The sequence below is a fragment of the Ambystoma mexicanum genome, chromosome 9 (genome assembly GCF_040938575.1).
Source record: "Ambystoma mexicanum isolate Mex_15411 chromosome 9, UKY_AmexF1_1, whole genome shotgun sequence".
In the NCBI taxonomy this organism is placed as follows: Eukaryota; Metazoa; Chordata; class Amphibia; order Caudata; family Ambystomatidae; genus Ambystoma; species Ambystoma mexicanum.
Genome location: NC_090931.1, coordinates 1,140,241,066 through 1,140,313,154, shown reverse-complemented (window position 1 = coordinate 1,140,313,154; position 72,089 = coordinate 1,140,241,066).

The following is a 72,089-nucleotide window of genomic DNA, read 5'->3' as shown; positions in this document are numbered from 1 at the left end:
GTCCTGCGGTACAAGTAAAAGAGTGTGATACCCTTGTAGCACCATCATCTTGTTCTCCTGAGCTGATTATAGATAAGGATGCTGAAGCCAGACGGAACGAAATTAGAAAGGAGATTGATCACTATATGACCAAACAACGACCCTCGAATGTCCAAGTAGAGACCCTAACATTCGAGAGAGATCCCATATGACAGATCATACAGAAAAGAACCATGTGGCACAACCACTTATTACGCCCTTGATCTCTGGGTCACCTTCTTCAAAAAAAATGTCTGCTCCCCTCAAAATTACTACTAACTCGGCTGATACAGCTTCTTCCAAACAACCCATAATTGATGTATCCGAAATATCCATACAACAAGTAATTAAAACCGCAGTACAAGATTACATGACTAACCTAAACAAAAATGCTACATTACTTACAAAGTCAGAGGTTGTCCAGCATACCTTACATTCACAATCAAAAGATCTGAGTCGTTATCCAGCTGGCCCTGTTGCAAAGATTAATATACATCCTCAACAACAAAATCACTCATTGGGTACAAGCTGGCCGTACTCTGACAAGTTTTCGTCTGTACCATCAAAAAATTTGAAAATACCATCCAAACAACCGCTATATCCATTGATCATTCGGTGCAGAGATTTACCTTATGCGAAGTATGACTTAAATCGCTCTAGTATACTTGCAATTTTAGCTGAAATCCCTGCGTTAGATGATCTGCAATCCTCCGATATTGATTTGGTGGAATTTATCTGCGATAATGATCTTTCTGTTGCACGGTTTTGGGTGTCCTCACGAGTGGTGTTAAACACATTGTGGCTTGCTAAACACGAAATATATGAACTAGGTTTTGAGCTTCTCACCGATGTGTCAAACCAAGTTCCTTTTCCTGCGGTGCAACATCTTGCAATGCAGCCCTATATTTCTAACCAGAGACAGGGCTTATGTGCTCAGTCGAGTAATCAAAATTATTACCCAATGCTACAATCTATATCTAAGCAGTCATAACTAACCTTGCAACACCTCCCACCATTTTTATCTATGATAAGTTGGAATACTCGAGGACATGGGCATTTACTGAGGAATAGTTCTAATGAGATACCGAAGCATGATATTATCTTATTTCAAGAAACTTGGCTCACGGAGCGACCAGTGTGGGATAACTTTGAAATAGTCTTTAATCCAGCAATACGATCTATGAAAGGTCGGCCCATGTCCGGTCTCCTTGTGGCCCTAAACAAGTCCTCCGAAGTTGTTCTAGAACACCAGTCTGCTCCAAATCGATACATTCAACTGGTAATCATCACAATAAGAGAACAAAAATATGCGATTGTAAATATATATTGGAATCCAGTTGCAATATCCACTAAAACATTTTTTAAAGATCTGGAAGAGTTATGGTCAGAGATTATTAAACTCCCTATATACCCGCATATTATTTTGGCAGGCGACTTAAATTTACACTGCCTGGATGTTCTCCATAATCGCAGAGATAGCAGACTGGTCTTATGGAACACCTTTATCGAGTCAAAAAACTTGGTTATGTATGTTATGGGCTTCCCTTATGATAATTACATCAACCACTTGAAATCTGATTGGTGACAAATCATGTCGTTTTTCCATCTAGTGCCTGGATACAGCTGAGTTGATATTTTGGGTTCTTGTGCACAATCGATGCTCATTCCATCTTAACTGGAATAGTTGTTGTGATTGTCCCACGTAGTAAATCCCACATGGGCACTTGATGGTATAAGCACATTTTTTTTATCACACATAGCATACCTTTTAATCTTGATTAGTTCTCCTGATCATGGGTGGTTCACCGTGTTTCCTTTAGTTACGAACCCGCAGTTGGTACAATGCAAGCACGGGAAGGTACCAGTTCTTTTGGTAGTAGGTTGGCTTTTCTGACCTGGTCTGGTATTAACCAGGTGGTCTCTGAAATTAGTTCCCATTCTTTAGACAAAGACAGGTGATTCTTGAAAGAGGTGCTCTATTTTGGAATCAGAAGTTAAGAGTTCTCCAATTTCTCTTAATGGCAGGTTTGATCTGTTCTCTTTGTGTGGAGTACTTTGATGCATACACAAATGTGGGGGTTTTCTTTTCTTTATGACTTTCATTAAGTAAGTAGTAAAGTTTGTTGTTTATTTTAATAATGTTTTGCATTTATACAGCGCACACAAGCCCCCAGGCATTAGGGTGCTACAATCCAGTTACATGAGTCCCATTAGCTGCGGAATTTCTTTAAACAAGATTAGACAGTGGTACAAAGTATTGGTAGGTACAACGAGTGAGTAGGCAGTTGGTGAAGAGAAAGGAAATAAAGAAGGATGGAAGTGAGATGTGGCAACGTGTCGATTATTGCAGGCCTACACCAGGCACAACAACTGACGATGAAGTGCAACGTCTGCATGCTGTCTAACAACGTGCGGAGCTCCGCAGGAGTCTGACAACCAACACCCAGCGGCACAGAGACGTGAGAAAGCTGCCGGACCCGCGAGTGAAGAGGACCGCGTGGGAAGGTGGAGCCAGCGAGGAAGGCCAATGATGAATGTGAGCGGGAGCGGAGGACCTACAAAGTGGTAGCTGGCCAGTGAGGAGGAGAGAATGGGAGGTGGAGTCGGCAAGGGAGACCAGAGATAGAAGTGAGCGGATGTGGAAGACCCAGCGGGAAGACAACAGTAAGCCGTGCCAGCGCTGGGAGACCTGCATATTACTACGGAGGCAGGAGGAGGAGCTCACACATGCTGGGGGAGATAGAGCACTGCACGTGGCTGCTCCACTAGACCACCAGGGCAGGGAACGCTCACGAAGTGAACACCGCCCACGTTAAACCACCAGGGAGGCAGATTACCCTCACAAGGAGAACCCAGAAATGTTTTTTATATATTCAACGTGCCTGATGGACTTTGAAGAGGGGCTGGAAAACAAAGGGTGAGAATGACAGGCACACAAGCAGTACCACGCCGCATGGTGGGTGGTGCAGAAACCGCAACAAACACGCTGCGCAGTGCACAGAAAGCAAAGAGAAGGAAAAAAGTACCGGTATCGCCAAGGCGACTAGGACTCAGGGACAGTGCAGGGGCACACCACCTAGAGCACAGGCACGCACACCTCACAACCTGGCAACATGGCTGATGAGGCACAGGCAGCTGCAGCTGCAGGCGCAGGGGCAGGAGCCCAGGCCAACATCAGTGCAGAACTCACTTCCAGAGCAGCATTTCTACGACAATCCAGCCCATTCACATTGCAACCACACCATGACCAAGGACAGAGATGTGAGGAATGGATGGAGGAATTTGAAGATTTCATGAGAGCGATTGGAGACTAGAACTCACCCAACAAGATTGACATTTTTGCTATCCTGGCTGGAAAAGACATCAAAGGAATTCTAAAAGCAATCGCTGCACAAGAGAAGACAACGTACACACTCCTAGTGTCTGCCATCAACAGGAAGCTAGTCATATTACCTAACAAGGACTACAAGAGATATTCATTCAGTCAATGTGTACAACTAATGCACAGGACCGTAGGGGAGATCGTCCTCAGGCTCCAGAAGAAAATCATTTACTGCAACTTTGCCAACTTCAACGATGACAAAGCGATCAGACTCAGAACAATTGAAGGGTGTACTTCCTCACACTTCAGGAAACACCTGCTAAAGAATCCCCTCTCCCAACAGGAGATCATCGATCTAGCCAGAATATATGAGCGAGTGGATGTGCAACCGGCGGACATGGAGAACCCCAAGAAAAGCGACTCCATTGCGGCAGTGTACACAGGACCCAAAGAGAACGCCCCCAGCCAAGGAATGCCGAGCAGACAGAGTCCCCGAAGCCCACAACGAAGACTTCAAGGTGAGAAGCAGTGTTATAGGTGTGGATTTGAATTTCCCCACAGAGGCCAATGTGCGGCCATAGGACAGATGTGTATGAGGTACAGCGAGGAAAATCATTTTCAGGTTATGTGTAGGTAGAAATCCCTGACGCTTGCCGCATACAGTTCAACTCTCCTTGCCAGCCTGGCCAGGAGACTTGAGCAGCCCAAAAGACCCAACCACAGGCTTTACCCTGATTGTGACATTCAGAGAATAAGCATGGACAGGGGTGCACTGACCTTTCAAGCCCAGACAGGTGTCACAAGAGTAACGGAGGACCTCGCCATTGACCCATCACCTCGCTACCTAAATGAATTCAACTACTCACCCAACCCACCAGCATACTAGGCTCTTAACCAAGGGCATGGCCAAGTGCGCAAATCAAGCGCATACCCGATGCCATACTACTGGCAGGACCCGTACAAAAACCCCTCAACTGTTGGAGCAAGGGAACAGTTGCCCGACCAGTACTGTGGCCATGACAGATACAGCAAAGCATATGTCAGACTTATTAGTGATTCCTCCAATTGCAGGGCAGCCCCAAAGTTCGCTGTCCAGATCCGTGACTTGACCATCCAATTTATTGTGGACACTGGGGCAACAGTTAACGTCATGAACGAGTGCCTCCACCATGCCATACAACACACCCACCCACTATGCCCATCCGAGGCTCACATATTTCAGTGGGGTACAATCCACCCACCCGGGTGCAACCCACCCACCGCAGTCAAAAGGACAATTCCAGTGTGACCTGTTTCACAGAGAGCGCAGAGTACCCACAACCATACATGTCAACCATAGCCCGTCAATGCGGGGATGTCTCCTAAGCTACCAGACTGCTCGGTCACTAGCCCTAATTGACTTACAATATGACCAATCTGTAATTGTCCAGGGTCTCCCGCCAGGGGCACAGGCCATGTGCTAAATTTTGCAACATGTCATGAACATAGAGGATCTTAAATCCCTGTTCCCCAAGCTGTTTGAAGGGTTGGGCATGCTCAAAATACTGCCATATCACTCCACATTGACCCAAGGATCAACCCAGTGCCCCAACACCCACACAGGGTAGGATTCCACCTGCAAGCCCAGGTTACGCAAGAGCTGCAACTTCACCTCAACAATATCTTCGAGAGAATGGATGGCCCCACTCCTTGGGTGTCTCCTGTGTTTATCGTACCAAAGGAAAATGGCTGCCTGTGCCTCTATGTCGACATGCGCATACCCAACACCGCCATTCAATGTCAGAGACAGCCAGACCCCAACATTGCAGACATGCTAGTGAGACTGAATCAAGCCACTCGTTTCTCCAAACTAGACCGTAACTAAGGGTACCACCAGCTGGTGATCGGCCTCACCTCCAGACCCATCACCACTTTTGCAATGCACAAGGGGGTATTCTGCTACAAGTGGCTCAACTTTGGGATTTCGTCCGCTGCAGAGATATTTCAAGAGACAATTCCCAGGCTGATATCTCCAGTTCTCAATGCCCTCAACTACAGCAATGACATTCTGATCACCACCCAGGACCAGAATGACTGTGCACTGAATGCTGTGTGCGACATCCTCCACAAAGCCGGGCTCAATCTCAGTGGGCCAAAGCGCCCCATTAATAAAAGTAGCCTACGATTTTTTGGCCACATCTTTTCGGACCAGGGCATCACAGCCAACCCCGACAAAATCAGCGGCATTGTCGGCCTGGCAACCCCCACGGGAGTTGTCGAACTGCGATCATTCTTAGGTATGGCAGGCTATTGTGCTAGCTAACTACTGAGCTATGCCACCCTCATCGACCCAGTCCGGTGACTTCTCAAGAAGGACTCTCCATACGAGTGGGATACACAATGTCAAGACGCATTCCGCACCATTAAGGAGGAACTTGCCAATAACCGTCAGCTTGCCATTTCAACCCGGAGAGGGAGACTGAACTGACCGTCGATGCCAGCCCCATCGGACTTAGTGCCATACTAGCTCAGACAGGCCCAGGCAGCAAGAATGGCTGGGAAATTGTCATATATGTCAGCAGCGCCCTGTTGCCCACTGAACAGGCATTTTCCCAAGCCGAACGTGAGAGTCTTGCACCTGTATGGGCGTGTGAGAAAGTCCACCACTTCATCGTCGGCAGGAAATTCATGCTCATCATAGATCACCAGGCACTGCTGTCCCTGTTTGGCAACCATAAAATGAAAATGCAGCCCGCATCGAAAGGTGGGGCATTTGATTCCAGGAGTATGACTACCTCACCATTCACAAACTAGGGGGAGACGCCAACCCGGCAGTCTATCTATCCAGACACCGAGAGGGGAAGACTGAAGACTCCATGATGCGTGAGGTGGAGGACTACATTTCATATCTTTCAAATAACGTGCTCCCCCTACCATCACCACAGAAGCATTCGTCGCCACGAGCAGAGAAGACCCCACAATACGAGCGGCAACACATCTCATAACGTGAACAGATGGAAGCACCTCAACAAGGAAAGATTTTTGGATGGGGAGTTGGACAGAAAGGAATTAGAAAGAATGGCCAAGGTAAAAAAAGGAATTAGCCACGACCGAACATGGAATAATGCACATGGCAACTGCCTAGTACTCCCTAAGTGTCTGAGGGAGGCATTCGTAACCGTAGCCCATGAGGAACACTGAGGGATTGCGAACACAAAGAAAATACTGTTCAACCAAGTATGGTTCCCCTAGATGGACGTGATTGTTGAAGACACCCTGACACACTGCCTACACTGCCAGAAGGCAGCAGTAAATACCCCCCATGCCCTTTACAAATAGTACCACTACCAGAAGGGCCCTGGTTGTGAATAGCCATGGATTTCTATGGCCCACTAGAAGGAGCCCTCATTACCAAGGTGGCTCTCTCCATCAGACTGTGCAACCAATCTTGGGAAAATTACGCTGATCTCCTCTTTGCCAAACTATCCATATCCCCCAAATGCACCATAAACATACTGGTCACCTACAGACCACCTGGTACAGCACAAGACTACCATAGGCACCTCCTCCAAGCCCTAGGAAACAACCTAAAAAGCTCCACCAAAACAATCCTACTCAGTGATTTTAACCTAGGCCTCCATGACCCAAAGGACAAAGCAGCATCATCACTAGCCAAGCAACTCACAGACCCAAGGTTCTCCCCCAGAGTCACTGACCCAACTCACTTTAAAGGCTGCACCATTGACTTGGTTGCTTACCACAATTGCTCATCCATCATCACCACCATCTCGAACCTCCCTTGGACGGATCACAATTGCATCCAGTTCACCATTCCCACTAAACCTACCTCCAAACCACTCTCATATGCTCCTCCAACCAAGGTAGGTCAGATGTTCCCAAAAATTAACCAAACACAACCTCCTCCCGCTCCTAGACGTCCCGGAACTCAAACCACCCTTCATAAACAACCCCATCTCTCGCCAACATCTACTCTGAAGCTCTCACCAAAGCCATTGATGCTATAGCCCCTATTGAAAACAAAAAAGAAAAAAAAGTTATGGTTCACAAAAGAGCTATCGGCCCTTCGTATCAGCAAACGCCTGGCCCTAGCCAAATGGCAATCCACGCCCAAGCATTCCACTAAGGAAGAATTTAAAAAGCTCTCCTCGCTATACAAAAAAGCTATTTTCAAAGCTAAATCCGAATCTTTGAACCTACACATCTCCAAAGCCAACTCCAAATCTAAGGAAATGTTCTCAATCTCCCCACCCCCCACAAGTCCAGCCGAAATCATTAAAGATGAAGCCTGGTGCTCCAGCATTCAGACAGACTTCCTTAACAAATTCAAACTCCATTAATACAAAATTCAAGCACAACGAGAAGTAATACCCAAACCCGACCAGCATCCCATGCCCATCTCCTCTTATAATCAGTCCACCACACTCTTTGCCTTCAGGGACGTCACAGAATCGGAAGTCTCAGATCTCCTCCAGCACCTCAAACCCTCCACATGCAAAGGAAATATTTGCCCTCCTGTCATCATTAAAGAATGCGCCAATGCACTGATTCCTATCATCATGGCCTTTATTAATGCCTCCTTCTCAACAGGTACTGCACCGCTCAGCCTAAAGCAAGTGTGGGTCCGCCCCTCATAAAAAAAACTCCCTAGATCCCTCTTGCCCAAATTACTACCGATCCATCACCACTGTCCCTTTCCTCCTTAAGATCTTAGATAAAGCAGCCCACTGCCATATCCAAGATTACCTGGAATCCAATGCCATTTTAGGCTAAAGGTAATCTGGTTTCCGCAAAGGCCATGGCACTGAAACTGCCCTCATAGATCTAAAAAACCAAATCAATAAGATAATGGATAAGGGCAAACCAGCCCTCCTACTCTTGGATCTCCAGTAAGGCCTCATCATGGACAACTTCCTTCCTAGAGGGCGAGCCATGAAGGTTTACTCCGACCAAGCTAACACAAACCCCACAACCATCCACTGTTGAGTTCCCCAGGGATCCTGCACTGCACCCACCCTTTAGAACCTATTTACTAAACCTCTCTTTGATAAACCTGACTCACTGAGCATAGCTTACACAAACTATGCCGACGACAAGCAAGTTCTCCTCCCCCTCACTGGCTCCTATGATCAAGATGCAGCTGCCCTCCTCCAAATTTACGCCACCATTCAAGCCTGGATGGCAGCCAATGGACTCTGCCTAAACGGGGACAAAACAAAGATCATCCTCCTAGGCCCCAAAGAAATACTGGCCAAACTCGACCAAAAATATGGCAACTTTACCATTGACAACACCATCATTCCTGTCTCCTCCTCCATGAAGACTCTTAGAGTCTTCCTAGACTCCATCCTCTCCATGAGGCGGCAGGTCAGGGCTATTGCCTCTTCATCCGCCCACACCACTAAAGTTATAAATGCCATAAAACCTTTTCTAACCAGCTAAAACTGCATTTCCATCGCCTGAGCCACTATTTGAGCTAAACTGGACTATTGTAATGCTCTCCTCGCAGGTACCTCAGCCAAAAATCAAAAAAAGCTCCAAGTAGTACAATACAATGTGCTGCAAGCAGCCCTAAGCATCCCTAAGAGAGACCACGTCACACAGGCTAGGTGGGCTGTCCACTGGCTCCTAGTTAAAGAGAGGATCAATTTTAAGACCCTCACCTTAACGTGCAAATGCCTCAGCCTCACCGCCACTCCATACCTATTTAAAACTATCACTAGAGACACCTCCACACGTCCCAGAAGAAGTCACCACACCAACCAACTATGCATACCACCCATCAAAAGAGCTAATGCAGGAGTTATCGGCTTTCCTCATCTAGCACCTAAACTCTGGAATGCCCTACCCAATGCTCTCAGAGGCGAAACCTCCCTCACAGCTTTCTGCACAACCCTCAAAACCACACAGTTCAACTAGCTCCTTCACTTCTGTCCTCCACCACCCCTGCCTACCCTCTCTCCACGTGTTTTCCTTCATTGTACCACTGTCTTTCTTTTAACTAAGTATGTTTATTCAGTAACCATCAATCATCACTGTTTTTCTTGTAACTAAGTATGCTTATTATGTAACCAGCAATCAATCATGTAACAGTGCCACGATGCCCCAGGGCTGATGCTCGCTCTATACATGCTAATAAATAAATAAATAAATAAATAAGGAGTACACCTACCTGTGATAATGGATGAATGTTCCCGGTTCCCAGTGGTAAAGCATGTACAATCCACAACGTTCTATCATGTAGCACGGGTGATCAATGAACTGTTTAGTGAATGGGGAATACCGAATACCATGAAAATAGACAACGGACCACCATTTCAAGGCCAAGAGTTCCGGAACCTCGCTGCGCATCTAGGATTCCACCACCAGAAAATCACACCACTGTGGCCACAGGCCATTGGGATGGTGGAACGATTCATGTCCACCATCAAGTGAACCAGACAAAAAGCCACCACAGACCAAAATTCACTACCTCAAGCAATATGCCAGATGCTGAGGAGCTACAGAAACACACCACACGAAGCAACATAACAAACACCACTCGACTACACGCCGGAACAAGATGACGAAATCAGTGAATGAGACGCAGAAAGGAAAAGGAAAGTGAATGAATGGGAAGACCAAAGGAGGAGAGCGAAGGAACCCCAACTGCAGTCAGTGAGACCGTCTTGGTGAGACAAAGACAGCAAAGGAAGACTGAACCAAGATACGACCCTGAACCGCTCCTAGTCACCGAGGTGAAAGGACCAATGGTGACCGCAACAGGAGACGGGCGTGAAATAACCCAGAATGCCTCATTCTTCCGCCGAGTATACGTGGAAGAGCCTGAGCCAATGGAGGTGGCAACAGGGGAAGAAGAACAAGAAAAAGAATAATGTAATGAACCGCCAGATGCTGAAAGGCCAGGGAGACCCGGGAATCACCTGGACAGCCACAGCAAACCACGAGGAGACCTTTGCACCTGATTTAACAACTGTAAGCACGTGAAATTTCATGGTAAGCAAGGGGGACGCGTTGTGGTGAGGAAACTGGAAACTGGAGGAGGCTCCTTCAAGGGGGAAGGACTGGAGATCCAGGCAGGAGGCGGGGAGAAAGGAGGAAGGGGAGGGGAGTAGGAGGGAGGAGGCAGTTGTAGAGAAATGAAATAAAGAAGGTTGTAAGTGAGATGTGGCTCTGTGTCGATTAGTGCAGGACTACACCAGGTACAACAGGTAGTGTGAGATTCTTACATTTTTGTAGGTGGCATCCTGGCATTGTGGTCTCAATCCGGTTTTCCTTCCCGCAAAATTGTAACATGACTGACATGTTCCCCGAAAGTACCATCAATTGAAAGGCGCCAGCCTATTTTTTTATTTCCTGATTTGCATGAAGAGAAGACCTTTCGTTCGGCAATAGTAGTGGGCAGAGCCATACTCAAGTTAGGAAAATGATACATGTTACTAACACTGGTCAAGTCCTACGGGCATTGCAGCAGTGCCAACCCCCTGGTGTGAAATATACTTGTGTCAGTTAATGCTCCTGCTGCAGAGATCTAAGTTTCACCTGCAGGTTCCAGTCCTATTGACGTAGCTGGCTGGGTTCATGTTTCTGCTGCAGGCGTGTGTTCAAAATGGTGGTCCTGGGTTTGAATCTCAGCTGAGTTGACCTAGCCTTCACGTTATCAACAGTACTAGTACACCTCTAACATAGGAGAGCCCACACTGCTCACTGAGGCTGCTATACTTTTGCTGGAACAGTATCATACCTTCTGGTAGGACTTTTATACCTTTAAAGGGAATGTTGACACTTCTCATCATGATGCCTATAGTTTTAAACAGAATGTACTGACACTTCTCGGCAGGAATGCTGCGCTTTTAATATGAAACACTTGTGTACAGGTGCATTTTAAATGTCTTATCATATCATATCATGACAGTAGGGTGGTACAGCAGGTGCCAGCAGGCTATGCGTTAGGACTGATTTTCTATACTCTGGACTGGTGTATAGAAGGCCAACCTATATTGTGACTGGGACAACTCTGAGAAGCTGTAGCCAAACCAGTTTAGTTAGCAGTGACAGGCAGGCTAGGCTATTCTCTTCAGAGGTGGTGAGCTTGTAAAGGGTCCACAATGAGGTCACACAATGGGAATCACAAATTGCACTTAGACAGGATGTATAAACATACAGTTATTTAATTATGGCCAAAACACACTATAAAAAAATTAAAACAAACAGGTAGACTTACACACAATACTATCAAACTAAATACATGTATACATTCTCTGGGGTGTAAAGCATAATACAAATCAAATACTTCTGCAAAGGAATGGATAGACAAGTGATATACACAAAAAGGTCCACAGAGATGATCCCTAGCTAAAACTGTCCAGCCCTAAGTAGCAGGGGCCTTGTGCCCTATTGTTAATGATACAGTTCCACAGAACCTAGGATGCAGTACAAAAATGCAGGTAGGGTTTCTGGGGTCCAGTGAAGGGTTCTTAGAGTTAGGGTCCAATGTAGACTAATGCCCAAAATGATCCCCAACAGTCATAAATCTTGCATAGGCAAGCATTGGCAAAGCCAATAGTGTTAGAAATAGGATTATTATAAGCCCATTGGCTCATAATGGGAATATAGGGGTAGGTTAAAAGCTCAATAACATACCCCCCTTGCTCCAAATCTACCCCCGTCTTGGTAGAACAAAGGAAGGGTGTCCTATGTAGCTTCTCCTACCAAAATCCACGGTCTTCGATTTTCAGTGGTTGCAGGTTCGAGCTTCACTCATGTTGGTGTCTTTTGCTGGTGCAAGGACTCTCGGTTGAGGAATGCAAAAACAAAAAATGCAGCACCCCTCTCAGGACTGGACTTGTTTCAGGTAAGCAGGTTTTGGATGGTGCACGCTGTGCACAGCGACGCAACAGGACTCAGTAGCCGCGGTAAGACTTTCTGATCCATCTCGGGTACCCTTTGTGCTACAATGGGAAAATTTTGCAGGGGGGACCCTTGTAGTGGCAGCCTAGAGTGTACCAAGTTTCATGCAGAAACAAGAACAGCAACAAAGTTAGCACGGTACCCCAAAAACAAAGCTGGTCAGCCACAGGATGGTTCCAGGGCACTTCCGAAGGCGGTTTTTGTGCTGGGCGCCAAGCAGACATCGGGAATGGATAGTCCCTCCACTCCAAGGGTCATAGCACCTTTGCAGGCCTACTGAAGATCACGAGCAAGACAGGGTTCCACCAGGGCTGCAGCAGAAGTTGGTTGCCAGGCCTCCTTTAGTCAGGTTTCAGGTTTCGTTGCGGGTCTCACAGTTGGACGATATACTTGGCTCCTTCAGGTTTTTCCAGGATCTCTGAAGAATGGGTGCAGGGGTCCGCTTCTTATCCTAAAAGCCAGGTAGGAGCTGAAACTCCCACTAGCCAATAGCAGGACAAGCCACACACACACCCCACAGTGGTCCAATCAGGATCACTGGCGGGAACACTCATGCATACCACTTAGACACACAGAAACCAGTATGTGGATTAGAGTCCAACTGACCCAGCCCACATCCTGCCTGCAAACACACATAGCCCTCCAGTAGCCCACAAAAAGATGGTGTTTTCCCGGGCACTGGAAGTCCTTATAGGGATCTCCTGGACTCTGAGGCCAGGAAGAAGGCTAAACAACAAGATGGAAAAAGAACAGGTGAAAAATCTCGTGGCAGGGCCCTGTTTGACCAGTAACCACAGTCAGTAGCCAAACGTGGTAAACTAAGCTAAAACAAAATTCCCCAAAAAGTGGGAAATGTCACTGCTGCCACCAGCCCATCTTTTAAGTACATCTAGAGTGCTAGTCTAGGCAAAACAAAAATGTTCCCTATTGCACTGTAAGCTGCTTTGTGCAATGATAAAAAGTTACCACAGGTGATACAAAAGTAACTACAAGTTGCAACATAGTAACACGACTACGGGAAACACTGTTTCCCTGTATTGATAGCCTTAAGGACATTTCAGTTTCCCCGTAACATGTGAACAAAGGCCATTGCAGAGAAGCTGAAGGCTTCACTGTACTTGAAAATGTGCAGGTCAGATTAAAAAATAATAGCAAAATGTTTGGGGGTTCCATAAAGATGGAAGGAAAGGTGCAGTAAAGAGAATCTTTCCTAACACTATGCCATGTCATATTTCTTCCTTCCACCCCTCACCACAACCAAAAGTACAACCATCACTGTCTGATTTTGCTTCCACCAGGCAATGGCTGTTTTATCCAGTCATATTAATCAGTCATTTGTAAAATGTTTCAACCAAAGAAGTTGGCGGGTGCATATGGCTCTCATGTGCATTTTTGGTGAATGAGATTCCACCTGCAGTTGGAATCACCAGAAGGGTAACCATTAAACCTTACTGCACTAAATAGAGGTGTTCCACCCATCTCTATATGATAGTACCCATTTTTCAGCAGGACATTGTGTCGCATTTATTTCTCCAAACGAAACAAAAGCAGGACTTCTCCGCATGGCTGCTATAATTTCCATGGACAGTTCATGAACTCCTCAGCATAACTCTTGTGGATTGAATGTGCCAGACCTCCGTAGGAGAACTGTTTACTTCTAAAACAAACGTTTAAAGGCAAACTACTGGTACTTGTTTTAAGTCTCAGCATAAAGGCCAAATATTTAGTTACCATGCAGTATACATTTGTAGTACCCCCTCTTAACCAGGTATGGTGAACACTGCTAGTGTGCACACATCACACATATCACATTTACCATGCCTTCATTTGCATCACGCTGGCACAGTCATACATGCAGCTAAGAAATATAACTTCAATTACAGCACAGTGCAGTTGTTTCTTTTTTGATATCCTGTAACTCTACTAAGAAAATGAGATAAAAGGTTTTCCCAACAATGTTGGATACGTTTTCTGGGTTGTTTTTTATTTTAGTATCAAGTGCCCAGTCTCTGGATTCACCAGGCTATCCAATCCCATTACACACACCGTTTAGCATTGACCACCACAAGTAGGACAGAGGTCGAACCTCTGTACAATTTCATGGACTGGTTAATGGTCCCATGTCATATCGTATCATATCATATCATTTGTCAGTAAATTGATTGATGGCATTTGCAAACTATTATGGATGTGCAAAGTAGACTCTAAAAAAAGATGCTCGGTTTCATTCGCTTTTACCTCAGAAAGCTAATTTCATCAAGAACTCAAAACATTGATAGCTTTCATTATCAAGAGTAGATGCCCTGGTAACTTCGAGCAGAGCTCTGAGTGAGCCTTTAATGTACGGTGTCTCTGTGGATGTATTTATTATGTCCAGTTTTTCTGTGCAAGCAAATACCATGTGCAATCAACCTGAGTACATGAGGAGGGAGTAGCAGAGGATTACAGATGAATGGGATGTGCACGTATGCAAGATTGAGATCACATTGGATTCACTGCATGCATGCAATAACTCTTAACTCTGTCTCCGCCATTGTTAGGGAGAATTCGCCAGAATGGCTAATTTCCCTTACCTACTGAGTCCCTCAGCAGCTTTGTTGGATTTCTAGGATTTATTTTCTTCACCTGGTAAGAGTGTGAGCCTTTTTACCCACTCGTACATGTGTTTTGCTGTGTACGTTTAACATATTTGTGTTCATAGACTTTAGAGCTACTCCATAGGCATCATCTTTTTACTGTGTGTCACACAGCACCTTTAGTGCAGTGACACAGGGTTGTCTTTTTCAGACTTCTCACTCTGAACTCCATTTTATGTTGCCGACTACTATCCCCCAGAACATGTGAAGTTGCCATTGACTTTATTAGTCTTTTTAAATTCACAGACCCAGTACAACCTATCTTACATAAAGTACTGGAAAGGGTTAATAGTTATCCCTTTTTGTCTGTCTCTCATGGAACATTATTTCGTTCCCCTTTCTTTAAGATTTGGCTGGTGGCAGTGGTATCTACCATTTTTTCCCTACTGCAGTCTATGAGGATAGCCTTGGTACTGTTTTAGGCTAAGTTAGTACCCTCAAACTTTAATCCGCTAGACCCTTTTTATTTTATTTCTGTTCTGGCTGGGTTTATTCGCCATTTCTTTTTGTAAAGGTCTTTCTCGTGTTTTACTCTATGCGCCAAACCAGGTTTGGTTCCTTTGTTCGCCATCCTTTGGCGGGCTTCTGCACAGAAGCCTTCCTTAGGCACCTGAATGTCTGAGGGGGACATGATGTGAGGGAGGGGTTTGAGACTCCCTGCACAGGGTCTCCTTGGAGACCCATGTCGCACTCTGTATGATTGGCTGTGGTGACTGTCCCGCCAGGACAGCCACCCTGCTGTGTGATTGACAGCCAGGCTGTGTGAATGGGGGAAAACTGGATAAAAAGCAGGTCTCTGGGACTTGGAAGGCAGAGTCACGACTGGATCGAGAGAACCGAAGAGAAGCTGAAAGAAGAGGACCACTACCATGACTGAACCTCCCGGTGAAGCCCTGCTGCGGGTCTGAATCTCCAAACTTCGACGACAGAGAAGATCTGCAAGGAATCTTCTTCCCTTAAGCTGGTGGGACCAACCAGTTCATCAAACTCCAAGCCAGGCCTCGCTCCTCTGGTCGAATTTGCTGTGCACAGCTACAGTGAACCGGATAGCCAGGAGGACCGGACCCTGCTTGGGTTTTAAGGAGCACACCTTTTATTTGATGCTTTTCTTTGCTGCTGGTTTCTTCCCTGGGCAGTGCAGAACCCTCCAGTCTTCCCCCTTCATGTCAGTTCGACAGTCGTTAAAAGGAACCATGAGCCTGCAGGATCTGCCAGGAACGTCTGCCTCAGCTACAGCATTCTTCTGCTCTAAAGGTACTGTGCAAACCCGGATGTTCGTTCCGTTTGACCGCGGTGAAAGTGTTTGAAATCTTTCACCAATCTGAGGGCTTGTCCTTCTCTACTCTTTTAAGTAACTTGTCTTCCGACCAACTTCGTTTCAAATTCTTGGCAAAGACTTAACCGCGAACTACTCTGAGCTGTGTGATCCTCTGAAAAGACTCTGAATCATAGACATTTGCCCAGGCCTATTGAATTGAATCCTCGTTGTAGCAAGCCTTTTCTAGATTGCCCTGTCTACTTACTTGTTGGTGCTGCTTAATTGTGAATAACCTTGTCTTTCCCTCCCTTTTAAATTGGTGGAGTGCCATTTTGCTCCCCCTTCATTTTGAGCTTAACTTGTCCAGAATTCATTGGGTGTTTTGTAGTATATTAAGATTGTGATTTTCTGCTGCTTTACGTTAGCGATCTTTTTTTACAAATGATGTGTAAATAAATGTATATTATTTTGCTCAGAAACCTTGAGTCAGTGTTTCCTTGAACCATAGTAATTGCTGTCCTTTGTGTAACTTCTGATACTGCTCACTTTACTCTTGAGATAAGTCTGGCTGCTCAGCCATCGCTACCACTTTACTGTGTAGTACAGGCCTGTACCAAAGGTGAATTTGTACTGTCACATGTAGTCTTAATTGTGTGTGGTGTTCTCAAAGGGTACTGCACATGATTCTGCCTAACAGCCATGCCTGGAGATGGATCAGAGTGGCCTTTCACTATAGAGTTGGGATCATTCCACCACAACCAAAAGATGCTTCTAGAAGGCCCTTTCACTGGTGAACTGGCCCGAAGCATAATCGTGCCTGTATACTTGCTAAAATGTGCTTCAAATGCACAAGTGGACCACATATTTTCAATAATACATTGAGGTAAATCCCCCACATCACACACAAGTGTCACTTGTTTGCTATAGTCCCTGGTTCAATAGCACCAGGACTGTTCATTCCCCAAATATGTGTTTTGACTATTCATCACAGGCCAGCACTCACACCCTGACAATGGCTCTAGCACCACTGTGAGCAAAAGGATCAGGGATTCCCCTGGTCCAGCCTAATGCTCACAGTAAATGTGTACTCAGGCGTTCATAATATTCAATCTCTATAAGTGCATTAATTTATGTCTCAAAAAATCTTGTCTTCCTGGCACAATATAAGAACTCAGTGCTTATTCATTTCATCATGAGGGATGGCATGCATTGCAAAAGCCAATGCATTTCGGGGCACTGTCCGTCTTCAGGGCTAAAAAGTAATCATCAAGCCAGTATGAAAATCATAAAGCCAGCCAGGGTTATAGATTCTGGGGCATTGTCATGATAAATAACACTCAAATGTGCAAGAAACTAACAAAGATAAAAGTCAGTATCCATCCGACATAACATGTACAATAATATGAATGTATAATAGGATGTTATTTTACCTGCATTCAATCCATAATCTCCAGTCGGACTATAATAAAACAATACATAGGACCTGGAGGTAAAAATCAGTCAGTCCATACAATAAGGTAATGTATAAACCCTTATTGTTTAGAGAAGTGGTTAATCTACTGTTACCTGAGTGTTCTCTTGCCACCCGCTGGTGGTTGTAAAAAAGGCACTAGATATGTAAACAAACTGGAAAAAGAAAAACAGAAGAAAAGAGATTTGAAATTGTTAAGTGAACCCTATGCTTTGACCCAAGTATGGTCGGTGAGCAAATGTCATGAACTGGCTTATTTGTTTACCTGTGAGTTCTCAATCTTCGTACCTCACAAAAGGGTCTGTGTATAACTCTGACGGCCATGCTGCCACGGTGGCCATTCTTTACTTTATAATCAAATAACAGCATTTGTGGTGTGATGTCAAAGCGTTGAAGTCACGCAGTGATGTCACTAGCCACGACACGCCCGTAAAGCGCGAGTGCACAATGAAACCCTGTTGGGCTCTATTTGGTTACCACTAAAAAGTACAATGATGTATGATAAACTGCACAGAATGTTACATATAGAAAAGAGCTTCAATCATTAAACATGTTTAGATCAGTAGAGTGCAGATAAGGAAAAAACATGTACTGATATATAATGAACACACAATGGTAGGAAATACTTATGTCAACATGTCCAAGGATAAATATATGAACAATTAGTGCAGGTATTGGCGATTATTTTGTAGTTATGGTCATTGGATGGGAAAAGTATACAAAAGAAAATATATATCTCGATATGTAATAAAAACATAATGATGCACAGTATTCATGTCAGAAGCTCCACAGGTAAATATATAAACAATTAGTGAAGATGCTGGCGATTATTTTTGAGTCACACTACTGCCACGAAAGTGATCCATCATGGAAATCCCCACAAAGAAAGTACGGTTGTCATTCGCCATATTCATAACCAAAATGCTTAGAACGTAGAGTGCAACCCATGTTGCGAAAAAAAGCACAAATAATTAACTTCTTTGTTAATCCCATTAGGTGCTAATGAGTCCAATTTCTCAATCCAAAATGTTTCCATTTGGTCAAGTCGTTTTGCCAGGTTTTTATGGGCTTCCCTTATGATAATTACATCAACCACTTGAAATCTGATTGGTGACAAATCATGTCGTTTTTCCATCTAGTGCCTGGATACAGCTGAGTTGATATTTTGGGTTCTTGTGCACAATCGATGCTCATTCCATCTTAACTGGAATAGTTGTTGTGATTGTTCCACGTAGTAAATCCCACATGGGCACTTGATGGTATAAGCACATTTTAATCTTGATTAGTTCTCCTGATCATGGGTGGTTCACCGTGTTTCCCGAACCCGCAGTTGGTACAATGCAAGCACGGGAAGGTACCAGTTCTTTTGGTAGTAGGTTGGCTTTTCTGACCTGGTCTGGTATTAACCAGGTGGTCTCTGAAATTAGTTCCCATTCTTTAGACAAAGACAGGTGATTCTTGAAAGAGGTGCTCTATTTTGGAATCAGAAGTTAAGAGTTCTCCAATTTCTCTTAATGGCAGGTTTGATCTGTTCTCTTTGTGTGGAGTACTTTGATGCATACACAAATGTGGGGGTTTTCTTTTCTTTATGACTTTCATTAAGTAAGTAGTAAAGTTTGTTGTTTATTTTAATAATGTTTTGCATTTATACAGCGCACACAAGCCCCCAGGCATTAGGGTGCTACAATCCAGTTACATGAGTCCCATTAGCTGCGTAATTTCTTTAAACAAGATTAGACAGTGGTACAAAGTATTGGTAGGTACAAACATAATGGTTAAATTACAGCGACAATACCGTTGTCGTGCCGGGACTGCTGAGGTAGGATGGCTACAATCAATTAGTTCAGGTGAATAGGCAGGTTTTCAAGGTTTTTCTAAAGGCCCAGTAAGAGTTTTCGGCCCTCAGGGGTTGAGGGAGGGCGTTCCACTGTTTTGCAGCAAGGACGGGGAAACTTGCCCCTCCTGCTCTGGTTCGTTTGAATTTGGGTTGGATCAGTCTTTGGGTGTAGGGTGTTCTGGTAGGCCTACCCATTTATGGGGAACCATTTTTTGCGCTGTGTATAGTGGGGCCACTTTGGGTATGCACCTGTGGGTAATGGTGAGTGTCTTGAAGATGATTCTTTGTCGTATCCGTAGCCAATGAACTGCTTTCCTGGCTTCAGATATATGGTGATTTTTAGGCCGGTTTAATCCCGCTCGAAGGGCATTATTTTGAATCATCTGGAGATTACGTATGTTGTGAGCGGGTGTGCCTCCAAAAAGGACATTGCAATAGTCCAGTTTGGCCCTATCACTTCTCGTGTTATAGTTAAGCAGTTATCTTTGGACAGATATGGTCTTGCAGTGATGAGGAGTTAGTGGCATATGCTGCTGATGAAGATATGGCATTGACTTGCCGGAAGAGAGAGAGGGTAGCGTCTAAATAAACCCCAAGAGTCTTCACAGCTTGTGATACTGTGATCATCGTACCGTCTATGTTGAAAGCAGTGCAGTCTGCGCTCAGTTTGTTTAAGATTGAAGGTTGACCGACCAGAAGAAGTTCTGTCTTTTCATCGTTAATGTAAAGGCCATGTGTTGCCATCCACACCTGGATGGTAGTGTAGGTGATGTTTACCAGGGCAGAGTCTTGAGTGTTGTTACATGATAGTGGGAGTAGGATTTGTGTATCATCGGCGTAATTAGTATAAATGATGTCCTGAGCATCTAGAAGGTCGAAGAGTTGCTTATTAAAGATGTTACACAAGGTGGGAGGGACACAAAAGCCTTGAGGTATTCCACAGTTGATGGAAGATGGTGCTGCGCTAGCTTGGTCTGGGAATACTCTCATTACTCGACCATCAAGGAAGGAGGTGATCCATGCTGCCGCTTCATGTGAGAAGGCAGCTGCCGAGGTGAGATGGTGACATAGGGTGTTATGATCCACCAAGTTGAAGGCTGCGGATAGGTCCAGGAGGAGCAGTAGAGCGGGTTTTCCCTTGTCTCTAATGTCGTCCATTTGGTTTTTTATATCCAGTAGTGCCGACTCTGTGCCGTGGCCCAGACGGAATCCAGATTGTCTGACATCCAGGATTTTGTTAGATTCTAGATGGTGTTGAATCTGGATATAGGAAGCTCTGTCCGAGATTTTGAGGATAAATGGGACCGTGGTGATAGGTCTATAGTTATTAGGAATGGCCAGGTCTAGTGAGTTTTTTTTATAGTGGTAGGACCCAAGCTTCTTTCAGCAGGGATGGGACTATCCCTGTTGAAAATGAGGCATTGATGAAGGTTGTGATGAATAGAGACAGTACTTCTGCTCAGTCATTGATCAGTGGGGCTGGGCAAACGCCTCCTTTGCATTTCGAGGGCTTACAGCGTTTCAGTATGTGTAATGTGTCTAGGGTGGTTATGTTGTTGAATGTGAACTGAGGGGTGCCAGATTTCTCACTAATGAAACTTGGATTATTAGTGGACTTATGTGAAATGACTTTTGTATTGGCTTGTTTGCAGGCTATATTCTTCTGTAGAATTTCAATGTTTTTCCAACATGGCATTTTGTATGCTGGTGCACCAGGCAAGGTCTTTATTCTAGGATGAGGCTTGGGGGATGGGAGATTCCAATTCTCTGTGGATAGCAAACAGTTAATGTGTGTCAGAACTGGCGTTGGTGATCTAGCGTTATACATGGAGGCTTTGGCCGCGGTGATGGCAAGTTTGTATTGTTTGGCCAGGGTGTTACATTTCTGTTTAAGGGAGTCTGTGGGGGAATTTTTACAGCAAGTTTCTGCTGCTCTTTTCTTGGATCTAAGGTTTGTGAGCTCTTGGGAATACCAGGTGTTAACGTGCATGGAAGGTTTGGCTCTCTTGTGTGGGTAAGTGGGGCGATGGTGTTAATAGCATCAGTTAATGTGTTGATGTACAGCTGAGCTAAGACTTGAGGATCTGATGAGCAAGGGGAATCCAATTTGAGTGGGTCCAGGAGGGGAAGAATGTTTTCTTTGGTAAGCTTTTTTGAGTTGCGAGCCATGGAGGGCGGTAATCATTTGGTGAGCGGTTTGGGAGGTTTTGTCACCTGGATGGCAAAGGTGATTATATGGTGGTCAGACCATGGGCATGAGTAGTTATCTTGTAGGGTAATATTGCAGTTGAGGTTGACAAACCAGTCAAGTGTGTGCCCTTTAATGTGTGTGGGGTTGTTGATTCGTTGACAGAAGAGTGGGGAGGGTAGTGAATTAGTGTGGGGGGTAGCAGATGGGTCGTTAAGGTCATCTAATCCAAGGTTGAAATCTCCTAGGAGTGTTACTTGTGAGGAGAGCTTGAGGTTGTGGCTAAGTGTTTGGAGGAGGTCTATCTTGAAGGTGCCAGTGGCACCCGGGGGTCGATAGATGATGTGGATCGTGATGGTATTATTTGGGGTGGTTGTTAGTTTTAGGGATAGGATGTCGCAGGTTTTGTTTATTGATGTGTTCAGCTGCTAATGGGCAGGTGCTTCTTTGCTATAAAGGTGGTCCCGCCACCTCTGGCGAATAACCTGTCACTTCTGAGGATAGTGTAATCAGGGGGAATGGCCAGCGTTAGAGTAGGGCCTGCAGCTGCATGCAGCCATATTTCTGTGATTGCTGTACCATTGAGGTTGTTGACCGTTAGGAGGTCATGGATATCTAGGGCGTGTGCCATGAGTGAGCGTGCGTTGATCAGTGCTAGGTTGAGGGTACTTATGTGAGTGTTATCACACTTTTGGAGAGTGGAGGGAGGTACCCTGGCATGTATGTGAGGGTGAGCTGCGTATGAACTAGCAGTAGGTGTGACACAAGGGTCCATGATAGGTGGATGGCTATGACTAGGAGTAGTGAGCGGTAAACAGGTTACAACAGAGGGTGTATGGCTCAGGCATGGGCTAGCGTCAGGATCCCAGAGTGCAGCAGTATGTACAAGGCTAAGGCATGGGCTAGCAATAGCCACACAGGTTGCAATATTGGATGTGCGGCTAAGGCATGGGCTAGTGATGGGAGAACATGGTGCTGCAGTGGGTACAAGGCTAAGGCAGGGGCTAGCAATAGGCACACAGGTTACAATATTGGATGTACGGCCAAGGCATGGGCTAGCGACAGGAGCACAGGGTGCTACAGTGGGTACATGGCTAAGGCATGATATGATATGATATGATATGGTATTTGTAACGCGCCTATACACAGGTGTTTCAAGGCGCGACGAGGCAGGGAGGGGAGGAACAAGGGGAGACAGACAACAATCTTACTAGGCCAGGTGTCATTCAGATCGCGCAAGTGCAGGGGTGGGGGAGGGGAAAAAGTGCAAGGGGAAGGGGAGGGGGGAAGTGCAGTACAAGGTAAGTGGCATAAAGTAATAAATAAATAGGGCCAGCTGGTGGCAAGTGCGAGGTAAGTGCAGAACAAGTGCTGGGGAAGGGGGTGGGGGGCTGTAGGGATACAGAGACAGTCCCGCAGTGCAGAGGGGTTCCAGGGCATCAGTGCAAGTGGAGAGTGGCTGAGCCCAGGACCGAGGCCGTTTAGAGTGGTCCAGTTGCAGGATCAGTGCAGTTTCAGTGAAGAATTAATTAGCTGTTCAGCAGGGGAGAGGGAGAGAGAAAGCAGAAGCAAAGAGGAAGGTTTTGAGGTGCTTCCGGAACCGGAGATGGTTCTCCTCAAGTTTTAGGGAGGCAGGAAGGCTGTTCCAGAGGGAGGCCCCTGCCGCAGAGAGAGATCTACCCCCAGCTCGTTGCTTCGAGAAGCGGCTAACCCTGAGGGAATTGGAGGCGGATGAGCGAAGGGCTTGGGAAGGAAGATATTTGGGAAGAGAGAGTTGAAGGTATTTAGGACCCAGGCCCCAGAAGGCCTTGTGGACAATGCAGAGGGTTTTGAACTTTATCCTCGCAGCCACTGGGAGCCAGTGTAGAGATTTCAGTCCTGGAGAGATACGGTCCCTGGGCTTGAGGCCAAGGACAAGTCTCGCAGTTCTGTTCTGGATGAGTTGCAGAGGGCGGAGAGTGGAGGCAGGCAGATTAAGATAGAGGCTGTTACAGTAGTCCAGCTTTGAGAGAACCAGGGCTCGGGAGACAGTGAGCTTCTGGGGGAAGGAGAGGAATGGGCTAGTGACAGGCGCACAGGTTACAATATTGGATGCACGGCTAAGGCATGGGCTAGCGACAGGAGCACAGGGTGCTACAGTGGGTACGAGGCTAAGGCATGGGCTAGCGACAGGAGTACAGGGTGCTACAGTGTGTACAAGGCTAAGGCATGGGCTAGCAACAGGTGCACAGGTTACAATATTGGATGTACAGCTAAGGCATGGGCTAGCAACAGGAGCACAGGGATCTGCAATAAATTCGAAATAACCTCGAGACCACCATTACAACACTCAACTGTGACTGTAAATATTTGACTGTAAAATTGTAACATTGTACCATCATGGAACCGTTCAACTATTGACTGCAATTATTAGTCTTACAACTCGAAATCCTGCATTTCCTTGTAACCGTACATAACACTGTATGTATGCCAAGCTCAGAATATGTAAATACTACGTTTCTAAGTAATCTTGTAAACTATGCCGTGATACCCTAGGGTTTGGGCGTATAACCAAATGTAATAAATAAAATAAATAAATGGGTATAATAATAATGATAAGACAGTGGCCTATGGGGGGAAAAGGTGTGATGCTATTGTTGTGGGCAGCAGCAGTGATGTCCAGATTGACCTTATGTTTATTATTTGTACAGGTGGACATGGAATCTGGGAGTACAAAGGTGCCTTCAGTGTGGAGTAGGGCATGGTAGCAGGATGCGGTGGTTCCATGAAGCATTCTGTTAGTAAAATCCTTGTGGGCGTGGCGTGGGCGTGTGTGACTAGTGTGCAAAGAGCATGTGGGCCAGCAAGGGGCGAGTGCTTTGCTTGAGCTAGGTTCTGATGCTTAAAAGGTGTAGGCGCTCCCATTTCAAAGGTGTATGCGTAGGAGGGCCCAAGATGTTAGGAGGGGGCCTGCAGCCTGTGTATACTGGCAGGACTCGTGGCTGGGTGGTCATGCTGGGGGAGGCAGGATCTTATTGCGCTCATAAGGTGTGCAAGCAGATAGAAGGAGGCTTTGGGGAGTCACTGGGAGCTTACCCTGTACTCTGTGTGGGCTGTAGGTGTGGGATGGTCCTGTGTAGACAGCTCGTCTTTTAGTGGTGGCATAGAGTGTGAGTAGGCGGATGTGAGTCTAATGCTAGGTGAGGAGGGGGAGATCAGCACAATTGCTGGTGATGGTGAGCAGGTGTTTGCAGGGTGCGCATGTGCAGCAGTATGGCTTTCTAGGGCTTGTAGTTGCATACTGCAAGCTGGCATTGCAGTTGTCCACGGGCTGATGTGTGTGGCGTGGATAATTGCTGGCATGAGAGGTAGCGTTGTTCTAGCGTTGGCGGAAGACTGGGTGCAGTAGGGGGAGTGGCGAGCACTCAAAACGGGTGTTGGTCTGCTTATGTGTGTCACGCTCGGCGGCTCAGCACAGTGGCAAGCATTTGAGAGTGCATGTTGTTCATGGTAGCATGAAAGGGTGAACAAAGCATCCCATGAGAGCTGTGCTGAGGATGTAGGTGGTTTGAGGAGTAGGTTAGGTATTTGCAGGGGGCGGTATAACTTTCGTGACGGTTGAGGGTTTGTAGCATGGGGATAGCAAGTGCTTTGTTTGTCGCAATTAGATGAAGAGGTATCATGGACATGGACGCTAGAGGTGTTGTTTGCAACAGCTGTGTGCAGCGAGGCATGGAGTGGTATAAAAATGTTTCTGGCTAACAGGACTGGTCTACACAAATAGCGTTTGAACGGCATGACCTTTTTGCAATGTTTTACCAAAAGGGCATTATAAACAACATTTTTGTGTTCAGGTTCCTTATGGATCTGTGAGGCTTGTGCTGAGACAAAATCACAATGGCTAGCAATTCCTTTGTATATATATTGTTTACAGTAATAGAGGTCTAATTAACTTTGGGGCCATGGTTCAGTACAAGTTAAAGGCTGTAGGTATGCAGTGGCTGTATTCTTATCATGGGGATAGACTTGTGCATTGCAAATGCTAGACAGTTCATTCTGAAGTATGAACAGCACGCATATATTGTAGTCATTTTGGGTCTGTGCCCAATGGGCAATATCGGGGGTGGAATGTACCTGTTGTGCAGCATGTCTAGCTTCGCGGTCAACGTGGCTAAGACTGGCAGAGACTGAAGAAAGAGGCCTTGAGAGTAGGCCTTCAGTGGGGGCCAGCTTCACCTACCGGCGCAGGGGGTTGGCTCCTTCAAATTCGGATATTGAGCCAATCTGGGTGCTGCAGGCCCAGCCTGGTGTGCACCGAGGCATGCATAGCCATCTTGGATGTTTCTGTAAATCCGAATTCTGTTGCTGTAGCTGCAGGGCTGCTGGGGTTGTGGGTCTCCCTGTTGGGGAAGGGGACCTGTCTCACCAGGAGACAGGCAGAGACTGAAGAAAGAGGCCCTTAGTGAAGGTTTTCAGTGGGGGCCGGCTTCACCTGCCGGCGCAAGGGGTTGGCTCCTTCAAATTCGGAATTGAGCCAATCAGGGTGCTGCAGGTCCAGGGCAGGCTGGTAGCCTGGTGTGCACCCAGGCATGGTGGCAGCCATCTTGGATGTTGCTGTAAATTCGGATTCTGTTGCTGTTGCTGCAGGGCTGCTGGGCTTGTGGGTCTCCCTGTTGGGGAAGGGGACCTGTCTCACCATGAGGCTGGCAGAGACTGGAGAATGAGGCCTTGAGTGTAGGCCTTCAGTGTGGGCCCGTCTCACCTGCCTGGATTGAGTAGCAGGTGGTTGGCCACATTCAGCATTCAATCTCTGAGAGGCAGGTTGCGAGATTGTGGGAGGTTGGCGCGGGGCTATTATGGATTTTGAAGATGATTTGGGTGTCATCTACGTAGTTATAGCATGATAGACCATGGGATCGAATAAGTGTGGGTAGCGGGCTGAAGTGGGAGAATGGGACAAAAGACTCCCCCCAATCTCCTCGCGCCCCTGGCCTACAGGATCGCGACCCAGACACCCGCCACGAGATGAATTTGCCTACCTACCAGACGACCAAATACCCTGGTACAGGAACATACGGATGTGCCCATCAGCCTGCCCACCAGCCTGCCCTGCTCAAGCCGACACCTGCGGCAACTCGATTAAACCTTTCAACAGTAAATAAACACATCGTTAGAGATGCCATGACGACCTAGCCAACTGTCAGAACACCCGTGCAACCATGCACACTGGACACTCCCACACCAATCCACACGAAGAACATATTCAGTGGTATGACGTAGGTGACGGACACACCCACTGACGCGCATCTTTATTATTTTTCACATAGGTTTTTCAAAATGCAGAAACACAAGGTGCACAAAGCACTCATCTAAAATGCTTGCTGACGCTTCGCCTAACCCTTGCATTGTGATGAAAATACAACGAAGACATGGTACTGGATATGAAGCAATGTGATACCGCAACTTAAAGTACCGTGCATTAAACATCCCCACCTATGCACCAGGCCCAAGTAGGCCGCAAGCAAGAGCCTCCACGAACATTGAACGAGCAAGAGTACAATTGCTGACCCTGCAGAACAAGCCCAGCGAGAACTGACAGCCAAGGGGGCAATGTTGCAACTCACATGCCACAAGCCGAAGCCAAGGTCACACCTGCAAACTAAGCCAGACACACAGTGGAAAATACAACATTAAATGTGCAGAATTCTGCCTCAACCACGGTCTCTCCTCACGTGACCAAGCCGAACCTGACAGGGTGCCAGACCCAGGAGGGAGAAGTCGCCTAGGTCCCACGTTTGAAACACAGGCTGCAACAATGAAATGACCCAATGGACACCTACAGTGGTGGGAATAGTCTGCTCTCAGGCATATGAGCAAATCCACGCATTGTCTGCACAAACACATAGTTACATATTTTTGCAAATGACAGGTACACCGCGAGCTGGGAACAACGATGGTCCCAGGCTGGGGGGCTTGCGAGTGGACCAATCAGAACATGGGGCACTCGTCACTGACGCCATTAACATTAGCCAATCATTAGGGGTCTTTGTGTAACAATTTTCATGTATCTAATAGAAGGGACAACCCAGGTATACCACCTGACTGACCCTTAACCACTAACAGCGTTCTCTATACGTATGCTATACTAACCCTACCACTCGAGGAACCAATTCAGAGTGGCGATAGGTTTTTTGCTAACTTTCCCAGGTGACGCAAGTAGCGCGTCATACTGAGGCAAAAAGGGGCCTGCAAGCCCCACGAATTTCGAGAGTCAGGACGGACGCGTACGATCCTAGACCCATCCCTGCCGTTACTCAATAAACAGCAGAACCACCTTGCTTCTTGTGTGTGTCTCATACTCATTTTTGGGATACGAGGGAGGAGTTGGGGCCTCCCAGCCCGGAGGTCCGTGGAAGGCCCAGCCGACCCCGGGAGAAACCCCCCGACAAGTTGGAGGCACTGCTGAGATCTGTTTAAGATCTGTCTTTTTATTTTATTTTTCCGAGTGCTCTCGTTGCGAGGAGGCCCGGCGGCGCGGCCCCCTCTGCCGCTGCCCCCTTTTTGAGGACTACAGGACCATCGCGGAACTGCGAGAAGACCGGACAGCGCAATCCGGATATTGGCCTTCGGGAGCCGGTTGAGAAGTATCCCGCCCGCGGTTGGCGAGTGTCCAGACGTGGTCCAGACGAGGGGAGGTGGTGAGCCGCTTGGAGGGGTGCACGCAGTCGAGCGGCCCCGCATCAAGAGAACTTGGTGAGCATGCCACACCCAACAAGCAATGTGAAATTGTGAGGAAGGGGGGAGGAATAGAATACGGGAGGTGGGAGGTGTTACAAAGGTGCGCGGTCGAAGGTTTGATAAATTAGTGTTGACGGTGAAGTGAATGGTAGCTGGACAAGTTCGAGAGCAGTCCGCTACGTTATGAAGAAGGGCTGGCGGAGCACGAAAACATCACGTGCGGCCGCTCGTGTACACTGATTGGCATAGGTCGCGACCACCTGTAAGGGTGTGTGTGTGTGCGGTTTCCTACGAATTGGTGATTATTGATCAATGAGTAGATGAGGATCCCTATTGATCGGGCAGAAAACTCGATAGATAGATGACGTTTCCTTGTAGGTGGTAGCTAGCTGGTTGCCTAATACGGAAGATAATTGGCTGGTTAAGCCCTCCTGTCGAGGGGCGTATCACACGCGAGGCGACGCAGTGTGCGCAGTCTGATTATATTGTTGATTACCTTGTTCCAGGCGTGACAAGAGGACAGCTGTGGGGTTAACGGGGATAGATTGCAACCTTATTTCAAACTTTTAAAACATGAAAAGAATTTACCGGTAGTTTTGAAAGAGGTCGGTGACGTCACCAGTAGGGCTTTCATAGGATATCTCGAGCACAAGGCATTGTTGGAGAGTGGTGGGGAAGAGAATAATGGTAAGGGAGTGGAAACGGAGATAAACGGTAACGATTACATCGGGGCAAGGTGAAGAGAGGGACGTTGTCACGCTCACCTGATTCCCACGGAGGCGCAGGTCTGGCTTCGAGTGCTGATGCTTCTTCAATGGTGAAGCGCAGGACTCTGAAGATGGACAGGAAGGGCCCCTCTACTCTGGCTTTTCTGGCTCGCAGGAATATTCCCCTGTGCGTGAAAAGGGAGTATTACCTACTGACGGAATAATGCTCAAGCCTCCCACTCCCTTCCAACTCTCCACGATACCCTTCCACGATTCCCCGTGAAGTCTCACCTTAGGGTCTGGAAGGATGAGTTCTCCATCCTGCTTCTGATGCAGGGGCGCGTTGAAACCCAGTTACTTCACTGGATTGAGGTTTGATGGGAGTTCAAAATAAGCTTGACTATTCAGGTGAGGCGCTGTAAGAGTTCTGTTGCAAGTTCAAAAGTTCAAGCTTAATAATAATGTTCATTGTCTTATTGCAGAAAGCGCTAATGCTTATGTCTTTTTCCCCTTAGGGGCCGGCGTTTGGAATGCCGGAGATATGGCGCCGACCCGAAGTGAAACGTGCAGTTCCAGTAAATGACAGGTAAGTTCTGGATGAGCGTTCAGGTAATGTCTTGCATTCGCTCATTCAATGTCTTTGTCTTTTTTCCCTATAGGGGCCGGGGTCCGGAATGCCAGGAAGCGGCAGGACCCGAAATGAAATGGGAATGACCCAACAGGTAAGTCTTAGAAGGAAACTGAGCATTTCCTATTCCCTTCCTTCTCTCACCTTGTTTTCTTGTCTTTTTCTCTCTAGGCTCTGGGAAGTGGGTGCGGATCCGGATGATCGCTGCTGAAGATGGTGGCGCCCAGGAAAGGTGAGTGAAAAGCAGCGCTGCAGCGATCGAAGCGAAATGCTTTTAAAATAGTGTCTGCCCTTTCAGGATCGTCGGTGTGATGTCTCCGTGATGCAGCTTTAGCAGGTAAGGTCTTCTTTATCACCAATTCTCTCTTATCTCCCTTTGCAGGCGACCCAGGATGCTGACAGGCGTGGCTGAAGTCCAGATGCAGGAGCTGACAAGGTGAGCGTCCAGCTGCGAGGAGCAGAACAACGCGAAGCGTGAGTTGCTGATCGGGCGTGGTTTAAATAGCTTTGGAAGAAGTTCCAGGTATGTATCCTTCCACCGATCAGGTATGCATCCTTCCCCTACCGCACCCAGGTGGAAAGTAGTCCCACAGGTAAAGTAGTTCCATTCAGGCCTCAAGAGGGCCTGGATGTAGCAGCATGGTCTGCCCCAGGTAAGTGCACATTAAAACACTTGAACACATGTCTAGCTTTATGAGCCTGGCGCCTAAGGTGCCAGGACTGTGTCCAAAGGGCCCCAGCTTGGGCCCGCTGGCACTTCCCTGGGGGGAATGATGCCTGCCTCTGGGGTTGCTGGGTTGGACCTGGCTCCTTGGAGGTAGGCATCATGACAGATGTGGCCGCGCACGGAGAACGCCGGCCACGACAAGCGAAGAAGAGGAAGAGGGGTGTAATAAAGTGGGAAGGCTGTATAAGAACGTCACACAGGGCACGCAGCCGCAGGTGGCTACGTGCGCCTCGGCCGTAGGGGGCCGTAACGGTGTTAGGTGAAAGAAGAAAAGAGAGAAAAGAATATATAAATGCAAATGCTATATTTTACTATTTTCTTTTAGTGGACAATCGCAAGTCCCCAAAATTACAGGGCCAGGTAAAACATCTGAAATTGTATAGCGTTCAGTATTAGCAAGATAACCGCTACCATATCGAGGGAGGATAACAACTCAGTGCTACTATGTCATACGGGACAGGATCGGGAGGGTGGGGGAACACCCTCACTACCCCGCTACAGCATATATGTAAAGCACTGTCACCTCATAGGGAGAAACTGATTAAATATTGCATAAAATGGACACAGAGGACGGACAACAAAATGACGACACCATGGCCGCCTAATGGCAGTTTCGACCCATACACTCACTATTGACCCATCTACATAACACATACAAGGGGAAGAAGTTGACACACCATGTGGAGGTGTTTAACTTATGCAGAATGTTCCAGGGGTCCCGACCAGGACCAAACAGAATGTTCACTGTGGGGGAAACAAAGGAGGAGAAGAAGGTTAAGGAAGAAGAAGAACAGAATGGGGAAAAAGAGAGTGAAGGCACACAATGCACGGGGAAAAGACAAGAGGGAGGAGAAAAGAGTAGCAATCTAAACGAAAAAGAAACAAAAAAGGAACAGGACGACGACATGCCCCTAGCTAAGGTAGTGAAAAAAGAGGAAGGGGGGTTTTATCCTTTAACGGAACTACGAGAAATAGTGAGAGAACAATTAAGGGCGGCTGAGGGGTATTCGAACCCAGCATACAGCCCACCACCATATACAGCTACAGGTGACTACAAGGGAGGGGAGCCGACAAGTACGGTAGGGTCAACTTATACGAAGATGCCCGCAGGGGAGGGGAAGACTAGCGAAGAACAAATTGCAGCAATAGGACATGATGAGTGGGTAGCTGCACAGGTATTATTAAAATTGCGAGGTTCATTAACAGGAGAAGAGAAGGAGGTAGTAAGGAAAATGAACGAGGACAATGACAGTAAGAGCGAGATGAAAGGGGAAGGGGGGAAAAGAAAGGAGGAAGAGCTTTTACAAGAAAAAGAAGAGATTTTGGAGGAACGATTAGCAGAATTAAGGAATGAGCAAAATGCCCTGATCAAACAGCTTGAGAGGGAGGAAAGAGAGAGAGCACGGGAAAGGAAAGAAAGTAAGAATGAGTTGGAAAAAATGAGGGAACGAACTGAAGAACGAAAGAGAGAAGCTGAAAGGGTAAAGGCAGCAGCAGAAAGGGTATCTCGAGCAGCACAGCGCGACAAGAAAAGAGAGGAAGAAGAGAAAGAAAAGGAAATGGAAATATGGAAGAGGAAAATACTATCAGAAACGACCAAGAAATATGAAGAAGGGAGGATGATAGAAAGCATATTAGAGCGGGAAAGAGAGAGATGGGAAAGGAAGAGAGAAGAGGAAAGGATATTGGAAAAGATGAGTAGTGAAGTAATGGAAGAATTAATAAAGAAAAGAGAGGAAATAGGTAGAGAGATAGTAGAGAAAAAAGAAGGGGAACGAGAAGATAGGAGAGGGGAGAGTGAAGTAAGGAGATATGTACGCAGAGACACAGAAGTAGCAACAACATCAGCACAAAGGGGAGCAATTGGTAAAGAAGAAACGGGAGGAACGGATTTAATAGATTTAAAAACAGTGACGATTCGGGGGAAAAAGACAGATTGGGGGTTGTCGCTCCTGGATGACTTTTGTAGCGAGGAAGAAGGAATGGAGAGAGAAGGAAGGAATAGGGAAAGGGAAAGCTTAGATAAATTGTACATCACCCGGACTAACAGGGAATCACCATGGGCCTGCAGAAGAAAGGAAGAACTGGGGGGACGTGAGGGGGAAGAGCAAGGAATGGCGAGAAGGCACACACGTGCAGCTACACCCTCATAATCCCGTCCAACATGCTCCACCACCCCACACTCATCCCGTGCCACATGCCCACCTACACCCGCACCCGCCCCTCACGAACACACACCCTATGCTGGCAGGCTTAGAGATCTCCCTGGACGCAGGCAGGAAGAACGAGTACACACGCCCACATCAAATAAAGGAAACAATAAAAGAAGGGGAAGAGATGGAGGAGAAACAGTTACGAGCAGGGGAAATATGGACATAACAGACGATGTAGACGACACGGAAGAAGAGGAGGGGTATACGGACACGACTCCGGGGAACCGAGGGGGTCAGATAGGACACAACCTAATGCCACTTTTGCAGAGGGGAGGGGTAGACCACAATACGTCCCTTGGAAGCATGCAGATAAGGAAAATATAAAGTGCAGGCTCCCATCATTAAGTGGAGGTGCGGGGAAATGGATATATGAAATGGAAAAACACACCGCAGGACAGAAACTGGCAGTAGGAGATGTGAAGGGCCTACTAATATCAATATTGGGGGATGCAGCAGATGACATCTGGAAGAGAGCAGGCTTCCCCGGGGTCACAATAACAAATACATCACACGACGGGGCGCCATTCGCAAACTGCAGACATGCATTATGGCAAGCACTGAGGGTACAATACCCAGACACATCAGACATAGGAGCGATTACATCACGCAAGATGGGTGAGAACGAAGATCCTGTTGATTATATCCAGGAAATTCAAGAGAAGTGGCATATGGAAACTAGAGAGCAATGGGACAAGACACCAGCAATATTGTATCATATACTAATACAAGGGCTCCCGGAGGCAGTGCAGAAACAATTGAAGAAAGTAGTGGGGATGGAAGCAAAGGCTTGGCCGGAGATACAACTGACGATAGTACATCATTGTAGGACATGGCAAGAAAAGATGAAACAAAAGGAAGAGGATAGGAAAGCGGAAGAGGCTAAATTAGTGCAGAAAAAACTTACTAAGTACACGATGGAAAGTGCACTAATAACTACACCTACAACAATGACACCAAACCCCACGCAAGTAGTGACCGCACAAGATCCCTCTCAAATACAATCATCAGAGATCATAGCACAGCAACTGCCACCACCTCCACCATACATGACTAAGATAGGAGGAGGATACTCAACACCAGGAGCTGGATATTATAATTACAACAGGGGAAGGGGAGGAATGATGAGGGGAAGGGGATACGGCTATAAAGCACAACAGCAAGGGGGAGGATTCAGAAGTTTTTACCCCACTGGGCAACCAGTATACCAGGACAATTCAAGGAGTTTCCCATGGCAGACCAGGGAACCACCTGTATGTTGGATTTGTGGATTATTAGGACACATGTCACGCACATGTAGAATGAGACCCGGCACACCAGCATGGGGAGAACAGGGACAACAAGGGCCTACAAGGCAACAGCAGGGCCACCAACAACAGCAGGCACTGCAACCGGGCAATACGCAGCAACAGTTAGTAACACAACAACAGCCACAGACATATTCACTACCGCAACAACAGGTAGCAATATCACAACAACCTCAAGTGCAGCAAGTACAGCAGTCCACTCAAATTCAGGACCATAAGGTAACCTCCACCAATACACAGCTACAGCAAACACAACTGGGAAGGGTGACGGTCCTGGGACACAACCCTTACACAGGAAGTGGTCAATCATTATACCCACAATAGGACAGCCCACAGACGTCCTTGGTGTGTCCCATCCTGTCGGTAACACCTAATAGTGCAGAGGAACCACGCATAGAGGTAACGATAGGTGACAAAAAATCATCATTCCTTGTTGACACTGGGGCAACCCGGTCTTGCATAAGGGAAGGTAAATTTAAGATGTCAGGTGAGGCCATGAACACCTAAGGATTATCTGGGGCTAGGGGGTTGGTTCCCTTTACTGATAACATCCCCTTATCGATAGGGGATTATGACATGTCCGTCCCGCTTTTATATTCAAGGGACTCGCTAGTAAACATACTTGGGAGAGACATAATGAGCAGGTTGAATATGACAATCTCCTTCACGGAGGACGGCATAATTTGTTCCACTCCTGGAATAAACATGCTCACTGCACGGCAAATTATGCAAGCATACTTCGGGCAGACAGTGATTAGGGCTGAGCCAGTAGATGGCGAACTGTTCCAGTATGGGACAGACATGGCATTCGCACGGATGCCAGGAATAGAAGGGAAGATCTGGAGGAGGCCAACAGCCTATCTGTTCAGACCTGAAACACCAGCCAATGAACCAGAAGGAAAGGTGATTTCAGTGAGCATGGAGAGCATTATAGCGACTGCTGATTACATCGCGGTACATGTCCAAGACCGGGAAGGAAGAGCATGGAGGGCAGTGATAGTACTAGCTGAGGGATGCAGGCTCACCCAGGTGTCAGACGAGGAGCTCTTTTCAGAAGAGAAGGAAGAGGGTGAAATGGTATTTATGATGAGTGTAGATATATGGCTAAGAGTGACATACAAACAAGTGGCACAGAAAATTTCAATGGCACTTGAAGCACCCACATCCACCCCAGTTCCCTTTTTTGAGGAGGATATGGCAAAGGTTCCAACATCATTGTGGACTACCAGTCCCTATGACGTGGGGTGCATAAAAAGTATTGGGGGAGTAAGAATAAAACTGAAAAAAGGTGCAATAATCCCTAGAGTGAAGCAATACCCACTATCAAAAGAGGCAGATGAGGGCATATATGAAACAATAACGGTCCTTATAAATAATGGCATATTGGTACCATCAGAATCACCATGTAACACGGCCGTATATCCAGTGCGCAAGGCTAAAGGAGGGTCTTGGCGTTTCATCCAGGACCTCAGGCCCTTGAACAACATAGTGGAAGCAGAATACCCCATAGCAGCAAACCCGGCCACAATATTGTGTGGAATTCCAGCAGAGGCCTCACGATTTACAGTGATTGACCTCAAAAATGCCTTTTTCTCAATACCCCTGCATCCAGATTCACAAGATCTGACAAGCTTCACGTACAGAAACACAAAATGGAAACACACCAGGTTGCCACAAGGGTACTGCGAGTCACCCTCAATTTTCAACAGAGTAATACAGATGGACTTGGGAAACATTGAATTAGAAAAAGTACAGTGTTGCAATATGTTGACGACTTAATAATTTGCAGCACAAGCGAAAAAAGGTGCAGGGAGGACTCATTGAAGATGCTGACAATATTGGCTGAAAAGGGTTACAAGGTAGACAAAGAAATGTTACAGTACTGTCAGGAACAGGTATTATACATTGGTCAGCTGATATCCCAACACGGAAGAAAGATTGCACCACAAAGAGCACAGGCTATATCAAACACGCCATTACCACAAACAGTGAGGGAGCTGCAGCAGTTCCTGGGCTTGTGCAACTACTGTAGAGCATGGGTATTTGATTACAGCTCATACATAGGACCCCTACTTGAAGCATTGAGAGAAGCAAACAAAGGGGAGAAAAAATTGGGGTGGACAATGGAAATGAAAGAGGCCTTTGACGAATTGAAACACGCAATATCAACTGCTCCGGTACTGGCCACCCCAGATTATGAACGACAGTTCTTTATCTTTTCACATTGCGACTCAGCAGTAATGAAAGCAGTGTTGGCTCAAAAAACAAGCATGGGATACAAGCCAGTAGCATTTTACAGCGGTCACTTGGACCCTGTTATGTAAGGTAATTTCCCTTGCGAACAAGGCCTCGCCGCAGCTGCCTTCGCGGTAGAGAAATCATCATCTATTACAATGGGGTGCCCAACCACACTATTTGTGGAGCATGCACTATTTGCAATATTGAACAAGCCTAAGTCCACACTAACCACGCAGAGGGCGTCAGGCTATGAGATCATCTTATCTAGACCAGAATTATCTATTGTTAGATGCAGCACAGTTAATCCTGCAAGGTTTATAGCGGAAGTTATTGAGGAAGGTGACTATGCTCATGATTGTACGCAGACTACTGAAATGTACTCATGTACTAGAAAAGTTGAAGAGGATGCGCTAAATGGAGGAGAGCTCTTGTTCATTGATGGGTCATCAACAATAGACCAGAGTGATGGGATAAGGAGAACTGGGGCAGCAGTTGTAAAAATGACAGAGGACTTGGTGTATGTGGCAGTGAAATGTGTACAGTTACCACAGCATTATTCTGCTCAAGCAGCAGAATTGGTTGCACTGATCTTGGCGTTGAAGGAAAGCTTTGACAAAAGAGTTACTATATATTCTGATAGCGCATATGTTACGTCTACTGTCCACTCGGGGTTGACAAAATGGCGGAGAAGGCGGTTTAGGAGAGCTGACGGCACCCCAGTGCAACATGCTCTCTTATTAGCTGAGTTAATTGAAGTAATAAATAATCCCCAAGAACTAGCTTTGGTTAAATGTCCCGCACACACTAATGGAGAAGATCATATCTCAAAAGTGAATGAAGCAGCAGACGCACATGCGAAGTATGGTGCTTATTTTGGTGAGATCTGGAACCCCCCAGAGTCAGAGAGAGGGAGAGGGAGGGGGATAGCTAAAGAGATGTTGATGAAAGAAGGGTACACCCACCTCCCAGCCACACAGATAATGGAGTTACAAGCGGCTACACCAATGGCAGAAAAAGAAATATGGGTAAAAAGAGGATGTACAATGTCGCCAACTGACGCACTATGGCGTCAGGGTAACACTGGAAAGTTGCTAATGCCATTGGCACTATTGAACACCGCCCTGAGCCAGCTCCATCACCCAGCTCATAGAGGGAAGGAAGTTATTGCAGCATGAATTAGGGAAGACTGGTTCTGCCCCGAGTTAAATTCTCATGTAACAAATGTTATCAGCAATTGCCTCACATGTCAACAGTTTACGGCCGGTCACACGCTGCAAGTGATAAAAGGTACTATACCCCGGCCAGAGGGACCCTTCCTGCACATTCATATTGATTACGTTGACATGATCAACGTATGTCAAGGAAATAGGTATATGATTGTAGTAGTCTGCCCATTCTCCAGGTGGATTGAGGCAGGACCCTGTTCACATCCGGATGCATTCAGAGCAGCTAAATTTCTAGTGAGGGAGGTTTTCCCCAGGTGGGGAGTGTGCGAAGTACTGCGGTCAGATAATGGCCCGCATTTTGCTAATGAAATGTTTCAGCACATCACATCCTTACTGAACATCAAGCATAAATTTGCGTGTGCATATCACCCGCAGGCCAACGGTGTATGCGAACGCCTGAATGGCCTATTGAAGGAGGCAATCGCAAAGATACAGCAAACAACAAAGAAGAGTTGGTTGTATTGCCTTCCGCTAGCTCTATTTGAGCTAAGGAATAGACCAGGCTCCGACCACCACCTCACTCCTCACGAGGTGGTGACCGGACGTCAAATGCGCCTTCCTCTAACGCCAACATCAAGAGCATTCACAGACTATGAAAACACTGCAACTGTTCTTGGTGATGAAATGTACCAATATGTGTCTTCTTTGATTACTAGTGTAGTGTTTGTGTCTCAACAGCTCGAGCGCACGCGGGGCGGGTCTAAGAGTTATCAGCAAGAAGACGCGGACAAAGAATTGGAAAAGGAAAAACTGTGCAAAATTGCTAAAGGTGACCACATGCTACTCCGCAATTTCAATAGAAAGTGGAACAGCCCACGCTTCACTGGTCCCCACCTGGTAGAGGAGGTATCTACGAGAGCAGTAAAGTTGCAGGATAAGCGTGCTTGGAATCACCTACACGACGTGAAGATCTGCAAACTCCAGACCCACCCTAGCGTCACCTACAGGGCCATTGGAAGAGCAGCGACAGTGTCACCTACGGAGAAAGAGACGTCTACCACAGCTGACGACCTCAGTGTCTCCATACCCTGCCACCCCCCAGAATCCCCAGAGACAAGTACTGAAATAGACACTGGTGATTTGCATACCGCCCATCCCATGGTCACAAGATCAAAGAGTAGACAGACTTCCACCAGTTGAGCCCCAGACCCTCTGCCCACAAACCCCCTGCCCACTACAGCCACCACCCAATTGAAGGACATTGTTTTGCACACATACACATGTAAACACTTGTATGTTTTCTTTTTCTTTCTCGCACATGCAGGTACCGTGTGTTATTGTATTGCTAAGAAAATAGGTAACTAACAGCGTACATTGCCCAGGAGTAGATGCTACCCTCAGACGATAATTACCCTGAAGCCCTATCACACCAATTTGTATATCACATAAAAAGGCCAAAGTACCTAAAAAGAAGGAGGGTACGTGTTTACTACACCGCATTTATCTTGGCCATAGAACAATCAATGCCCCATCTTCACCAGCACTTACCTGCTCTAAGAGACAGATTGCTTAGATTGGCGTGGGAACAGCTCTTCGCCTGGGCACTGAACGACTACCTGATAGGGAGGGCTTGATAACGACAACTAACAATAATAACAAGCGTATTGAGAATTTTGAGAATTTTCAGGCGGGCAACTTTAACGTCGCAAGAATAAGCTGCCGGACTGCAGCAAGGTAAGAGCAAATGCCGGTGAGACTAGCTTTTGTAATAAAAATGATCGGGGTTTTGGTGATCACTGGTTTTTTGGCTGCCTCTGTATGGCAGAAAAGTTATGCTATCAATATTTTGGCTGCACCCAAACCTAACGTACCCCCACCCACGGCTGCAACAGGTGTCACGTCAGGTGGTACTAGCAACCCTCCACATAAGGGAAGTAGAGTTAAACGCAGCACATACTCAGATAATAAAGGTATTGATAATTACATAACAGATTCAGCACACGTCTCGAACAACATGTGGTACCAGCACATGACCCAAAGAGGTAAGCAGACAACAGAAGACAGCTGCTATGTCTGCTCATTGATCCCATACGCCATGAGCGCTTCTCGAACATTCGTTGCCACAGAAATAGATGAAAAGACGGCACAATGTATAATATACCTGGCACTATTCCAAACGAGAGGGCGATTTCAAGGGACGGTGGTGAGACTGGTGTGGAAAACGCGAGACACATATCCATACGAAAACAACTTCCTCAAGTCTTATTTGAGTTACCACAAGAGCAGTTTGCATGCTGAAGCATTCAGATACATGACAAGTGGTCCTGAAAAGGGAGAAACGAAGAAAGTAACACTACAATACTGTCATGATGCCTACCTCCAAGGAGCCAGGTCCGACCCAGCAACCCCAGAGGCAGGCATCATTCCCCCCAGGGAAGTGCCAGCGGGCCCAAGCTGGGGCCCTTTGGACACAGTCCTGGCGCCTTAGGCGCCAGGCTCATGTTGGACCCCTGTCCTGGCGCCTTAGGCGCCAGGCTCATAAAGCTAGACATGTGTTCAAGTGTTTTAATGTGCACTTACCTGGGGCAGACCATGCTGCTACATCCAGGCCCTCTTGAGGCCTGAATGGAACTACTTTACCTGTGGGACTACTTTCCACCTGGGTGCGGTAGGGGAAGGATACATACCTGATCGGTGGAAGGATACATACCTGGAACTTCTTCCAAAACGATTTAAACCACGCCCGATCAGCAACTCACGCTTCGCGTTGTTCTGCTCCTCGCAGCTGGACGCTCACCTTGTCAGCTCCTGCATCTGGACTTCAGCCACGCCTGTCAGCATCCTGGGTCGCCTGCAAAGGGAGATAAGAGAGAATTGGAGATAAAGAAGACCTTACCTGGCATTAGGTTGTGTCCTATCTGACCCCCTCGGTTCCCCGGAGTCGTGTCCGTATACCCCTCCTCTTCTTCCGTGTTGTCTACATCGTCTGTTATGTCCATATTTCCCCTGCTCGTAACTGTTTCTCCTCCATCTCTTCCCCTTCTTTTATTGTTTCCTTTATTTGATGTGGGCGTGTGTACTCGTTCTTCCTGCCTGCGTCCAGGGAGATCTCTAAGCCTGCCAGCATAGGGTGTGTGTTCGTGAGGGGCGGGTGCGGGTGTAGGTGGGCATGTGGCACGGGATGAGTGTGGGGTGGTGGAGCATGTTGGACGGGATGATGAGGGTGTAGCTGCACGTGTGTGCCTTCTCGCCATTCCTTGCTCTTCCCCCTCACGTCCCCCCAGTTCTTCCTTTCTTCTGCAGGCCCATGGTGATTCCCTGTTAGTCCGGGTGATGTACAATTTATCTAAGCTTTCCCTTTCCCTATTCCTTCCTTCTCTCTCCATTCCTTCTTCTTCCTCGCTACAAAAGTCATCCAGGAGCGACAACCCCCAATCTGTCTTTTTCCCCCGAATCGTCACTGTTTTTAAATCTATTAAATCCGTTCCTCCCGTTTCTTCTTTACCAATTGCTCCCCTTTGTGCTGCTGTTGTTGCTACTTCTGTGTCTCTGCGTACATATCTCCTTACTTCACTCTCCCCTCTCCTATCTTCTCGTTCCCCTTCTTTTTTCTCTACTATCTCTCTACCTATTTCCTCTCTTTTCTTTATTAATTCTTCCATTACTTCACTACTCATCTTTTCCAATATCCTTTCCTCTTCTCTCTTCCTTTCCCATCTCTCTCTTTCCCGCTCTAATATGCTTTCTATCATCCTCCCTTCTTCATATTTCTTGGTCGTTTCTGATAGTATTTTCCTCTTCCATATTTCCATTTCCTTTTCTTTCTCTTCTTCCTCTCTTTTCTTGTCGCGCTGTGCTGCTCGAGATACCCTTTCTGCTGCTGCCTTTACCCTTTCAGCTTCTCTCTTTCGTTCTTCAGTTCGTTCCCTCATTTTTTCCAACTCATTCTTACTTTCTTTCCTTTCCCGTGCTCTCTCTCTTTCCTCCCTCTCAAGCTGTTTGATCAGGGCATTTTGCTCATTCCTTAATTCTGCTAATCGTTCCTCCAAAATCTCTTCTTTTTCTTGTAAAAGCTCTTCCTCCTTTCTTTTCCCCCCTTCCCCTTTCATCTCGCTCTTACTGTCATTGTCCTCGTTCATTTTCCTTACTACCTCCTTCTCTTCTCCTGTTAATGAACCTCGCAATTTTAATAATACCTGTGCAGCTACCCACTCATCATGTCCTATTGCTGCAATTTGTTCTTCGCTAGTCTTCCCCTCCCCTGCGGGCATCTTCGTATAAGTTGACCCTACCGTACTTGTCGGCTCCCCTCCCTTGTAGCCACCTGTAGCTGTATATGGTGGTGGGCTGTATGCTGGGTTCGAATACCCCTCAGCCGCCCTTAATTGTTCTCTCACTATTTCTCGTAGTTCCGTTAAAGGATAAAACCCCCCTTCCTCTTTTTTCACTACCTTAGCTAGGGGCATGTCGTCGTCCTGTTCCTTTTTTGTTTCTTTTTCGTTTAGATTGCTACTCTTTTCTCCTCCCTCTTGTCTTTTCCCCGTGCATTGTGTGCCTTCACTCTCTTTTTCCCCATTCTGTTCTTCTTCTTCCTTAACCTTCTTCTCCTCCTTTGTTTCCCCCACAGTGAACATTCTGTTTGGTCCTGGTCGGGACCCCTGGAACATTCTGCATAAGTTAAACACCTCCACATGGTGTGTCAACTTCTTCCCCTTGTATGTGTTATGTAGATGGGTCAATAGTGAGTGTTGGATATATGGGTCGAAACTGCCATTAGGCGGCCATGGTGTCATCATTTTGTTGTCCGTCCTCTGTGTCCATTCTATGCAATATTTAATCAGTTTCTCCCTATGAGGTGACAGTGCTTTACATATATGCTGTAGCGGGGTAGTGAGGGTGTTCCCCCACCCTCCCGATCCTGTCCCGTATGACATAGTAGCACTGAGTTGTTATCCTCCCTCGATATGGTAGCGGTTATCTTGCTAATACTGAACGCTATACAATTTCAGATGTTTTACCTGGCCCCGTAATTTTGGGGACTTGCGATTGTCCACTAAAAGAAAATAGTAAAATATAGCATTTGCATTTATATATTCTTTTCTCTCTTTTCTTCTTTCACCTAACACCGTTACGGCCCCCTAGGGCCGAGGCGCACGTAGCCACCTGCAGCTGCGTGCCCTGTGTGACGTTCTTACACAGCCTTCCCACTTTATTACACCCCTCTTCCTCTTCTTCGCTTGTCGTGGCCGGCGTTCTCCGTGCGCGGCCACGTCTGTCATGATGCCTACCTCCAAGGAGCCAGGTCCAACCCAGCAACCCCAGAGGCAGGCATCATTCCCCCCAGGGAAGTGCCAGCGGGCCCAAGCTGGGGCCCTTTGGACACAGTCCTGGCACCTTAGGCGCCAGGCTCATGTTGGACCCCTGTCCTGGCGCCTTAGGCGCCAGGCTCATAAAGCTAGACATGTGTTCAAGTGTTTTAATGTGCACTTACCTGGGGCAGACCATGCTGCTACATCCAGGCCCACTTGAAGCCTGAATGGAACTACTTTACCTGTGAGACTACTTTCCACCTGGGTGTGTTCGGGGAAGGATACATACCTGATCGGTGGAAGGATACATGCCTGGAACTTCTTCCAAAGCTATTTAAACCACGCCCGATCAGCAACTCACGCTTCGCGTTGTTCTGCTCCTCGCAGCTCGACGCTCACCGTGTCAGCTCCTGCATCTGGACTTCAGCCACGCCTGTCAGCATCCTTGGTCACCTGCAAAAGGAGATAAGAGAGAATTGGAGAGAAAGAAGACCTTACCTGCTAAAGCTGCATCACGGGGACATCACACCGACGATCCTGAAAGGGAAGACATAATTTTAAAAGCATTTCGCTTCGATCGCTGCAGCGCTGCATTTCACTCACCTTTCCTGGGCGCCTCCATCTTCAGCAGCGATCATCGGGATCTGCACCCACTTCCCAGAGCCTAGAGAGAAAAGACAAGAATACAAGGTGAGAGAAGGAAGGGAAAAAAGAAAAGCTCACTTTCCTTCTAAGACTTACCTGTTGGGTCATTCCCATTTCATTTCGGGTCCTGCCGCTTCCTGGCATTCCGGACCCCCGCCCGAATGGGGAAAAAAGACAAAGACATTGAATGAGCGAATGCAAAGACATTACCTGAACGCTCATCCGGAACTTATACTTTGGGTCGGCGCCATATCTCCGGCATTCCGAACCCCGGCCCTTAAGGGGAAAAAGACATAAGCATTTGCGCTTGCTGCAATAAGACAATGAACATTATTATTAAGCTTGAACTTTTGAACTTGCAACAGAACTCTTACAGCGCCTCACCTGAATAGTCAAGCTTATTTTGAACCCCCATCAAACCTCAAACCAGTGAAGTAACTGGGTTTCAACGCGCCCCTGCATCAGAAGCAGGATGGAGAACTCATCCTTCCAGACCCTAAGGTGAGACTTCACGGGGAATCGTGGAAGGGTATCGAGGAGGGTTGGAAGGGAGTGGGAGGCTTGAGCATTATTCCGTCAGTAGGTAATACTCCCTTTTCACACACAGGGGAATATTCCTGCGAGCCAGAAAAGCCAGAGTAGAGGGGCCCTTCCTGTCCATCATCAGAGTCCTGCGCTTCACCATTGAAGAAGCATCAGCACTCGAAGCCAGACCTGCGCCTCCGTGGGAATCAGGTGAGCGTGACAAATACCTACCATGTGACTGGTACGCCACCGAAGTTCCTGGTACACAAGGCTGTTGAGAAAGACCACTGGTAACAATAACGGGGAAGGTATACATGAACAATAAATGGGATATAGGAGTGGTTGGCAGCAACATGGTAACAAGAGAAAATATTACCACCATTGATGAACACAATAACAGATGTTGGACGATTTGGGGCAAGTACGTACCCATGCTGACATGGATGGAAAAGGATGAAGACCCAATGAGCATACTGCTGCTGTCTGCACCTAAGCTATGCTACCAACATAGAGGAGAAGTGGACGTGGGATACAACACCAACTGTGCCAGCGTGTTAGAGCTACCAGAGGGGGGAGCAGGGATAGCAGTATTAATGGACCACTACTGGGCCTGCGGAAACAAGGCATACCACACACTGCCCCCTCTGTGGAACGGTATATGCACAATGGTACACATTAATGTACCATCACTAGTGGTGCCCCAGAAACATGTGAACATGGCAAACTTCCCCAAAATGGATGAAGGAAACAAGAGGAAGAAGAGATCTGTACAATCTCAGAGGGGGTCAGACAACGAAAACAACAACAACAATAATGTTCTGAATAGAAAAAAGAGACAAGGGGAACCTCTGACAGGAAATTACCTATGGGGAAGGTCGGAAACAGCACTCACTTCAATCCCACCAGAACACAGACTATTCAGCAGAGCAGCAATGTTTTTCTCGTCAATAATACATCCTGGACTACAAGCTTATGCAAACACGAAATGGCTCCAGATAACCCGATAGGAGCTGATGATGACAATTAATTGTACAGTAAATGGATTCAACGCAATAAAAGAGGAACTGCGAGCAGTGAGGATGGTAGCACTACAGAACAGATATGTATTAGATCTCCTTACAGCAATGGAAGGAGGAGTTTGCGCAAAGATAGGACAATCATGCTGCACATTTATTCCTGCTAACAATGCTGACAATGGTACACTCACCGAAGCAGTATCACAACTGGCCTAGATGCACTCCAAAATGATGGAAGAAAGTAAAGGAGTAAAGAAGGATGACAGCTGGTTTTCATTGTTATGGTCATGGATGCCATCATGGCTGTCGGACGGGCTGAAGATTATAGTTGGATGTATAATACTGGCTGGAGCTGCATTGATTATAATAAGGTTCTGGAAGGCCCGGAAGGCACGTACCACAGACGAAATGATCGAAATGGTTGGTATGCACCCCTTGATGCCAACTGATGATGGCCAGCACACAGACACAATAATAAAGGAAAGAGAAAAACTGCGCAAACAGATCATCATCAACCACCTGGACCCGCCATCCGTGAAGCTCGAAAACCCAAGAAACCCGAGGAGCTACATCGGGAAATGGGTATACTGCACACCTGGAGGAAGTTGTGTGTATATGTATTGGTCATTTGAGGACCATGTCAACCACTATGGACACCTGGGAGGAGTAACTAAAATATGGAGAGTAAGAGGAGATAAGGAAAAGGATATGTTTGTAGTCGACAAGTCGACCAGAGGGGGGACTGAAGTAGGAGAATGGGACAAAAGGCTCTCCCCAATCTCCTCGCGCCCCTGGCCTAGAGGATCACGAACCAGACACCCGCCACAAGATGAATTTGCCTACCTACCAGACGACCAAATACCCTGGTACAAGAACATATGGATGTGCCCATCAGCCTGCCCACAAGCCTGCCCTGCTCAAGCCGACACCTGCAGCATGGATGAACTCGATTAAACCTTTCAACAGTAAATAAACACACTCCCACACCAATCCACATGAAGAACATATTCAGTGCTATGACATAGGTGACGGACACACCCACTGACGCGCATCTTTATTATTTTTCACATAGGTTTTTCAAAATGCAGAAACGCAAGGCGCACAAAGCACTCATCTAAAATGCTTGCTGACGCTTCTCCTAGCCCTTGCATTGTGATGAAAATACAACAAAGACATGGTACTGGATATGAAGCAATGCGATACGGCAACTTAAAGTGCCGTGCATTAAACATCCCCACCTATGCACCAGGCCCAAGTAGGCCGCAAGCAAGAGCCTCCACGAACATTGAACGAGCAGGAGTACAATTGCTGACCCTGCAGAACGAGCCCAGCGAGAACTGACAGCCAAGGGGGCAATGTTGCACCTCGCATGCCACAAGCCGAAGCCAAGGTCACACCTGCAAACTAAGCCAGACACACAGTGGAAAATACAACATTAAATGTGCAGAATTCTGCCTCAACCACAGTCTCTCCTCACGTGACCAAGCCGAACCTGACAGGGTGCCAGACCCAGGAGGGAGAAGTCGCCTAGGTCCCACGTTTGAGACACAGGCTGCAACAATGAAATGACCCAATGGACACCTACATCGGTGGGAATAGTCTGCTCTCAGGAATATGAGCAAATCCTCGCATTGTCTGCACAAGCACATAGTTACATATTGTTGCAAATGACAGGTACACCGCGAGCTGGGAACAACGATGGTCCCAGGCTGGGGGGCTCGCGAGTGGACCAATCAGAACATGGGGCACTCATCACTGACGCCATTAACATTAGCCAATCATTAGGGGTCTTTGTGTAACAATTTTCATGTATCTAATAGAAGGGACAACCCAAGTATACCACCTGACTGACCCTTAACCACTAACAGCGTTCTCTATACGTATGCTATACTAACCCTACCACTCGAGGAACCAATTCAGAGTGGCGATAGGTTTTTTGCTAACTTTCCCAGGTGACGCAAGTAGCGCGTCATACTGAGGCAAAAAGGGGCCTGCGAGCCCCACGAACTTCGAGAGTGAGGACGGACGCGTACGAACCTAGACCCATCCCTGCCGTTACTCAATAAACAGCAGAACCACCTTGCTTCTTGCGTGTGTCTCATACTCATTTTTGAGATACGAGGGAGGAGTTGGGGCCTCCCAGCCGGAGGTCCGCGGAAGGCCCAGCCGACCCTGGGAGAAACCCCCCGACAGGGCTCAGGCAGAGGCTGAAGAGGATCTTCTCTCAAGATACCCGGGAACCTCTAAAAGACCTCTTTTTTTTATTTAGAGGGCAGCATCTTGGGACATGTCCAGACTGACCACAGGTGTAGCATGGTGTTACTCAACTACTAGTCTCTGCAAAAGTCTTCTTTTCCTGGTCATCTTCATTAATTCAGGTTTTTTAGGTGGGCTGGTGTGTTGTAGCACCTTGAATCATCTCTTGTGCTAGAGGGAATTACCAATAAAGATCTCAGACCAAATAAACGGACAGACTCAAGGAACATGTCAAAGTACTACTTTATTCTCAGCTTAATAAAGCAGGGTCAACTGTCAAACATCAGACAGATACTTATAGAATGTATATGGGTTAGAACTTCATTGGTTGTCTCTTATCTGTAAGGCAACCCTTGAACTACCTCTAAATATGTATAACACTGATTATAACGAACAGAATGCCAGCGGATTTGTCCATGCAACATTGGATAGCAGGTTACCCATAGACCCACTGATTGGTTGGCATTCTCACCCAAAGTTGGACTTTCGGCTCGGCTAGCAGCAAGCAAGGAAACTGAAACACAGGTGCTTAAATCATGCTGGATTACTCCCTGCTTTCCTAATTAGTCCATCATCTCTCATCAGACCAGCCATGAGCCAAGGTTTCCCATCTGTAGTTGACCTTGTAGCCTACTCTCTGTTCCAGGACATTGAAGGAAGTATCTTCATCCGAAACTTAATGAATAGCCCTTGTTTTAGACTTCTGAGTCACATGCGAAGATACCACAAATTTGTCAATTTCAGTCTCTTATTTACTGCTATTTGATTTAATTATACTGGGTGTTATTGCTCCTCTTGGCCTCTAGAGAATTGCTGCTCACTCTACCTTGTGTAGACCTTATACACTTTTAATTGTCCAATACGTGGCTCTTGCAGATGTTTTCTTCTTTAATCTAATAGAAATATGTCTCTTCCATGGCTTATCCACCTGCCTCCCTTTATGCTTTGCAGCTATTCCTTAAAATAGTATTCTTTATCCCAAGCCAACATGAACTCCTTTATGTTTATCACACAAAGCTGTTCTTCCAGTATCTCCTGACTGCAACCTTGATCGGCTTCTGAGGTTGTTGAATTTAATTATTACACTTGCAGGCGTCCATTTTCCAACTATGGCCATCCTTGCCACATTATATATTCCTCTATAGCAAGCTTCAATGTATTTTTTCTACCATGCGTTACTGCGCATTTAGACTTATTGGTTAGTAAGTTACTTTGCCTTCTTTTGTATTCATGATTACTTTATCATTTCATACATGTTTCTCTTATCTCTTCAGTTGCATCATCACTCTTCAGAATTTTCATTTCGTTTCAGCATGGCTTCACATTCATCTTCTCTATGACATTACTCTACCCTCGTCAGATTTCACTCAGCGATTCATGGTGTCCAATAGTGTGTGCTGACATCCTTCCATACGGCACTTTCAGTGCGAGGGTACATTCGATCCAAGTGCATATCGTCTCTCGTAGACTTGATGAGGTATAGGTGTAACGCATGAAGTCACACAAGGGGCTCTTCTCCTGCTGTTCCAATATGACAGGGTTGAGGGGGCAGGAGTTAGGCTAAAAGCGCCCAACTGCTCCTCTACAGTGGAGTGGGTTTCAGGTCACTAATTATGTTTTTCACATATTCCTTATCAGCCGCAGATGTTTCTTCAGAGTCAAAGTTACAGAATTCTTGCCCTTTGGTCAGGCACATAACTAGCACTTCTTCTACTTCTGGTCCAGGCTCTTACTTCATCTACATACTGGCCATGGATGTTTACTCAGTATCCTACAGGCCTTTCCCAAAGACCATGGAGAGCAGGGACATTCCGTCTGCAACCTGGCTGCAGACCTCAGCAGGATTTGTCTTGATTTTTTATTCTAGAAGGATTCCTCCACTTCTTCCCTCTGTCAATACTAGATGTTGTTCTTCTGGAATAGCTGGACTCTTGCACTTCTGCTAAGGAACATTCTGCAGCAGTGTTCCTGGTGTTTCATAGATCTGAACCTCACCCTCCATCTCAGTCTAGCTATCTCTCATTACTGGCTGTGAGCACTCAATCGTCTCATCCCTCAGGACGATTCTGGATCCTCTTCATCTCTAATCCTCAAATAGTTTGGCCCAAAGTACTGGATCCTCACCCAGGAACTGGCTGGAGCATTCAATGTCTTCCCTCATTTTTGGACTAGAAAGTTTAGGTGATTTCATCTCCAACAGGTCTCTTGTGCCTCCAGTCTTAGATGGGTCTCACAAAATGAAGAAAAGGAAAATCATGTCCCAAACTCAGGGCCTGAGGTCTTATTTATGGCCTTCTTCACTGGTGGGTACTGAGTTTGGGACATGATTTTCCTTTTCTTCATTTTGTAAGGGGTTAAAGGTAAATGTTGGAGCAATATGGGTAGACTGCGCAGTTGCTTTATGCCAGAATATGTCTTACAATTTGTAGTTGTATGCCACACTCCTCGCTAGTGAAGTCAAATATGCACCACATTGAGAGAATAGGGATAAGTGCAGGTCATTATCAATACATGTCTTCTCTTTCCATTGTTATAGCTGCAGCTCCAGGGAGTAGACATAATACCTAGTGAGCGGGACAGTGAGCCGTCAGGGTCCCACCTCTTGCATCCTCTATGAGGTACTTTGGATAGTATCCGGACCAGCACAGTCACTGGTGGCTTGCTTGCCCCACGTGTGAGAATGGGGGGTTCGGACAATTCACCAGACTTTATAACCCATTAAACGGTCAAACAAAGAAAAGTTTTTAATGAAAGGAGAGCATTGGTGATAAGGTTCAGTCCCAGCACTTATGGCTGCTCACTCCCTATGGCGAGTACTCTAATCTCTAGAACACCAATGCTTTGGCTATGACAGGCACCTGCTCTAATGTACCTGAGGAGTGGTTGTCTGTGTGCGCTGTAGCACCCATGAGCAGGGACAAGAGCCTGAGGGTAAAGACAAGAATATGCCTACTGGAAAAACAATATGCACCGTCTCATTGCGCTGTATAGGCCACGATATGACCGCTTCCAGGCAAGCATTGTGTCCAAATGTTCTTCCGAAGAAAAGTATAGAAAGGGTTCACTAGCATGTTCAAATATGGCGACTCTTTTATTTCACTTACATTTCTATTTGCACTGAATCGGTGATAAAAACACGATATATTCCTGAAGCCCCACATGTGCTAACTCAATCCCTCTCCTACTCTTTCTTTTGCACTCTTCTCATTTGAAATTGATTCATCCAGTTTTGGTTTCACGTTGGGAGGATTTCAAGCACAATACGCCTTTTGTTTTTCAGCAGAAACCCAAGCATAAAAGCAGGCAAGTGCCGCAGTGTACATGCAAATATAAGCAACACATTTAGTATAACATCATTTATGTGGTTTGCTACGTTTTTCTTCTTGGCACCTTTTTGTCTGTGCTCTGACGGCTGTACTTTTTTATGTGGCATTTCCTCGTGTGTGTTCTTAGTTGTGTGGTTACAACATTGGCAGGGATCATTTGTGGGGATGGAATGCTGCCAGAGCTTGCCCATATCCATCATACGTATTCAGGAAAAGTACAATACCTTTCTTAAAAACGTACATGATTTATTTTCAGGTGCACTTCCAAGTCCAATTAATATTTATTGACTTTAAATGACAAAAGAAAATGGTGCAATTACAGTGTATTCTAAGAAATAGTTAAAAACAGAAACATCAGAATTCGAGAAATGCAAATTAAGTATTTCAATAACAAAAAAAACGTACCCACACGATGCAAAGTATTTATAACAGTAGCACCAAACCGTTACATTTTAAATGGCATGTGTGTACTGTACTTAGTGTACGTTCTAGTGAGAAATTCTAGCGTGTTTTGTAGCAATATTCAATCAACAAGTGGAACCTTATAAATTATATAAATAAATAACTTTGTTGAATATTGGATTTTGTACTTGAGCAGCCAGATGCGTATTATTTGTAGAAATGTACATTGATTTCAGTTTATGACAAAGAAGGTTAATAAATGAGTATATTGCAGTCACATATTACAACATTATTTCCAAAAAGAAAGGCAAATGACATGTGAAATACAATGAAAGTCAATTCTTCTGTAAAAAAAAACACATCAGTCTAACAGCCATTTTGGCTTTTCACTTTCACTAGTAAGGACGTATATGAAGGGAAATTCAGCTTTTAAGAACTTCAGTGATGAACAATAATATTTCTGCCATTCCTAAAATTGTGCTAGTTTCATTTACTGTGCCTTAATTAGTAAATCTCAAGTCTGGCCCTACCTTTGCTATCATCATGTACTTTGTAGCCAGAATGCCTTAAATGCTTCTTTGTCACAAATGCCTTCAGCCAGCACAGAAAAGATTATGGATTTGAGGGCCTCATTCAGAGCTGGCTGGTCAGGGTGAATTCGGCTGGTGTTGCCAAATACCACCGGCTTTAGCATCCACACAATTCAAGGATGGATGACCTAGCGCCATTGGTATTGGAATTCCTGACAGGCTATCTGCTGAAATTCAGAATTGATTCTTTTGTGAATTATTGTACACTATCTATTTCCAGCCTTACCTTGAAGGTGAAAATGGGTAGAATGTGTCTTTTTAAAAAAAAAAAATGCAGTTACCCCTGACAGAGGTGGCCTTTATGAAATACCGACAAAATTATCACCTAATCAGTGGTAAACTCTGAATTGGGCAGATTTTCAGACATACCAACGGAGGAGGTTAAACTTCCTCAGATAGTATTTTGTTGCACAATCTCAGCCAACGCTAAACGAGGCCTTAAACCTTCTATGATTTTTGCCTGTTAGTCATGTCTCAGTGTTAAGTTGCTGCTGATGCATTTTCTGAGTAAAGTATGTGTTAGATTTGTTTGGCAACAACGGTTTAGATTGATATTGCTTGATTGGATCCAGTCACATTGGAACGTTTCTTTACATTACATTGCTAGCTTGTGACAAGAAGGCAGCGCCATTCATTTTCCCCAACTTACATCATCCTTTCCCTACCAGCGTCCTCGTTCCTTCCTACAGCCACATCCATGAGCGTAAAAAGCATGTCTAACACACGAACAAATTCCTCATAGTAGCAGCCGTGACAAAATGTAACCAGATAAATAAAAGAAAACGCAAACTGACTCTTGGGTTCTCCTCGATCTCATGTTATAAAACAAAAATCTCTCCTTGGGAGTGGTAAGCAGTTATAACGGATTCAGAACATAGATTTTACATTTTACATTAGTGATATAGCTCTTACTGACATGTGCATGTATCTTTTACTCTTAGGGGTGATTCATGGAATTATCTGCTCAGAAAATAGGGTACTAGTACGTGCAACTGTGCGCAAATCCGACTTTGTCGATTCATGGAATTGAATGAGTGGTAATTTCCATGGACTTGTGTGGATTTCATGCTGCTCAGCATGTCTGTGCGATCCGTCGAGGGCCTTGTGCGAGACTCTGAGCAGAGCGTGGGCGTGGCCTGTGCAGAGGGCTGGGAAGGGGCGGAACACCAAAAATGGGGAAGAACGTCTGAAAAAATAAGTGTTTCGAGGGACGGCCTGCAGGCCGTCCCTCGCACACCCACTATTGCGTGGTATGAGATGTATTCATGGATTCGATTGTGCAAAGTCTCAGCTTGGAACTGGCCACGCAAGTCCTTCATATGATCCCCCACCCAAAGGCAGGCGTAAGTACACTTGCGTGTTGGCTTTTCAGCACGCAGGTGGGGTCGCATGCTGGATTTCGGGGGTGTGTGTACTCAATCAGGGTTCTGATTTAACTTAGGGGTGCATGTAAGCAGCGCAGCCGGGTGCCGGAACGTTTTATGTCGGTTTGCATGCAGATTTCCTGAGTTATTGCTGAGTTACAATTTTTTATACGTATGTTGTCAGGATGCTGGATACAGTTACAGGGGGCCCCTCGCAGGGTCCCTGAGTCGCAGGCCTGCTTCCAGAGGACCCTGCGCACTGTTTGAAGGGTGTGTTTATTCACGCCTGGGGGAGTGTGCAAGGGTAGCTGATTTGGCAGTTTTTTGCTTTGCGTGTGGGCGTTTCAGGGGTGTTCCGGCCGCGACTTGTGAATACGGTTACTATTTCGCAAAGAATTTCATGAATGCGCGGGGCATACCTTTTTTCGTCTGCACGCAGGCTGGCAGAGTGTCCTTCTCGGCGCCCGGCCCTTGCACGATTTCTGCACGAAATTCCGTGAATGGCCCCCCTAGCGTGTATCTCTGTATATTGACAAGAGTGGCTTTAAAATAAAACAGATGGTATTTATTATTTGTGTACACACTAATATGTAAACAATACTTCAATTACTGGGTACTTAAAATAAAATGAATGATTGTAAACAGACAGAGTTTCACTTTTGACAAATATGTACGTTTTTACCTGTAGCCCATGACTGTTATGCAGAAATACAAGTGGCTACGACAAAATACGCTACGACAAAATACGGTACCTAGCATGCAAGCCTATTTCTATTATTCAATATGGGTGAAAACATATTGCCATTGCATAACAATGTTGCATCTGCCAAACACTTTCTCTATGTCTATGGGAGACACAGCAATCTCCCTAGCTTCAATTGCAGTCAGATATGAGGCCTGATTTACAAAGTGTTTTTGAATGGAGTTTTCCCATTGGAAAAAGGGCCCATGATTACTAATGGGTAATTTATGCATTTTGTAGCACATAAACATTCATCTTGATGCTGATGAATTCATCAGAGAGATTAATTATGTTATTATTAGATGTCGTCCTGAAGAAGGACATTATTGTCCGAAATGCATTGGCCAATCTGTCTGCCACCAGACTTATGTTATGATAATGAAGATGGTGCTTTCCACAATGAGAAACTAAGAATATATTTTCTACCATTGTTAAAAAAAAAATAATTCTGTGACTTGTTCAGTAGTTTGCACTATGAGGGTGTATCTGGAAATGGTGCAGGTTCCTCCAGTCCTTTCTGTCATGATGCCTGTGTCCATATTAGGTGCCATCATTGGCCCTGTAAGTTATTTTCATGAACCTGCACCCACATAGATATTAAATCCTCACCTACCTGAATACTTCTGACGTGACAGGGTCTGTGGTAGCGACTTTCTAGGTATGGTTAAGTTGATTTTCCTGTAGGGTGAACACATTTTTGGAAGCATATAACTTAAGTACTGTTTGAATGATGTGATAAGTGATGTCATTTTTGATGACCTGGATGTTTATCTGAGCATTACATGGTGGGTGTGTGAGTTATGGGTGCATACCTTATGATAACTGGCTAATTTATTTGGTTTTTCGATTTTGCGCTGCAACCATAATGTCCTCTAAACAAAGTTTTTTCTCAGTATATATTTTTTTAAGTTTAGTTAAGAGACTCCCTGTGTATGTGTCCCCCATGTGATCTCATGTATGTGCTCATGGACTTAACAATGGGGGCACTCTAAGTTAAGATTGGCATCAATTTTCACATTTGCTGAATTTCATGGGTTCTGTTGTGATGAGAGATACACAAAAAAGTCCAAGTGCCTTTTCATTATTTCAAATATGTTTTAGAAGCCTTCTTATTTGCCTAAAGCTGGCCCTCAACCATCGCTAGGTAGCCCTTGTGTGATGACTGTCCCTACTGGGAGCTGATGTGTTGCCTATCTAGTATTAGGGGATAGACAGAGAAAGTTGGCCGTGATTTATTTAAACCACCAATTAAGTACCACCAATTTGGAAAACGAGACAGCGGTGGCACACGACGCACATCCTGGCACAACACTTAGAAGACAGCACCAATAATATGGTTTACAACAGGGGTGAGAATTTAGTAGTCTGGTCTTGTGCAGCTTTATAATGCTCGCCACACAAGAAGTCACGCCTGTGTTTGGGTCCTGAAGAATGTGGGACAGAAGCGATTGGTAGCCCACTGAAACCAGTCAACCATTTTTATTGCAGAATGTCTGACCACAAACCAGATGACTTTGATGAATTAACCAGTGTTTTGCTGTGTTAAAGTTGTATAAGTGAACAGAATAGTAGGGGGTATTAAAATCAAACTACACTCCCTTCCCTGCTCCTTGTTCCAGTATTTCTGGATTTTAGTATAGCATGGAATTTGTTTTCTACACACTATGTGTTGAACTTCTCTGAGATTGCAGTTTGAAATAAATTAGGGACAGCTTTCTCTGTCTATCCACTAACCATAGATAGGTGGCACATCATCTCCCACTAGGGACAATCATCACACAAGGCCTAACTAGCGATGGTTGGAGGAGCAGCTTTAGCTAAATAAGAAGGCTTCTAAAAAAATGTTTGAAGTAATAAAAAGTTGCCTGGACTTTTTAGTGTATCCTGCCTACGGCCTTTTCGCACGGATTGAGTGGCCCACTTGGTCCAATATTGGATTTTCTGTTGTGATGAATCAGATCATCTTCCTAACGCCATTGCCACTGTCCATTTTGTACCATACATTATGAAAGACCAAAGCCCATATCGCCCTGTCTAGTACCACCAGCCACGTTGTAACAATAAGGTACCCTAACTATTGGCCTAGGCCCCTTTCCCTTCCTTCTTTTTCATGGTAGTTTTCCACTGGGAATTCCTATGTTAAGGAATCACAATCATATCAATGTTACCTTTGATTACTGCACCAATCATTCCTGGTCATTATGTCATTGTTTTGTTGCATCGTTTTCCGATCGCCATGGTAAATAAAAACCATGTGGCAATTTAAACGTCTTCCTCATCCCCACTGCTGCTCTCCATGTGCCCGTATCCTCCTTTCTATGTCCCCCTATTTGTCCCACTCAGTGTAAATCCTCCCTAACCCTCGCATACTGTCCCCTTTCAATCATTGGTTCCTGTGACGCATTTCCTTTCCAAACAATTCTTGTGATGTTGTACAGCAATCCCGTGAGTGGACGGATTTTCCCCAAACCAAAGAAAGGAATATCTACAATGATTTGCACCCAACTTGTTTCTTATTTGGTGCATATCACAAGCATACACACAGAGCTATCACATCACCCAATTCACAATCTCTCTCAGATTCCACATAAGGTAAGAATAATGATGGCAATATTATTGCATACACTAGAATGTTATTACACCATTTACATTCTTATTAAAGTAACAAATGTAAGAGAAACAAAAACATCTCTGTCTCACGGGATCCATCCTTTTGCAACAAATTAACATGCAAAATAAGGTGGGCACAAACAACAAGGGCACCTTCGCTACTCCTGAAGGGTGATTTGATTACCATAGCTTCTTATGTTGTTTCTTTACTTTAAAATACCTCTTTCATTTAAAATCAATAAAACAAACGGCCCCCATCACAAGACGTTCCAGTCCTCGACAACTGAAATTCTTTCGGCCTGCCAATCCCAGCTTTTATCAGGAGAGCTACTTATATCCATGGATGTCATTTCACCAAAATGCCTGGGGTAGTGGAAGTGACATCACATGAGCCTTGACCTCTGATGACCTCACAGGAAGTGATGTCATTTCACCCCACCTCGAAGTGATATGTGGCAAGGTGGAACACAACCTTTCACCCCTTGACAAAACAGGAAGTGGCATCACACAGCATTGTTCCTACATACAGTACAAAAAACATGGTTACGATGTCACTATAATGTGATATACATTTCATACAAGAATGGATCGCCATATGTATCGTTAAGATCAGTGTGTATAGGCCCATATTACCAAATTACTGTGAATGCAAGCAGACGTCCATGGCCAAATGACTATACATACAATATCACCCAACCTGTGTTGGTACTCATTTATCAACCTCAGACGGATGAGGTGTTTAAGAACAGACTAAATCAGTGGCTTACCCCCTGAAGTGTGCCTGAAATAAACCTTTAATGAGTCTAGCAATTATTGTATAGAATTCCAGAAACACACATTTTGGGGTATTCCTATTCTTTCTTATTTAGGGTCACTGCTGAAAGTGTTAGACTTGTGAAACCCTTGTTCTTTTTTATTTTAAAAATGTTTTTAAGAGGCCTGGACAAGAAATCCAGCCATTCCTCAAGCAAAGACCCCCATTGCGCTGGCCACAGCCCAGGAGCTTGCATTTCATTTTTTTTTTAGAGCTAGCAAGGGAGACCCCTAAATGACATCCTTGCTTGTATCATCCGTTTTCATTTAAAGACAAATCTTTCAATCATAAATCAGAACCCTAGATTATCTGTATTTATTTATTTATTTATACATTTAAAAATCGATGTAAGCCCGTGGAAATCAAGGCGCTAATTACTTCACGGGATCTTCACACAGAGCCGCGAAAACGACTACACTCTTATTACGAAAAGGGTTTCACTGTTTTTCACAGTAGCCCCTGTGTTTCCTCTAACAAGGGCATCGTTCTAAACAGGCTGTGCTGAACTGCTCACTTCATTACCCTGCTTTCCTATGCAAATAGATTCTGAACGGTACTTTATCAGTTATGTAAAGCCATTATATCATTAGATATTTGTATCAGCCATAGATTAATTCCCCGAATAGTTCATCAATTCAGAATAAATCCATATTGTCTGAACTCGATCCCATCCAAACAATGTGACAACCTGTGATGTCACATTCCAAAATGCACTGTCTCCATTCTCTATTATTCGTCAGTCTGTGTAACAAACCCATATCATGGCACCAGTAGCAGATAACGTCCCCCTGTTTCATGAGTGCTTTGCACGGATCTGAGTCTTCAATGTGTGCCTTGCGTGAGAACATGAGTGCATGGTGGGCTGATGACTAGAGGAGCAGGCTAAGCCACCCCTTGTGAACGTGGCTTGAATGGCTGGGATTTCTAGGTTGTCGTCACTATTAAGCAGTTCAAGCGAACACTGAACATAAAATACTGACTCGACAGTTGCATCAGATGTGAGACGGCAGGTGGAACACAAAGGCAGCTGCAGTCAGTGTAGCTGCGTGCAGACAAATGTAAGCACACTGTCCTGCGATGAGTGGAAAAAACATGTTTCCCATACAAGTACAAGCATGTGCTAAGTATTTCAAAACTGTCACATATTGAAAAGCTATTACATTAAAAAAACAGATTCCCATAGACTCTTTTCACCTAAGTAAACGGCATAAGTCATGTAATTACTTACAGGGCAGGAAAATAACGAACGTCTGACATTTCCTGAGTCACTTCATAGCGTCTTTGAATTTTCATTTCCTAGCAAAGAAATTTATGTTTTTAGCTAAAGGACACAGGGGGCCTGATTGACAAAGGCGTTTTTCAATGGGAAATTCGCTTTGTAAATCAGACCCTGTGACTTTATGTGTGAAAGGAAGCAAGTGAGCAGTCCGTTGCATGCGGCACGAGGCAAGAGAATTACATTTCCTAGCATGCACTTAAGGCAATGCGAATGCAAGTGCCAATCCAAGGATGGGTCTTTGGTTAGTTAAGTACTTGCAGGTAAATAGGCCAAGGGCCAGGGCTCGTCACTGAGCAGAATTACAGTAAATGTGCCGGGTAGGATCTAACATCAAGGACAGTATTGGTACTAGCGCAAAAAATGCTCTAGTGCAAAAAGCCTGTTCTAGCAAGGCATGTTTGCACGAAGGAAAACTTTCCTCCACAGCTATTATCCTTCTGTATCAGCAAGAGGGCAACCATTGACTTGGTGCAAACGTGTGTTGAAAAAATATGTTTTTTTACATTAGGGCATTTGTTTCCACCATGCTAATGCTGTGCAAAATTTCACTTGCACCAGTGAAAAGTGTCTGCAGTAAAACCTCAGATCCGTTTGAGCCATTTAGTGCATGATTCTTTGGTCACACTCGGACCGGAATTTGGAAAAAGAATCCTGTTCATGGAATAGTGAGAGGAAATGTATTAGAAAAAATATATATATATTTTGAAGTACCACCAAAACTAATTAAAATCCATATTAGAAATTGTAGTTTTCCACTATTTCTAGGGTACTTCCTAAAACGTGATCTGCATATGTAATTTGCAGGTCGGCATGAACTATGTGTAGTAATAAAGGATGTCCGCCCTCACAGGTAAGCTCTTATACCTTTATTACCAGTTGATATGCATGCTCTGAGCGGGAAACACCGGCGTCCCATCCAGCCCGTGTGAATCCTTCTCATTCTCTCCACCAACGGCTCCGGCAGAACCCTCATAGGACCCTCGCACTCTCAACATTCCACAGCTCTTGCAAGTACACATCACAACACTTCTCCCTCGTAAGAACCGAAAAACTCCTCCCCCCATTAGGCAATTATAGGAAACTGCATCAGTAACAACACAGACAAGGCAAAATGGAACACCTACACCCAATGTGTAAAACACTTCATAACCACCGCACCTGCCCACAACGCGTGGCCACCACGCCATCAACAGGTCCGCCAAAACACCTTACAAGCACCTAACCAACGCCCTAAAGAGCTACTCCTCACAAGGCAAACCCAAACAGACTCAAATCAATACCCCCAAACAGACTCAAATCAATACCAAACAGCAACCTGCATGTAAATCAACGGAAACTGCCCCAAATGAGGCCCAATAACAGGTACAAATGAATATCTACTCAACTCCATAACAATACCCACTAACAAACACAAACCAACCAGGCCCCAACCCACGAGAACGAAAAATAAAAAAACGAACATCCACCGTCCTTAGCTGCCCCTCAGGACTGGACCTGCCATGTCCACTACCCAGTCAAATGACAACTTACCTAACTTCCTGAACCTTCAGTGCACTAACATCCTTATGCTCCGAGCTACCCCCCGGGTCCTCGAGCCTGCCACGCTCAAGCACAAACCAACCCTGACCAGGGCAACAACAAGCACAGCAACCCGATATGATACCCAGCTCAACCCAGTTCAACCATCCCGGAACACTAAAAAGGTAAAAAGACCCTAATATAAAACAACCGACCCATTACGCTGATGACACAGCCACACGTGACCCTTAGTCACTGCCAGCACACCACATGTGACCCCAAGTCACTGCCACCACTCCACATGTGATCCCTAGTCACTGCCTCCACAACACACATTACCCCTAGTAACAGCCACCACAACTACGTGTGACCCCTGGTCACTACCACCGCAACTAAACGTGACCCCTAGTCACAGCCACCATAACCACACATGGCCCCTAGTCACAGCCACCACAACTACATGTGACCCCCGGTCACAACCACCACACCACATGTGACCCCTAGTCACAGCCACCATAACCACACGTGGCCCTTAGTCACAGCCACCACAACTACACGTGACCCCTGGTCACAGCCACCACACCACATGTGACCCCTGGTCACAACCACTACTTCATAACGCAACCCCTTAAAGGCCACAAAAGGACCCAGCCGGAACCCTACTGCACCTCCTGGGAACACCCAACAAATCACTAACTCAAAAGTGATTACATAACCAAGAGATAAAACACATACAAAAGTGCACTCACATGCGCTCACCTACAGTCACTCACACATACCCATCACAAAACTGGTTAAGGCACATACCAAATTTCAAACAGGACTGCACCACACCTACGAACCAGTGTACAATCCTGGGAGATGAGAAAACCTCATCCATCATGTCAGCTTCACGAAGGGCAATATTAATACTCACTTCAGGGAAGCAAGGAAACGAGCGTCATACCCACCCTCAAGTCCGTCCCAAAAGGGCACTGTCCAAAACCCTCTAGACCAAACATAGAAGGTTACTGAGAGTCCACACCACCCTCAAGTCCGTCCCAAAAGGGCACTGTCCAAAACCCTCTAGACCAAACATAGAAGGTTACTGAGAGTCCTCACCACCCTCAAGTCCGTCCCACAAATGGGCACTCAAGTGATTACACATATTTCCCCAATACCTGCAAGGAAAATCAGTTAAAATAACGATTTTGCTTTCCACATCACCTGCAAGGAAAATACATATTTAATTAATAACATGCTATTACAGAATAACGTTGCAACGTTCAGCAAATTGTTATACAGCACGAAACACACACACGGGCCACAATATACACATTCACTCCCACTCATACCAACCAGGCCCAACACCATGTACACTGAGGCCACAAATAATACAAACTACAAACATACCGGGCTCGCCCGACGCAACATGAAATTAGTCCTCTGACAGGGCGAGGTTGTTCATCCAGATATACAAACTACAAAGTTCAGGATCAAACTCCGTAAGGGCGCCAAACAGATCAACACAACGTTGGCATAACGTCCTGTCCCAAATGATTTCTTCCAGGCAGACTGCACATGAAGCCAGACGTGGCCTCTTAGCCTGGATCTGCGAGCCCTGCAAGTTGCTCTCCTGCTTTTTCCTCTTGGAAAGTTTGTTACCATCAGGTACACAAAAACATACCCCACACTGACTCCCTGAAGATTGTGCAGTACTTAAAAGTTCTCCTGCAACAGGACCCAACATTAATGACTATAGGTCGTCGTCCGAGCCACCCATTTTTGGTGCATCCGCAAAGCATTCAGCAATGGAACCAAACGTAGATGTATTAGGTTCGACTTCTGTGTCACATTCCATTGTTTTACGTCTTACGCAGCACGCCATGCTGCGTTCACTCACAGGTCACTGTACCTCCCCCCCAACGGCAGCCAACGTCATCAGTGCATTCCTTGGCCCTGAGGGAGCAACATATGGATCAGAGGGGACTCCAAGCCCAAGTTCCACCCACAGATGCCACAGTTCCATGCGAACAGCGCAACAAACACAGCAACCACCCTCACTCATTCAGGGCACGACCTGCTCCCGTTCCTCAGACGGAAAAGTCCACCTGCAGGTCACCTCTGATACAGGCCCCAGGCTGAATTAGGCCCGCTACGGTGCTGCCCTCTCCTCCACCAGACAGAGTCCTCCACTTCCGACACCGGCCCCAGGCTAAATTAGGCCCGCTACGGTGCCGCACGGCTGCTCCACCAGAAAGAGTCTTCGGAAAGCCATGCCTGGTACGCTTCTGACGCCGTCCCCAGGCTTAATTAGGCCCGCTGCGGCACACTCTGGCTTGTCACCAATAACAATGCCCGTTATACAGGCCTCCAGTGCTTCTCACGAGGCAAAGTCCTAATTCCGACCCCTCACTCCAACTTGTGACACTGGCCCCGGACATCAACCAGTCCACTTCAGCGCCACTCAACGTGCTATACGCCACCGGCCCGGCAACACCGGGGACCGCTCCGGTGTCGACGTCAGTACTAACCGGCCTCAGCACCTGCTCGAGGCCCGGCTCTGCCGGATGGGACGATAAACTGGAAGGCAATGTCTCCATGCGTTCTGCCGCCCCTTCCACAGCGGTAATCCCATCCTCGTCGCCAGTGTAGTAATAAAGGATGTCCGCTCTCACAGGTAAGTTCTTATACCTTTATTACCAGTTGATATGCATGCTCTGTGCGGGAAACACCGGCGTCCCATCCAGCCTGTATGAATCCTTCTCATTCTCTCCACCAACGGCTCCTGCAGAACCCTCATACGACACTCGCACTCTCAACATTCCACAGCTCTTGCAAGTACACATCACAACACTATTCAGCTCTACTTCAGATTATTTGCTAGTCACTTGGGACTCCTAAAATCTCACCACAAATTTGCAGGGTAAATCGGGACATACCCACTTCCCATCATCCCATCCTAGAAATAGTCTTTTTTCAATTGTTAGAGAGGGATGGTTTAATAAGAGGAAATGTAAATTGCATTTCTGCAGCGGCCTGCCCAGGTGGGCTTTTATAATTACTTACAGATAAGAGGGAGGTGGAATAGTTTGGTAATGCAGTTAGATGTGAATCAACTGAAAAATACGGGCAATTAAATTAGGCGTCAAGTAAGTCTTCCCATGCATTTGAAAATTTGTTTTCTACTGAATTCAATAGCATCATAAGGACTTTTAAACATTGGGCTAGATATGGCAAATGAAAACATTTTACTTAGCAAAGAACCTTACAAACTGAAATTAAAAGACACCACTAACCAGTTCCAAGATTCAGTTCTTATCTCCTAAAGTGTTCTTCTTTGTAGCTCAGCGGCCAGATTTCAGCCAGCAACTGGATCTATTTGACAGATACTGTGGCTGGTAAACTGGATTTTCCACCAGGGCACATTCTACACCAGCATTGTCAGACTAAGGACCTGAGCACTGGAAACCTATGGTTTTTTAGATATCTGTCATTAATATTCATGAGAAAAAAATTGCATAGATTTAGAATCATTGTATGTAAATTTATAGGACATGTTTCCAGCCCTCGAGGCCTGGAGTTGGGCAACCCTCCACTATACTGTCTCATGGCATTTTGGATATGTGACAGCCGCATGCCCTCAAACAAAACCATCCCATTTGGAGTCACTCTAGTTACATTTTGCCTGATACTTACAATGTACCTTCCTTCTGAAGCACTAGCAGATAGAATTGTCCATTTTCTACTCCAAGGAAACTATTTTGTAATAAGATGTGAAGTTACATAGAAGAATATAGATTGCTTCAATAATTGTCCACTATTTTGTTTCATGTAGAGTTAATATGCTAACAGATGATAAATCAGTGGTTTCCAAACTGGTGAGGTGAAGGATGATCACCAATCCCAGTGCTTGAAATACTACTTTATAGTCACTCTGCTTATGCAAGCTTCATTTTAGTAAGTCCCTTCATCTTGAGACCCCAGAATTGGGTCATTGTGACATGACCTCAAGATTAGATCCAGGAATTCACTTCTCGGCTGATCTGATTTCCTCATCTTGCCCACGAAGTCTGTACAGCTGCTGCTACATTGCAAGGGGGTGAGAGGGCAAACCCAGAAGGACAAAGATAGAAAGGTAGACAGAAAACCATGGCTAGAGCAAGTTACAACTGAATGGGAAAAGATAAGAAGAGAACTGGAGGGAAGACAGGGGAATGAGAAACCACTGAAAGGAAAGAGAAAAAACAGAATTGGATAGAGTGAAAAGAAATGGGTGCTGAGAGTATAAACACAATAGTGCCAAACTGGAAGGAAACAAAGAGGATGCGATACGAGAAAAGAGAGAAACCACTCTGACAAAGTTCCTTGCCTGTCTCCAAAGGTAAGAGAAGTGATTATGGGGGCAGGGCACTGCCACCTGCTAAGCGATGTGGAACTTAGGAGTGGTTAGGGAAAAATCCACTGATGTAGCCCACTCCCCCTAAGTCGCATGGTAGGGACATTGTTGTAGCTGAATAGAAAGTGGAATGTAGACAAGGGAGCCTGGAGACTGGAATGTGGATGGTGGGGCTGGGGACAGCTGTAATGCAGTTAATATGAGACACTAAAAGAAGTAAGACCTAATCCATGTCTCAGCGTCATCATTAATTTTATGGAAGATATGCATGAAATCAGGATCACAACAATTGGCGACGAGGAGATGACCGACCCACGCATCTGATTACAAAAAAGAAAATATGGGACAAAGAGCTGGACAATAAGGAACTAATAATCAGCCTATGGAGGTGGCTGAAAGGACACTGATGAGCCCATGGAGATGGCTGGAAAAAAGTAAATAAGGAAAAAAGGTTGCCCAAGGAAGGGCCAAAGGAAAAAAGGTTGGCCAAGGAAGGGCCAAGGAAAAGGTTGCCCAAGGAAGGGCCAAAGGAAAAAATGTTGCCCAAGGAGAGGGCCAAAGGAAAAAAGGTTGCCCAAGGAAGGGCCAAAGGAAAAAAGGTTGCCCAAGGAAGGGCCAAGCAAAAGGTTGCCCAAGGAAGGGCCAAAGGAAAAAAGGTTGCCCAAGGAAAGGCCAAAGGAAAAAAGGTTGCCCAAGGAAGGGCCAAGGAAAAGGTTGCCCAAGGAAGGGCCAAAGGAAAAAATGTTGCCCAAGGAGAGGGCCAAAGGAAAAGAAAGATTGCCCAAGAAGGGGGCCAAAATAAATATTGCCCAAGGAAGGGGCCAAAGTGACCTGAGGAGGAGGTTGCACAAAAAAATATATCTATACACAAGCAAACAAAATAAAGAAATAAAGAAAAACAACAAGGAACAAGCAAAATAAAGGTAACATGCCAAAGTTGGAAGTGACTGCAGCAGTCATGGAGAAGGTAAAATGCTCTGCGCTTTTAAGCCCATAGAGTAAACAAACCCAAAGGAGAAATGAACGTTATGCTGCAATGTATTTAGCTGGCTTTTATGACTTTATGCTGCTGCAGCGTGTGTATGGTTGTGATTAATAGTAAGCTGGTGTGTGGCCATTGAAACCTGCAATTTATTAAGTAACACAGTATATGGTGCTGTATATTCATTAATGGAAAGAGCCGCTCCATCAGAAAAGCATTTTTTTAAATGAAAATTGAATGTAACAAACCTCACTGAGCGCGAGAGGTAAGTTTGCAGGACCAGTGTTTTGTTTTGCATTTGTTTTGCTTGAAAAGATAATGGTCGTAAGGAAGCATGGCCACATTGAATGAAGTCATAAAGGTTACCATGGCAACCCAGCAAGTGCAAATACAAGCAATTTCCTAACGCCATATTATGAAATTAAGTGAATGAAGTTAGAAACAGAATGCTATTGTAATCTGGAGTATATGGCCCAAACAGTCAAATATTACAATATTGTGATGAAAGATAACATTTCAAAATAACATTACAAGATTAAAGGAAACTGTAACATTGCATTTACTAACAGTGTTCCTGCCGACTTGAACAGGTTAACATGAAGAAAGGGAAAAATGTTGGAATACATGAGAGTCCACTGCACTCAATCATCTGGCAAATAAACAAAACGTTGAAAACTTGCCACAGTGTTTTGAACAGTAACATGTTTTTTTTCATTTACATTAATGCCAATACACCATATGAGAATTGACTCCAACCCTGCCATTGGGTGCAATCAGCATCGGGACTACATGCTAAATAAAGAGAGGGTACAAATTGAAAACATAAGATTGCTGCAATGCGAAGATGTGGCACAGCTGGTGAACTGTTATGGACCCTGTACTGTAAAGGTTGTGCATGCTTGGTGTTAGCGTGTTCAATCTATTAATGCAGTGATCTGAAAAGAAAACATAGCAAAGTAATTAAAGGCAAAAGGTCACCTGATTCAAAATTCAAATGAAAACGAAATGAAAGCAAATTCAATGGAAATAATACAAAATAAAGACAATAGTACAGAATGAAATTAGAGGAAATAAATGACAAGGGAAATGAAAGGTTGGCGTAGCAATGCAGTGAGATAGAGGATGTAATAATGCACACCACATCAGAGCAGGAAAGAGAGAGGAATGAAGTGCGAAAGAGGATAAAAGAGTGACACTTGCTCCTGAACAATAAAGAAGTCAATATAGCGGCACTGTTTCAACGCAGGGAAAAACTGCCAATTTAAAATGATCAATAATGGGAAATGAAAGGAATACAAAGGGTGCACATGTAAATGCTGTTGTGCAAAGAGAAGAGAATTATATCAAAGAGAGTCTGTCAAGGCAGTAAAGCCAAATGAAAGAAGGTCTAACCACAAAGAATTTAAAAAATGGGGGGGTATGGAAAGAAGAGGGCTGCAGGTCAATGTGAAAGGTGTTGGCGTAGCAACAGGGGATACTTCACTCTTCCATGCAATGTTCCAGGATGAGTTGGAAGGAGAAACATCAAAAGAAGGAGGAAACAGTGATGAAATATAACAGATGGAATGCTACAGTCTAGGTCACTGTAATAATCTCAAACAATACTTTAATAGACACAGGCTGTGCGAGGACTGCAATATGAGAAGTGCCAGCACTGAGAAGTTGAGCCCTTTCATGCCAAAGAACTCCTCTGCTAAAATACTGCACAAACACTGGAGGGCCTCACGTGTGTCCCATCCCCACTCAAAGACAATCAGTGGTTCACAAAAAACATCCATTTGGGGGAGAGGAGATGAGTTTGAATGCTGCCTTCCCTTCTCTGTGTCAACTTCTTTCTCGAACTTCTATGATAAGTTTCCGAAATGTCAAATGTTGGTGGATGGAAAGCCAAATCACTCAATGTTCTCATCTCTGGAAGATGAACTTGTGTGTTATTGGCAATGTGCTTCTCAAATGGGCGACAGCCGTCTATATGCATGTTCGTATGTAATACAAGATGGATGTTCAGAATTTTGGAGATTGCTTCGAAGTTACCGCAATGACAGAGTAATTTGAAAGTCGTGGAATACATTACAAAATAAAGCGAAGCAATAATGACAGCCTGCAAGAGCTCAACGAAGAAAGACTAATAAAAAAGGAAAAAGAGAAGGAAAGGGGAGATATGATGAAGTGAAGGATGCAGTGGAAAGTGTGACGGGTGCAACAGAGAGGCTCTTGAAGTCAGCAGTAATTAGTTTACAGTGACAGTAGCTCTCACAGTACTGTATGGAGAGCAGGATGTGGTAAACTGTGACCGAATAACGAAGACAACACAACTCATTTCAGATAGAATAACCCAGCCGAGTGGAGAACATGGAGGCAGATTAAAGAATAACTGAAAAGGGGAAATTCAGGCACAGACTGCATAAAAAAATGCAAACAGAACTGGAAATAAGGAGAAACACATTGGTTATGCTGTACCATAAAATGATACCAAGTAAAAAGGAATGCCAAGGTAAAAGTGTACAGGGTGGGTATATTGTCAGTGAAAGCATGCTGGTTGACTGTCACAGCATTAACTTTACATCGCAATGTGCCTGGTGAGGAATGAACCTTCATAAGAGAATAACAGAGGAGATTCAAGGACACAGGAATGTGAGAGGCCTAGCTCTGATGGAGTATTTTATTTGCAGAGCACAAATTGTGTATTATTGAACAGTCTATTAGTGAACAGAAGTAGACTGTGAATTGTGGACACCTTGAACAGTTGGGTATGATGAATTCTGATGATAAGTAAGGAGGGGGTGTTGTAGCTGAATAGAATGTGGAATGTAGACAAGGGAGCCTGGAGAATGGAATGTGGAAGGTGGGGCTGGAGACAGCTGTAAGGCAGTTAATATGAGACACTAAAAGAAGTAAGACCTAATCCAGGTCTCAGCGTCATCATTAATGTTATGGAAGGTATGCATGAAATCAGGATCACAACAGACATGTCACTTGGCACTGCCAATAACTCTGTCCCTTTCAAGGAACTATGAGATATGCAGGCAAACTCTTGGGCAGCAGGGAGACCTTCAAAACCATTAGTGTGGATCATCAGTGCACTTTGAGGGGACAAAACACAGAGCCAGATGCTTGCCAGGCTGGTGTTCGTGAAACCCATGTGCAGTAAATTATTTACAAGCTCCAGTGCTCTCAAACTCAGGAAACTAGCCATACACAAAGCTCCACTCGGAAAAGCTGATAGCGTGCATGCATAAATATACCCAACAACTGAGAGACATTTAGGAGGGGGTTTCCAGAGAGCTGGGGATCAGGCCTCTATAAAGAAGGTAGGATTTGGCAGATGGGGATAGGATTTCAGGGGGGCAGAGGTGCAAAGAAGGAGAGTGTTAGAGGAGAGAGGAGTTGAGAAGGAGGAGGCTGGTGTGGAGAAAGCTGAATGAGGAGAGAAGGTGTCTCAGAAGAAAGGCAATGTGTGACTTGTAGAGTGGAGGTTTCAAACATTCGGTGAAGGTGCAGGGCAAGGGGTGAGAGAAAGAGGAATATTAGGATCAAATGATGTGACAGGAAGTGGGATATCAGGAGTAGGACAAATCATTTCAGTAAGAGGTGGCGGGACATCAAGAAGAAGAAGAGATATTAGGAAGAGTGGAAAGACATGCAGAGGAGATGGTGGTGACAGACAAAGAGGAATATGTGTATAGACATCAGAGGGTAGATGGACAGAGAGGCGGAAGAGACATTTGTGGAACAAAAAGTGTAGAGAAGTACTCTGCAAATGCTGCGATATTGTGGAAATGTACATCAGAATTTTACAAGCCTGGTTGGCAAGTATGGACATGATTAGATACATTACAAAGTGATGATGAGCTAACAGAGCTCAGAGTGAGGAACAGTGGAGGTACTAACGTATTGGAGAAGATATGGGACCAATGAGGGTTCCTGAAGAATAATATTGTTGCTGAGATACTGTCAGGTCCCATGTGTTTGTTCTCCCCACGTTCAACCGGTATGAAGGAGGTTCCATGAGTGGTGGTTATCGTGGTGACTCACAAACCTGTTCTCTGGCGGACAGCCTACTCCTAACAGAGACCCACGCATGCACGATTCATGACGTCATCAATTTCCAATGTCTCCAAAAGTCGGAACTGCTTGGACTTAATGGGCCTCTTTACGAGTTCGGAGCTAGCCATGGTGCTATTAGCGCCATGGCTGCCTCCAAAATCGTGTCCGGGTCTGGGTTCCTTGAATGAGGAATTACCGGGTCATTCCAACCTTGGAGGACCCGGTAATTCCTCATTCAAAAAACCAATCCCCATTCCTATTTGAGCCCCCATAGGGCTCCATGGGAATGGGAATGGGGATGGAGCTAATAATGGGCCCGTTAAGAATGGGCCCGTTATTAGATACCTGGTACCCTTGCGCAAAGGACATCTGGTCTGACCAGACGTTCTCAGCGGGTCCCGCATTGGAACCTCGTCATAGGGCGGAATGGGTTTACCGGCACCATTACCGGTGCCAGTAAACGCATTCCACAACCTCGTAATGAGGCCCAATGTTTCCCTATGTGTCAACTATGAAAAGGCTGAAGGAAGGAGATGCGGGACTTCTCAGTGTTTACTGTTTCCCCGTGGCCTAACTGAGTTACTGTGCTTCATCTGCTGACTTTAGGTGCACTGAGCCTGGCTTCTGTTATTTGGATTTGTGTTGTGGATACTTTGTGCTGGATTTGCTTGCCTGGTTGAATTGATATCTGTTTTTTTCAACCCTGCATTCCTGAATAGCTTCCGTTATTGTGTTTTGATACCAGGTTATGTAATTCTGTGTTTTTTTGTTTTCTTTCCTTCTGGATTACTCCTCATTCCTTAGTTTCCATCTTCATTCCTTATGGGGATAGGTCCTTGTGAATTGTGACTTTATGCAGTAATGTGGCTACTAGCGGCGGACCGTTTTCTGGCCTATGGACTTCCATTCAACTGCTAAGAGAAATTGTGTCTGTAGGTGTATCTGTGTTTACCTTCAATCATACAAGTAAGACAAGGGAAGTAGGACAAGGGAATTGATTGGGGGAATTGGTGAGAGGTGGTTAATGTTGTGAGAATGGAGTACCTGACTAATTACCTTCCTGTTGCCTTGCTTTGCAACCTGGGAGCAAATCAGACTACCTTCCTCCTGTCTTTTCACCTGAGCCCTTAGCCACTGTGTGTCTTGATTCATGAAGGCTGCACTCTCAGGAGAAAAGTCTCCCTTTCATTAGGAGATCTACTGCCTCACACACTGTTAGGAAAGATTTCCCTTAGGTGCAATTTTCCCTCCATTTATGGACCCCCCCCCCCCCCAAACTTTTTTTTTTCTTAGGCTCACCAAACCTGACTGCTCTCCTTTCACTCATTTTTTGTGGGGAAACTGACACGTCCTTCAGGCTGTCAGTACTGGGAAACTATGTTCCCTTAGTCTTCGACTATGTTGCCATTTCTTAGTAACGTTTTATCTATGTGCCAAGTACCTTTTGTTTTATGGCCCTAGAAACCCTCTAAGGATTTTTTGTTGTTTGTACAAGTGTGCCTAGGACAAACTGGTGGCAGCAGTTTACCTTTAAAGCATGTTTACTTTGTTTGTATGGATCATACTGCGTTTACCGCATTTGGCCCAGGACTGTGGCCAGTGCTGAAAATGGCTGTGCCACAAAGTCTTTTGTTCTGTCCTTTGGCCATTGTGTCCCTTTGCCTTCCCCCAGGTTGAGACCCAGCTATTCCTTATTTGGGCATGCAGCCTCCTGCGAAAAACGCATCTTTCGAGGGCTCCTGCATGTCACGTGGGCTAGTGCCTAAGAAGAGGGTAGAAACTGTCTGGTCCCAATCCACACTACTGGTGCCAGTATGTCTGGTAGGCCATAGTGACTTGAACCACATTAGCCCACGATTGGTCCACACCTGGCATTCATGCAAGATAGCAGATCTTCCATTGGTTATCTGAGATTTGGGCATGAAATGAATATTGGATAAGAGAAGGGACTCTGCATCCATTCCAGGTCGATCAACTGAAGTTCACACTGAACTACAGCAGCAGTCAAGTATCCTGAACGAAAGTGCACACTCTTGGAACTGACAGAGGTGTGCTGGAAGGTTTGGCACCCTGAACCCATTGTTGTCTCGTCAGACCCCTACTTTTGCATCGTACCAAGAAGGCCTCAAAGGACACTTTGACCATTTGGAGTAGTGGGAGCGACTTCTCTCGGCACCTCCTGCTTATGCTCACAAAGAGCCTCTTTGGAAGTGTTTCTGGGCCATCCAGTGAACTGACCAGCTCGAACCCGGGGTATCGCATAGGAGCGCTGATGTCCTGAGTTGAGATTCAAGACTTTGGATATCGCTTACTTGTGGTCCTTGTGGTTCTGTGCCCTGTCCCGGCAAAACACATTGTCCTAGCTGCTCTGGGTCGTGAACTATGAGAGTGTGCCACGCCGCAAGCATTTGATGTCCCTGTGTCGAACCGCTGTGGTGACTGTCGCTGTAAGTGCCTGCAGACCTGCCCCACTGTGTCCCGAGATGTGCTGCACCAGAACTATCCTTCTCCTTTCTTCGAGAGCTGAAAAAAAGCTTCTGTTCCACCACGGATGATCGTCCCGTCCCACAGCTGCTGAGAGCCGGAGCGTCCTCTAACTGCAGGGTTGAAACCTACTAGTGAAGTGGACTAGACAGGCAAAGTTTGGTCCAGACTGTGTCGAGGGTCGGCGAATACTTTCATCACTTACCGGTGGCCACCTGGCACATCCATCTGTTTTTACGCAAGAGAATCCCTTAAAAGATACTCATGTTGCATGGGCTAGTGTATGGGAGGAAAGGTCTTTTAGGCCCCCCTCCCCCTACACCCCTCTCTCACGTGAGGCTTATGACTCGTCGGCAGCCCCCCATGCGCCTGGGTCCGGGATGCAGGATGGCTGCTGGCCGACGCATGAGGCTGCATGGCTCTCCTTGTAACATGATATAGACTCCATTTTGTAATATACTTAGA